The following is a 72,089-nucleotide window of genomic DNA, read 5'->3' as shown; positions in this document are numbered from 1 at the left end:
TATATTAAAAAGTGTGTACTAAAAACTGTTTTAGTTCGGTTTAATTTGGCTGAATTTTTCTTTTTTCCTTTTTTAAGATTTGATAAAAATATAATGTATTTTTATTTAAATTAATTTTCAAATATAGAAATAAATTGAATTAAAAATAGTAATTATATAAATTTAATAAGTTAAAATTATAATTTTCCTAATAATATTTTTAATTTCAGTTTGGTCGAATATTTTTTTTTTTTAATTTAGATAAAAATGAAATGTTTTTATTTAAATTAAAATATATATATAATTATATAAATTTAATAATTTAATTATAAATTTCTCAATCTCTTTTCCTTATTTTTATTTAATTTCAAATAATCCAACTTTATATATATATAGATAGCTGATAAATCCGAAAAAAAAAATATCTACTTATTTCAGATAAATCCAACTAAAAAATCTACCCTTAAAATTCATTAGATTACTCCCATTTTATTTAACCCTAATGTAATATGTTAATATGAGTGTTGCTTCATTAGATTACTCTCGTTTTATTTAACCCTAAAATTTGTTAATATAAGTGTTTGTTTCATTAGATTACTCCCATTTTATTTAACCTTAATGTTTGTTAATATAAGTAAACTTATATCAGACTTTGTTTTAGTTTAAAGTTATTAAACAATTAATTTATTTAACCTTAATGTTTATTAATATAAGCGAACTTATATCGTATTTTATTTTAATTTAAAGTTATTAAAAAAATTTATATTATATTTTGACATAAAATTATGATTAAATAATATATGATTTTATAAATATTACTTTTATAACTATTCAATTATAATGTAATAATTATTATTACTGCATTAGCCTCCTTATGTCGAGAACAAGTGTTCCACAAAGCATTTTTATTATAAATATTATTTATATTTATTATAAATATCACCTATATATTTCATATTTATTAAAAATATATATTTTTAGTGGTTATATTTAATAAAACAATTTAAATTAAATTGATTTACTTATATATTAGAAATGGTGATTTGTATTTTTAAAAGTTTTTTATGTAGTATTTATATTTAAAAGTGTGTATTAGATTTTAGAATAATTATACGGTAAGGCGTTTTCTCTCAGATCAATTCTCTTTCCATGTCACTTGTACAGTTGTGAGTCATTGATTTTGATGTTAGATGATAGGAATAATTTATGTCATCAGATTGTTTGGAAACCGTTATTTGTTCAGTCGGCTCGAGCAGCTTGCTAAATTGCACTACTAACTTATGCAAGAGCCAATGACAATGATGATCGCCTGCATGAATTGGAGGTTAGCATGGAACACATTGATTTCCATATGCATGAGCGATCTGCCCTACTTGCAGTGCCTCCTTTGCACCCTCCTCATCCATCTCCATGATATGTTGTTTACAATTTGTTTTTTAATTTTGTCTCTATTTTTTGGCATGTATGACTATTCGTTAGAAATAAAGGTATAATGGGAAAAAAGTTTTGCATACTCTAACTCTCCGAGCTAACAAAATCCGATCAAGTGAAGTTGGGGGAGTCGTTGAGACTCGTTTTGTAATAGATGCTCTTTGATCAACAAAGAAAATACTGAATTGAATTATTAACTAATAATTTAATTAAGCTATTAAATATATTTTAAAAATCACTAAGAATCTAAGGGTTGAGGGTTAGAGGTTATTTTCAAATTAGGGATTATATATAATGAAATGGAGTAAAGAAAAATAGATTTTATGAATATTGAATTTCCAATGATGTCTAAAGGGGAACCATCAAAACATGGTTAGATCACCATTATGATGGTGTCTTAGTTAGCTTACTAATGTAAGGGGAATGCCTAATTCAAATTTGGTAGTTTAGTGTGTCAGAGAGTTAGGATGGGTTAGCAAGTTATTTATCATATGAGTTTGATATGGTGATCCTACTAGTCATAGTTAAGTTAGGTCAATAGGTATGTCGAGGGTCCTAGGCTATCATATCAAGGATGGTTTTCATTGGCCAAGTGATTATCCATAATCAAAATCAAAATTCAAATTTTTAAGGGATCACATTAACTTCTAAGGATCATGTGTCGTGTCATGGAATAGAAAGCATGATTATTAGAATTAAAACAATGATTTATGGTAAATAAATATGGCCTTTAGGTTTATAATCTCGTCAGGGGATCATCGATCATATATAAAGTTATATTATCTCTATTTCATGAATGAAATATGAAATAATTTCGAGCATGGGTGGTAGTAATTTTCATGAATGAAGTATCAAATAATTTCGAGCATGGGTGGTAGTGTCTGTATTAAAAAATGTCTCAGTTAGGCTTAGTTTGGCTGAATTTTTCTTTTTTCATTTTTTTTAAAGATTCAGATAAAAATGTGATGTCTCCTTATTTAAATTAATTTTCAAATATGGAAATAAATTCAATTAAAAATTATAATTATATAAATTTAATAAGTTAAAATTACAATTTTCCTAATAATTTTTTTAATTTAGTTTGGCAGAATATTTTTTTTAATTTGGATAAAAATGAAATGGTTTTTATTTAAATTAAAAATATATATATAATTATATAAATTTAATAATTTAATTATAATTTTCCCAATCCTTTTTCCTTATTTTTAGTTAATTTCAAATAAATCCAACTTACTTATATATATATATATATATATATATATATATATATATATATATATATATCGAATAAATCCAACTAAAAAAATCTACTTACTTCAAATAAATCCAACTAAAAAATCTATCATTAAAAATATTGAAAATCAGTTGCTTCATTAGATTCTCCCATTTTATTTAACCCTAATGTTTGTTAATATAAGTGTTTCTTCTTTTTTTTTGCTAATGCAAGAGTCGGACCTTCAAATTCATTAATCATCAAATAGAGTACATAAAATACAAATAATCCCGCATGGTCGTGGACCATGGAGAGACCCTATCAAAACCTGAAACCGAGATCAAAGCCCATGCCTCCCTCCCTACAACCATACCTTACATTTCACAAAGGAATGAAACAAGAATCAGGAAACGGACCCGAAAAGAACAAAAAGTGTCAATAAAATAAGGGTATCACATCCATCCGACTTCTTAACCTGCGGCACAATGGCCAAAGTGAAAAGTCTTTTGATGTCAAGGACACCCGCTTCCCGCCAAATCCTAACTTTCCCTTTTAATCTTAACCGTTGAACCTGTCCGTTCGATCCAACGACTATGGACCATTTCTCTGTGTTAAGCAGCCCGTTGTTTATCTCTAGGACCCACAGACATGCACGATCAATCCCATCCATTGATCTGCTATGAATGATCCAATAGTTGAGACTGATATCGCACCCGCCTACCTTCGCGCACGTTAGCATGCGATGAGGGCAGTATTCCTCCTGTCCCCACCACCACATGGAGCACGCTGAATGGAATCGCTCCCGAAAAGGAAAAACCACTTCCCGCCTTTGAGGGCCGCGATCCCCGAAAAACCGCTCAGGTCACGGTAGAGTGAGCCTACCTGAAAAACTTCGCGGTAAAGTGTGCCAACCGGAAAAACTTCGCGGTAAAGTGAGCCCGTTGTTTACCACTAGGACCCGCAGACATGCACGATCACTCCCAGTCGTTGATCTGTTGTGAATGATCCAATGGTTGAGACTGATATCACACCCGCCTACCTTCGCGCACGTTAGCGTGCGATGAGGGCGGTATTCCTCCCATCCCCACTGCCATGTGGAGCACGCTGAATGGAATCGCTCCCTAAAAGGAAATACCACTTCCCGCCTTTGAGGGTCGCGATCCCCGGAAAACTGCTCAAGTCGCGGTAAAGTGAACCAATCGGAAAAACTTCTAGTTTCACGGCCTCCGATGGTCTCCGGCTTTCGACCGTTTGCTACATCAACCCTCCTTGAGCTGATGTGCATTAAAGCATCCGCCATACTTCCAGTTAACCACAAAACCAAAACATCCTCGTTGTTGCAACTGGACCCTATAGTGAACATAATAACCTGGGATTCGCTTGTTGACCACTGCAAGCCGCTCTCAAAAGACCCGATTGAGAGCAAGCCTCTAAGCAAACAGCTGCTGGTCAGTTGTGCCCGCCTCCATGGCTCTTTCACAGAACACTGTCTTATCTTCATCTACTTGGTTTTTACACTCCGGTTTTAATCTGTTTTGAGGGAGCTCTTGCTAATCCATCGCCACTCTATTATCTGTGCAAATCACTCCTTGATTGGCCAGCAAATCTGCCAGTTTATTGGCCTTTCTACGCACATGTGCAAAACTGACTGTTCTCAGGCTCTGTAGGTGACTGTGAATCCGTTGAAAGACTTGGATCAGCCTCCAGTTTCTTGAGGCCTTTTCTAGTTTCGTTCCCTAGCTTATTCTCTTGACAGAGTTAATGATTAACTCGGAATCAGCTTCAATGATCGCATTTTGGCGGTTTTCCTGAACTAGGAACTCTAGACATTGTTCCATGGCCATCAGCTCCACCATGTTGTTGGTTGCTTTGCCTAAATGACCATGGAAGATAAACAGAATCCTTCCATTATCATCCCTTAACACCCCTCCATGGCCGGTCATGCCTGGATTACCTTTAGAAGCACCATCAATGTTGAATTTCAGAAAACCCTTGGGGGGGTGCCAGAAATCTAGCTCAGGATCCAGAATTGAAGCTTTCCTGACTAAGCCCTAAGGAACAAGCCCCTACAGCTCTAGCTTACAGAGAATCCTCCATTCTGTAGTAGAAGGGGGTTTCGTAGGGAGATTTCGGACAACAGTGCCAACAGTTTCCTTAATCTATTTTAGGATTAGATCATAGAGATACTAGGGAGATTTCTTAGCATTCTTGAAGATTCTATTGTTCCTTTCTTTCCAGACATTCCAAATAATGAAGCTTGGTGTTAGAGCCCAAGCTAAACTCAAAACTTCATTATCCGAAAAGTTCTTTCTCCAATTGGTGAGGGTATTGAAAAGACTTCCAATGTCTCTATCAGATTGTTGGAAGATAGAGGCGAAAGAATCCCATAATCTGGAAGTAAAAATGCAGTTGTTGAGAAGGTGCTCCATTGACTCCTCTTCAACTTCACAGAGCTGGCATCTGGAAGGTCCTAGGACACCCCTTTTCCTAATGTTATCCCAGGTCATAATTTTTTTGTGCAATACCAGCCACATAAAAATTTTAATTTTCATCCACCCTTGAAGTTTCCATAGGTTTTGCCAAATCCTGTCTGGAGCTTGGGAATCTAGTTCAAGGAGTATGAGTTTATCTTCCTTGATATTATAAGTCCTCTCATTACTATTGCCCCATCTCAGCTGGTCATGCCCCCTTGAAACTAGAATTTTCCTTTGTTCTAACATCCTCATTAGTCTCTCAGCCTTGGCTTTTAGGGGACTGTCATTTCTAAGATCAAGTTTCCTCCAGTTTCTCCATTTCCTTGAACTGTTGTTTTGATCCCAAAAATCCTTAACTTTGGTGAGCTCCTTGGTGTTTGTCTTTGCTTTGAGGTCCTCCAAATCCTCCTTTAACAAAATAGGTTCTTATTGCCATCTATCCTCCCAGAATAAGGCTAAGTCTCCCTCTCTAATTTCCCAGAAGTTGTGATCTTGAATTATGCTTCTGTTTTCCCAGGCTTTGTTCCAAATATATGAGCCTCTTATATTACCATCCATCCTTATGCGGTCATTATCTAGCCAAGAGCTTGCACATTTTTCTTTCCAAAGGATAGCCCAATGTGCTTCTGGTTCTTTGATCCATCGCCACCATAATTTTGACCCTAAAACCTTTCTCAGAATCTCAGGATCCTCCAATCCAAGACCCCGTGGTTTCCGGGTTTATAGATTTTTTCCCAGGCAACTAAGGCCCATTTCTTCTTATCTTCCCCCTTGCCCCATAGAAAGTCTCTTTGTATGTTTCTCATTTGGTGCAAGATTCCTTTAGGAGCGAGGATAGCTGAAAGCATAAAGACTGGGATTGATTGTAGTACGACCTTTGTGAGGACCAACCTGCCAGCCAAGTTTAGAGATCTCATAGTCCATTTCCTGGTTTTGTCTTGTAATTTATTAATTATTGGCTCCCAGATGCTCTTGTGTAATAGTTTAGCCATTAGAGGAACTCCCAGATGATTTGAGGGGAGAGAATCCCTTTGAAAGCCCAGAATTCTAGATATGTTCCTCTAAATAGCAATGTTAGTATTGAAGAAAAAGATTTTGGATTTGGAAAGATTTACTTCCATACCTAAAGCAATGGCAAAGTCACTAAGGATTTGTTTATAAGCAAGTTCTTCTTTGACTGTAGGGATTCCTTGCAACATGGTGTCATCCACAAATTGTTGATGAGTCAAGGCCTGTCCATTGTCCGAGAGTTGAAGACCCTTGATTTTACCAACTTCTTTTGCATTCTTGATGGACCTTCCCAGTCCTTCCATCATGAGCATGAAGAGGAAGGGTGAGAGAGGGTCACCCTGCCTAAGGCCTCTAGAAGGAATAAGAGTCTCTGAAGGAGAACCATTGACCAGAATTGAGAAACTGGAAGAAGTGACCAAAGCCATGATCCATCTTACCCAATTGTGGTCGAACCCGAAAGAAATAAGAACTTTCCTGATATAGATCCAGTTCAGCTTATCATAAGCTTTTTCTATGTCCAGATGCATGATCATTCCAGCCTTTCTTTTGCTAGTAAGAGAATGCACCACTTCATGTGCTTGAATAATGTTATTAAGAATTTTCCTTCCTTCCACATATCGAGATTGTTCCCCCGAGACTAGAGAAGGAAGGAGGGGTTTGAGTCTATTAGCAACAACTTTAGATATTATCTTGTACACCACATTGCACAAAGCTATAGTTATAAACCTATCAGGGGTTTGAGCCAATTCCTGTTTAGGGATCAGGGCTATAAAAGTGGTGTTCAGAGCCTTCAAAATGGTTTTGTTCATTCTGGAATCCTCAACCACCTACAAAATGTCCTGTTTGACAATATTCCATCAAGCTTTGAAGAAGTCAACATTGAAACCATTCGGGCCTGGCGCCTTCCCATTCTACATTTCTTTGAGTACTCCACTAACTTCCTCTTCATTCACTGGCCTGTAAAGATTGGCATTACCCTCTCTGGAAACCATCATGGGTATATGCTTAGTGAAGTTCTGGATGTGGAGTTCTCTATCATAACATGTTTCCTTTGCTATGTTTCGAAAGTGCTAGACTAGAACTGCATCTATTTCTTCATGAGAATTGAGAAGATTTACTCTTTCATCCTTGATCAAATAAATTCTGTTATGAGCTCTGTTTGCTATGGTGGATTTGTGGAAAAATTTGGTATTACGTTCACCTTCTTTTAGCCACTGAACTCTAGATTTTCGTCTCCAAGATATTTCCTCTTGTTTGCATAAATTCTCCCAGTTTTGATGATATTTGGTGGCTTGATCACTTCTGGCTTTGTCATGTCCCTCCGCAATAAGGGCTTGGTTGAGTTCCTGCATTTTACCTTCAATAATTTTTTTCTCTTCAAAGATGTTACCAAATTCATTCTTGTTCCAGTCTTTAAGCCGGAGCTTGATGTGTTTTAGTCTTTTCTAAAGAAGGAACATGCTAGTGCCCTGAATGTTTAAATCTTCTGACCACCATTTGGCTATGTTGCTGATGAAGTCTGGGTGGGTAAGCCAGATGTTCTCAAATCGAAAAGGTCTATTCCTGGGGGTGCCAATGCCTTGAACCTCTAGTTGTACCAGCCAGTGATCTAAGCCTCCAAAGGGGAGCATACTTGCTACCATTTCCTTGTCATTGAACATAAGATCCTCTGAGATTATGAATCTATCTAATTTAGAGGCCACCTGAGACTCTCCTCCTCTTTTATTGTTCCAAGTAAAGATTCCATTACTCGTTACAATGTCCACCAGCTTCATCTTATCAATAAAGGTTTGAAAATCCAAAGAATCTTTGCCTAGAACTCTAGTTCCCCCTTTTTTTCTGTAAGTGATTTGATCATGTTGAAATCACCTCCCAGGATCCAGGGTATTCCTGCATGTTTGTCTCTAAGATTCTCCAGAGAGTTTAGAAGCCTGAGTTTGTCATCCATTCTTTGAGGGCCGTAAACATTCATTACCAGGTAGGTATCCTTGTCTCCCACAGGTTGAATGACTACAGATAAATAATCCCTAGATGCCTCTGCATCTATTAAGCCAATTTTTTGTGGATTCCAAAGAGTGAGAATACCTCCTGCTGTATTCTCTACTTTGACTTCCAGAAACTCAAATCTATTGAGACATTTACTATGGACATCTCTTATCTTCTAGATGGAACACTTAGTTTCTTGGATGAAAATCATATCCGGAGCTGCTTGTTTCATTCTATTATTCAATCATCTTTGTTTCCTTTTACTACCTAGACCCCTGATATTCCAAGAAGTGAACTTCATAATTAAATATTAGTAAAGGAGTAACTGGATAGGTCTAAATCATCTTACCTGAAACTATCATTAGCTTTCCACATTCCGTCAACAGCTCATTCTACTTTTTTCTGCCCCATTTCTTCCCTAGGTTTATGAGTGCTAGTCCCGTTGTGTTTTTCATTGTTTTCACTCCCTCGTTGCCCTGCCTATCTTTGTGTTTTTTCTGTCCACCCCTTTAGTCTGGGTTTTCCATAAAAACAGCAGCTAAACTCTATTGAACTCCTCTAGTTCCTTGATTCAAGAAACCTTCCAAATCTAGGTTTTCTTTCTCAAGAATTTCCTGGAGCTCATGGTCCCCCATTTCCATCTCACTTTGGGTCATTTCATGATCCATCTCCTGTTCTACATCATTCATCATAAATTCTTTTTGTTTGCTATTATCTTGTATTTGTTCCCTTTCTTCTACTTTCTCCTCCTCCACTGGACTTCCTTCCTTTTCCTGATCTGTTTCTATGGAACCTTCGTCTACTTCAAGGACATGAAACATGTTCTAGTTAGCTTATTGCCCTGCTAATTTACGTGGTTTTGGTCCTCTTTTGCCTCCTTTTCCTTTATGTTCCACCTTGACGAAGCTTTCTGAATCCTTCATTGTGTCAGTTTTTTTTTTGTTCTCTATTTTACTGAGAGGGAAGTCTCTGAACAGGTGTCCATGTTCATGACATTTGCGACATCTGAATGGGATATGTTCATAATCTACTGTTTGTATCCATTCTTCATCAAAAACCTCCAAAATAACCTCATTTAGCAGAGCTCCAGAGAGATCCATTTCCACACATATTCTAGCAAAGGAAGTATACTTTCCCCTTCTAGTGGCCTCAAGAACTTTGACAAATTGGCCTAACTTATTTCCTATGGCGGCTAGGGATTCTGTTTGCCAGTAACCAAGAGGTAGAGAATAGAGTCTTACCCAAACCAGAACCAATGTAAAATTTTCGCGTTCCAGAACAAAATTCATAATCTAAGGTCGCATATAGAGGCCTCCTGCAGCATAAAAGTAAGGCCCTCCTTCAAACACTCTATCCTTATCTTCAATATTTGCAAATACAACAGTGAAAAACCCTTAGACCCAAGATGTAGGTCAATGCTACCTTTTGGTTTCCAGTGGTATTTAATCCACATTTGTAAGGCTTTTTCAGTGGGCCATAGACCCATGAAATTACAAATGATTGCATAGGTTTGCATGTGATCCCTGTGCGCCTGCAGCGGTGGCTCATTTAAAATGACCCTGGGAGTTACCGCCGCTTTGGGTTTGCATGGTCCCATGTGTGCTTTGTCTTTTGTTCCTTTCTCATTGTCTTCTTCCTCATTTTCCTTTACATCATTATGCTTCCTTGACCTAGTTCCCTCATGTTCTTCTTCATTGTTTCTTTCCCTTCCTTCTAAAGGCTCTTTATCATTTTCCATTGTTTTTTTCCCCTGTTGGCAACAGCATGCTTGTAGGAGGGAGTGGAGCTCCCTCCTTTGCGTCCTTCCATGGAGAACGCCTCTGTAATACTCCGAAACCCTGGTTTTTCTGTCTTGTCGTGTGCTGCTCAAGAACTCTCGCTCCCCACTCCTCAAACTATCAAGATAGAAGGACATATCAAGAAGAAAAAGGTAATAATGTTCTAATATAAGTGTTGCTTCATTAGGTTACTCCCATTTTATTTAACCCTAATGTTTGTTAATATAAGTGAACTTATATCAAATTTTATTTTAGTCAAAATTTATTAAACAATTATTTTATTTAACCCTAATGTTTATTAATATAAGTGAACTTATATCGTATTTTATTTTAGTTTAAAGTTATTAAACGATTTTTATATTATATTTTGACATAAATCTATGAGTAAATAATATATGGTTAGCCTCCTTATATCGAGAATAAGTGTTCCACAAAGCATTTTTATTATAAATATTATGTATATTTATTATAAATATCATATATATGTTTCATGTTGATTAAAAATATATATTTTTAGTGGTTATATTTAATAAAACAATATAAATTAAATTCACTTACTTATATATTAGAAATGGTGATTTGTAATTATTTGTAATTTTAAAAGTTTTTTTATGTAGCATCTATATTAAAAAGTGTGTATTAGATTTTAGAATAATTATGCGGTAAGGTGTTTTTCTCTCAGACCAACTCCTCTTCCATGTCACTTATATAGTTGTGAGTCATTGATTTTGATGTTAGACAATAGAAATAATTTATGCCATCAGATTGTTTGGAAACCGCTATTTGTTTAGTCATAACAAGATTCTCGAGCAGCTTGCTAACTTAAGCAAGAGGCAATAACAGACTGATGATCGCCTGCATGAATTGGAGGCCAGAGTGGAACACATTGATTTCCATATGCATGAGCGATCTAGCCTACTTGCAGTGCCTCCTTTGCACCCTCCTCAGCCATCTCCACGATATGTTGTTTACAGTTTGTCTTTTAATTGTGTCTCTCTTTTTTGGCATGTACGACTATTCAACCTATCAGAAATAAAGGTATAATGGGAAAACATTTTGCATACTCTAACTCTCCCAGCTAACAGAATCTGATCAGAGTGAAGTTGGGCGAGTCGTTGAGACTCATTTTGTAATAGATGCTCTTTGATCAACAAAAAAAATACCTAATTGAATTATTAAATAATGATTTAATTAAGTTATTAAATATATTTTAAAAAATCAATAAGAATCTAAGGGTTGAGGGTTAGAGGTTAGTTTCAAATTAGGGATTATATATAATGAAAAGAAGTAAAGAAAAATAGATTTTATGAATATTGAATTTCCAATGATGTCTAAAGGGGAACAATCAAAACATGGTTAGATCACCATTATGATGGTGTCTTAGTTAGCTTAATAATGTAAGGGGAGCGCCTAATTAAAATTTAGTGGTTTAGTGTGCCAGAGAGTTAGGATGGGTTAGCAAGTTATTTATCGTATGAGTTTGATATGGTGATCCTACTAGTCATGGTTAAGTTAGGTCAATGGGTATGACGAGGGTCCTAGGCTATCATATCAAGGATGGTTTTCATTGGCCAAGTGATTATGCATAATCAAAATCAAAATCAAAATTCAAATTATTAAGGGATCACATTAACTTCTAAGGGTCATGTGCCATATCATGGAATAGAAAGCCTGATTATTAGAATTAAAACAATGATTTATGGTAAATAAATATGGCCTTTAGGGTTTATAATCTCCTTTGGGGATCATCGGTCATATATAAATTTATATTATCTCTATTTCATGAATGAAATATGAAAAAATTTCAAGCATGGGTGGTAGTAATTTTCATGAATGAAATATCAAATAATTTCAAGCATGGGTGGTAGTAATAAATTTATTGATTGCCATAAATCATTTACATTAGAGCCAAGATGGTTTTGGGTTTAGATTTAGGGATTTTAAGAAATAAAATTAACCTCTACCTATCATGGTGAATGTGAAGGGCATAGACCACCACATAAGCCATGGACATACTTTTAGCACGAAGAACAAGGTATTTGGTTCTAAGAGATGTTTTAAGGCTCTTAGACAATGCATAGGGTTTAAAAATACCAAATATAAAGTGAATAATTGTTGTGCATGCATCATATAGTTCTAATTATGAGTTTATTTGTTATAAGGGTGGTTGTATGGGTATTAGACATGATATAAGGAGGAACATTAATGGGTTAGGGCAAGAAAGATGCTCTTAGGGCTCATGGAATATGCACATGATCCAAAATGTACCACATCATATGTAAAGGGAATCATTACCTATATGTGACATACACACATAATTACAATGTTTTCCATACTATGAATGGTTTTCAACATCCTATCCAAAGTCAATAAAAGTAATAATAGTATCTTACATCATATAGTAAAGAACATTTCAAGTCTTACTTACCATGCTAAATTTCCAAAACTACCACATAAACCTTATAAAGTGAGTCTTTGTACTATAGGTGTCATCATGGGTGTGTGCAAGAGAAATCTTTCCTAGGTATTTAGGCACGTTATAAAAATACAAAGTAGTCCATTGGGCCCTTAAATTTATTTTACTAGTCATGGGTTATGCACACAATATAAAACTACACATTTACTACAAAGGGATTCTATCGCCTACAATTGTCATAATTTATGGTATTTTTATGCATTTAGGATGACTTTGATGGACCTTTCCATGGTTTCAGGAGAGAAACCAATGCCATTATACATAAAATATTCTTTTAAAGATAACAAACCATACATACATTCAAAAACCACCACCTAGGCCATGTAAATATAATATTTCATCCATACATGTAATTAGTCGTCATTACAAAGATTTATGCACTAGAGATGGTTATTCACATCTTGGACATTCTTTAAGGATAAATATCAGTATGCTAGGTGTTAGAAACTACAACAATACTGAGAGGGGGAGTGGATTAATATTGTGAGAATTAAAAGTTTTCTTTCACCAAGTAAGGAACTTTAAGCACCAAAAAACTTGTTTACCAATAATTCATGAAAATAACAATATTAATCAACACATGAATGACCCAAGAAACAAATGAAGACTTTAATGTTTTTCTCAATTTATTTTTACAAAGGCAAGCTTCAACTTGCTATCAAATTAATTAGTAGGCTTGAACCTACATGAGAGCTACAACACTCAAACTTTTGCAAGCTCCTACTTGAAAGATTCTCAGGCTTTAACCTGAGGGAAGCTACTCCTCCCAAATTTATCAGCAGTTCCTGAAATAATCTTCTAACACTGATTGATTACCTACCACCCCTGATTATTTACCAGCCACTAATAAAAGGAGCTACATGAGAAGAGAAGTCAAGATTTCTAATTTCGGTGTCAGCACTGTGTTGGCTCACACTTTGGCCAAGTGCAATTCCTTTGTGGGCACTTGTGCTTATATGAGTCCTAAAAGGTTCGATCCTAATGGGTAGGATGGAAAGTATGACCGATGCTCTGTAGATATATGGAGTTTGGGATTATTTTTGTTGGAATTTGTGCTTGGAAGGTTCCCTTGTTTATCTGTGGGGCAGATGCCTGATTGGCCTACTTTAATGGTGGTCATATGTTAGGGTGACCCTCCATCGTCGCCACCTAATGCATTGCCATAGTTTCAGAGTTTTATCAGATGTTCCCACTATAGAATATTTCTAAGAAACATTCAAACTGTGGAACTCAAAATGCTTTCTTCTCATTCTGTCTATATCATTCTCATTTTCCTCAACAAAGGCTTCATTAAAATCTTCTCTATTGTAGTATACTACCCTGGCAAGCACAACCAAATTTTTTTTTATCATCTAAGTCAGTAAGCAAAGCTCTACATATTCACAAATTTGTAGCCAAATGACCAACCTAAATACCAAAACAAGTATCCGCTGTGTTTCTATTTTGTGGGAAAAATGGATGCATATCTGGAACATATGCTTTCATCTCCAACATATTGCTATCCTCATTCTTACCATCTATATCTTCACATTGACACTCTATTCTACTTATTACAGCAGTTCCAGAATACAAAAGTCAATGAGAATGATGATGAGAATGTGGGTAGGTGCCTAATAACCATGCATTATGTTTGAGACCTGATCATCATTAGCTCAAAATAAAAAAACAAATCAAGTCATACAGCGAAAGGCCAATATGGTTGCAGCACTATGAGATTTTATGATATTGGGAGGGTCCTTTGCCAATTTGATATTATGTATCCCTCGAAGGAACCTTACAATTGAAGCCTTGGAAAATTGTTGCTTAAAATTGTGCAAAATCCAAACACATATGCAAGTGTCATTGGAATATTAACACCATTTCCTTTGCAGCATCTGGTGCAAATTCTAGTATAACGACTATTGATTACTATAACTTTGTAACCTCGATATACCCATAACCCATAACTTTTAACTTTTTATATTAATATAAAGTTTAACCCATAACCTTTAATATAAAAAAAACATTAACATAACCATATATCAATATAATATGTTACCTTTAACAGGTATATTAATATAACCCCTTAATTCTTAAGGACTCATGGCCATTAATATAATCAATAACCATATACTAATATAACCAGAATATAACCCTCAATCTTCTACTAATGTAATACATAACCCCTTCACTAATATAATAGCATAATAATCAAAGCCGACTACCAAAAGGTCAAAGACCTAAACTAAAGTTCTTACAAAGAACTTGAAGGAGCTATATAAGTTTTGAGAAATTAGGGAAAAAACTATATAACAAAGATAGAAAAGAAGATATGAACTTAATTAATATTTAGTTATTGTTTTTCTATGTAGTTTATGGTCCTCGGAGATTGGTGATTGATTGATATGTCCACGAAATATTTGTACAAGACAAATCTACTCAATATGTCCTCGTGATCTCTAAAAGTGTAAAGAGAATTGAACCCATAACCTTTTAATAATAAAAGTGCTTTAACATTGAGGACTCAACAGATTATGTTAACCCTCCGATTTTGTAATCATTTATTTATTAATAATAAATCATATATGAATTTAGATAAATAATTTTATAATATTAATCAGTAAAAAAATAAATGAATATGTTTCATTAATTAACATCCCAAAAAAACAAAAGTATATAATTAAATTAAGAGAGTGCAACGACTAAATAAACATTTAAGTTCATAAAAATATTAAAAATATATATTAAATTAATTAATTCAATCTTATGAGTAAATAAATCAATATTAAATTTAACTATGTTGATAAATATGTATATTTTAAAATATAATTTCTATAATTTTAATTTAGTTATTAATAACTATTAAGTGGATGGCAGAAATTTAACCTTTTTATAATATTTTTAATAATTATGTGATTTATATTAAAATCAATTATGCTCTTTCCACCTTTTAAATAAATTTATCAATTTAGAAAATTGAAAATTCTTATTTAAAAATGTATCATGTTGATGACATGTGATATTAGTAAGACATAATATTGGCCAATAACATTGTTATAAAGCTTATTTATGATTGAAGATTTTCGTGGTAAATGTGGTCTGAATCTTTATGATTAAAAAACTTATATATTTAACTCATATTTTTATTTTTATTTTTATTATTTTATTTTATTTGTAAGCTTGGTAAGACTCACATTTTCGTGTTTTTACATGTCCATTATTCACCCCTCTACGGGGAGGGTAGCACAAGATTTGAACCCAGGGACTTCCGGTTCGTGAGACTTCATTTCCACAACCACTACCACTTGAGCTACCACAGGCAGACTATTATTATTATTTAAAATAAAATTATAATTTAGTTAAATTTTGTGATTTTTTTGAATTTTAATAACATAAGATGAATTCTAAAATAAACATTTTGATATTTCTATATTCAAGCTTCTGTGATCCATAATGAATTAAACAAAGTCTTTTGTTAGAAATCACATGAGAGAATTTTTTGGCCTATGTGTTTCGAACCAACAAGTGTGGATCATCATCAGGACCAGATGAAGAGGCAGATCATGACAAAGGCTTAAATAGAGAGCAATGTAGAGACATAATTTCAACCGCTATATTTGAACAATAATGTTTAAATTATAATATTAATTTATTAATATATTAAAACAAATATTATTAAGTAACGGCTATATTTGAACAATAATGTTTAAATTATAATATTAATTTATTAATATATTAAAAACAAATATTATTAAGTAACGGCCATATTAAATGGCTAGTTTTTGAAAAAAATATTTAAATAATGATATAATTTATTAAAAATATTAATAGATAACGGCTATATTAAACGACTAGTTTTTGAAAAATAATATTTAAATTAATTTATTAAAATCAAATATTACTAGTTCTTGAAAAATAATATTTAAATAATGATATTAGTTTAATAATTTATTAAAATATTAATATGTAACGGCTATATTAAACGGCTAGTTTTTGAAAAAAAATATTTAAATAATGGTATTATTTCATTAATTTATTAAAAATATTAATAGGTAATGGCTATATTAAATGTCTAGTTTTTGAAAAATAATATTTAAATTAATTTATTAAAATCAAATATTAATAGTTATTGAAAAATAATATTTAAATAATGATATTAGTTTATTAATTTATTAATATATTAATATGTAACAGCTATATTAAACAGCTAGTTTTTGAAAAATAATATTTGAATTAATTTATTAAAACCAAATATTACTAATTTTTGAAAAATAATATTTAAACTGTGATATTAGTTTATTAATTTATTAAAAACAAATATTAATAAGTAATTGTTATATTAAACAGCTAGTTTTTAGAATAAATAAATAAATAATCAAAATCAAACTTTAAAAAAGGGGAGTCAAAAATTATAAAAACAAGTGAAGACCCTAATCGAGACAAGATCATTTGATAAATAAAATAACTAATGGAAATAAAATAAAATAAATTAAAAATAATTAACGGAAAAAATAATAAAATAAAACAAAAATATACACAAGTCAAATTAAATGTATATAAAAATAAATAAATAAAAACAGAAACAGATAATATATATATATAGATATATATATATATATATATATATATAGATATATATATACAAAGAAAAAATAATCAATAAATAAAATGGGGTCAACAATAAAATATGGGGCTCAGGCCCATTAAACAAATAACAAAAATACTAAAAGGAGTTAAGAACGAATATGATAATAAAATACATAAAAACCCAAAGGATCAAAAAAATAATCTCTAATGAAGAATAAATCAACAACAAATATTATAAAAAGGATGTCAATACCTACACAGATACCAAATAAAAAAAATAGGAGAACAAAACAGGGACCCAACTTCTACTAACATTCCAACCATCATCTCTATTCAAATTATTGGGTCTTTTTTCAATTTCTAGGGTCTCCCTCAATTTACGATGATGAAAATGACTAACCTTAGCAATGACTTGGGCCTCCTCAATACAGATGTGATGCTTAGATTTATCTACATGCTCCGCCAAAGCAGAGGAGCCAGTCTTGCCATGCTTGATGTCAACAGCATGCTCACGAATCCTTTGATTAATCGAGCGACCAGTCTCACCAATGTAGGGAGTCCCACAAGAGCATGGGATAACGTAAACACCCTTCATATTCTTGGGGTCCATTGGGTCTTTTATAGATCTAAGGGAGCTCCATGTGGTATTTAAAGGCCGAAAGGTTGAAGCCACCTTATGCTTTCTCAGGGTCCTTGCAATCTTGTCAGTGGTCCCTTGGATAATAAGAAGATGAACACCAGAAAATCGATCATTGGTATCTTTCTTAGCACTAGGACCTTTTTCAGCTCTGAGGAAAGCCTTAGTACATTGGTGTCTACTATACCCATTATTAAAGAAAACACTTAGGAGATGTGCTTTCTCTTCCTTGAAATGGTTCTCATAAAAAACTCTTAAAGCTCTAGTCGCTAAGGTGTTGAGAACACCAAGCTTTTGCGCTAGGAAATGATGAGAATTAGCATGAAGATATTGTTTCGTATGAGTTTTCTTACGATATACCTGATGAGGGAAAGAGGCATTATCATTCCTTGAGAGGAGGACGTCAAGGAAGGGAAGACTACCATTACATTTAATATTTTAATAAACTAATATCATTATTTAAATATTATTTTTCAAGAACTAATAATATTTGGTTTTTAATAAATTAATTTAAATATTATTTTTCAAAAACTAGCCGTTTAATATAGTTGTCACCTATTAATATATTTAATAAATTAATGAAATAATATCATTATTTAAATATTTTTTACAAAAACTAGTCATTTAATATAGCCGTTACATATTAATATTTTAATAAATTAATAAACTAATATCATTATTTACATATTATTTTTCAAGAACTAGTAATATTTGGTTTTAATAAAGTAATTTAAATATTATTTTTCAAAAACTAGCCGTTTAATATTGTCGTTACCTAATAATATTTTTAATAAATAATATCATTATTTAAATATTTATTTCAAAAACTAGTGGTTTAATATAGTCGTTACTTAATAATATTTGTTTTTAATATATTAATAAATTAATATTATAATTTAAACATTATTGTTCAAATATAGTCGTTACTTGAAATTACGTCTCTACATTGCTTTCTATTTAAGCCTTTGCCATGGTTTGTCTCTCCATCTGATCCTAATGATAAACCACACTTGTTGGTTCGAAACGCGTTAGCCAAAAAATTCTCTCATGTAATTTCTACCAAAAAAAAACTTTGTTTGATATTTATCACTATTTACTAACTATTTAATTTATATAATTACACTAATTAACCTATATCAATATCATAATATTAATCCAATTACAATTTAATAATTCAATTACAATATTATAATGAACCAAAAAACACCCTTAAAATTTACTCAAGTTGCACATTTAATATACAATTTCAATTCAAAATAAATAGATATAATATTCTATTGATTACATCTATAAGTAAAAATGATAATATCTAAAATAATATCCAGATAACACTTACTTTATAGTTTTATTTTTTTATTAATACGACACTTACATAATTGAATAATATTTAGATGACATTGAGTTTGTAATTTTATTTTTTATCAATACGACACTTTAGTCCATCATTTTATTGATATGGTATGATGTAAAGATGTTACTTTGTTTATAAGTTTTGTTTTTATTGATATTATTTAGGTTTATAATTTTATGTTATTTTGTTATAATATTTTAGAAATATATAACACTTTAGTTTACAATTTTATTGAAATTAATGTTATTGTGGTTGGGAATTTCATGGTTTTTTTTTAATTTATTTTCAAATCTGAAAAAGAAAAGAAAGAAAAAAATGTTACAAATATTTTTATTAAAAAAATTAGTAAATATTTTCAAAAAGATATTTGTTGTGGTAATATTTATTAGTGAGAGGTTATTTACCGTCGTTAAATGTAAGAGATATTTTTTTTATATAAATGGTATAAATTATGTAAAGTTATATGTTATTATGTACAGCTAATTAATCTAACAATTTTTTGTTAAAATAAAATACAACAAGGGGTCAATCATTATTGAATTAATTATGTAGTGATAGTACTAGTACTATGATGTTATTTGTTTAATGTGCTACTCTTCCTCCTACTCGGTCCACTGCGTCTTTCTTTAGCTCGACACCCATAGCTTTAAAGTCATTCAGCTTCGTTGGACGCATGTAAGCCCTTTAGAGGTTTGGTTTAGCTGCGGTTGGAATTTTGTACTAATTGAATGGTACCTCGAACCTCCAGGACTTTTCCCATGCACCTCATGTAGTGGACAGATGGGTGCCTCCTTCACCGTCGATCTCAGGGTTAACAATCCAACGGTTCCAGTGCAAAGTGGTGGTTTTTGGTGTAACCGCCCTTGGCACCCGGGGTTCATTTCGTCATTTAACTGTGGCACTAATGGGGAGACTCTACAACTCCATCCAGTAAGAGAGCCCATCTGCAGGTTAGTGCTTCCATTTTCACACAAAGCTGGGTTTGCTTACCTATTTCCGTTTTTCTCTTTCTGCGAATAACCACATGATTGTTGTTGGGCCCTTACCACCCTATCCGCTCATTCTAACTTAACCCTTGACCCTGCAGACCCTGCTACAGCTCATTTGCCCACAAGGATTCTTATGTGGTGTGGGGGGTTTTTCTCAGTTTATTTCATTACTCCGGCTTCAAAGGTGAGGTCTTTTGTTTACTTAGGTTATTTTATCGTTGTCTCATATTTAAGATTCTCCTCCAGCACTTGCTAATACGTTTTTTTCTTAATGACAGTACTTGATGAGGGAAAACTCCAATCTTTTCCAAGGTTGGGTGTCGTGTAGCTTGATGAGGGCTACGGCTGTAGCCCTAGTGTTGAGGAGGTAAGAGAAACCATTCCTAACCAGTTTTCTTATGTCGAGCTAGGTACCTTGGTACTCTGTCGTTATTTCTATTTGTGAGCAAGGTTATTTTGTTATTTTAGGTACTGAAAAGGTTCGCAGAGCAGCAAACGATGCATACTGTTATTTTTTCGAGACCCTCTGTCTCTCGCTATTGCTGCTATCAAACAACAATTTTGTTTTGTTGATAATCGTTTAATGTAGGGTTGAATTTCTGAGACTTCAGAAGGCACCTAATGTCATCGTATTTGATTTGGGATGGGTTTCTTACCTCGTTAAAAATGTATGCATCTTGTCGAAATTAAAGTTTATATGTTTACATTTTCGCAATGTTGAATTGTGGACCTCCTACGAGGGTTTTAAATCTCTTTGTTGCTTAAAGACAACAGCCTGTGTAATACAGAGGCCTCGTTCTACTTTCCATTAATTTATATAATGCAGTGGGTTATATTGCAAATGCTTTCATTGTTCCCCGGAATTGTAGATCAGTTACATTAATACTTTTACAATTCAATTCCGCAAATGGTTATGGTGACACAGTTATGCAGTCGTTATTGTTGTTTCCCCTGGATTTGATACAGTTTTTCGTGCATTTGCTGAACTTCTGAATTTGTTATTGGCTTGAGTTTTGTTGAAACAACGTTCCCTTATGGAACAACCTGTCTCCAGCTAATAACCTTACACATATGCTATTAGGGTATAAGTTAATTCCACATAGATGAACACCTAATTTCCTTCACAGTGTTTTGGATGGTCAACATTTCTGGGATAACCCATTATGCTTCTTTACCCTATTGACCAGTTAGAAGAAACATCACAACCAATATTAATGAATTTACCCTTATTCTATCATTATTTCCACCTCAGAACTGCTCCCTTAACTGTCCCACAAGAACCGAGTCGAAGGAATAAATCTCAGTGAGAACCCTTCCTTTAACCCCAATCAATACCAGCATGCACTTGTCGGGTTTTCTACTAGCAAGGGTTTCTAATTTTTACAATGGTTTAACAGTACCTCAATATTGTTTTTATTTTATATATAAACGGGGTGATGGCATGAAATTACAGTCGACATTCTTGAAGGCCATGCGCTACTACATAGTTTCACTTGCAACCTAATCCATTTGCCACCGAACTTTAAGTTTTGGGTAATTACAAATTACTCAACAATTTTGCTTTGGTTTCTCATTGTTACGAATAGAAATAGATTTACACAGGTGCATACATAGATACAACCATTACCCTAGTAATATTCATCACAACCAATCATCAAGTCCATAACTTAAAATAAAGAATTATATCAAGTGATACCATTTAACGTAGACAACAGCAAGCAATCTATCATGTAATTGATTCATTACATGCCCACTATTCATTTCTGGTAGGCCTATATATTTAAGAGTCAAGTAACATGATTTCCAACTGAACCAACAGTTAGGAACAATAACTTTAAACAGAATAAGTTCTACTTATCTGCAATTCTTGAAACTGATTGGGTCAATTTTTCAAGGATGAGACCATTCCACCCTACCAACGGAACTGGCTATTACGTCCAGATTCCCCTCCGAGCAATCGTTGACACAGTTGGAGATAACTAGCCTAGGTTATCCTTCCAGACCTCAAGACACTAGTCCAGTCTGGAATCTCAGAAATCCATCTGAGTGGAATAATTTCCACTAGGCCCGACCAACTCTGGAAATCATTTCTGCAGTTCTTCAATTATCCTTCTTCTTCAGGTGGTTCCCCTTTTGGTATCCAACCCCCTCTTAGTCCCTCAGGAGCCCTTTTATCTCCAGGACTTTTGGAAGAAGGAAACTGAATAATAACTGCATCCAAATCATGATATCATCATTTTGTTCTGACTCTAACCATTTCCCGAATTACATAAAAGAAATTCATTATTAATTATTATAATTGTATGTTTATTATTCTTTTCAAAATTATAAAAGAAAACAAAAGTAAAACATTAACAACAATAACTTCAGTTTTTACTCTCATATCTGGGGGTGTTACATCTTCCCCCCCTCAAGTGGAAGACCGTCCACAATGTTTAGTCTTTCAATCGCTCTTGGAAGAGTCTGGGGTATGCCTCCTTCATAAAATCTTTATCCTCCCAAGTGGCTTCCTCTGGGCTAAAGTGCTTCCATTGCACTTTAACTTGGATGATAGCTCACCTCCGCAACGTTACTTCTCTCTGATCGAGTATGCGCAAGGGCTCTACCAGGAATTCTCCTTCTAGTTCGACCTGCCATTAGCCAATTGTCACACATTTGGCACATATGAATATATATACTGAAGATAAAAGAATTACTTACATATACATATCTTAATGTCCTTTTACCTAAATATCTTGCCAATCTATGATGTGTTGAGGATCATATATATATTTCTTTAAAAGTGAAACATGAAATACATTATGCACCCGAATATGACTCGGTAACGTGAGTTGATACACAATCGGTCCTACCCTATCTAATATTTGGAAGGGACCACAAAACCGAGGGGCCAATTTGGCACACTTTCCCCATCTGAGAGTACTCCTCTTGGGTTTGATTCTCACATAGACATGGTCTCCTACCTGAAATTCCTGGTAGGTCCTCTTCTTATCGACATAAGCCTTTTGCCTGTCTTGTGCAGCCTTCAAGCTTTGTTGAACCTTCTTCACGGTTCTTTCCATTTCTTCCAACATATCCGGTCCTAGTATTAGTTTATTCTCAGGGTTATTCCAATTTGCAGGAACGATACACCTTCTCCCATAGAGTACTTCAAAGGGACTCATCTTTAACGATTCGTGATACCCATTATTGTAGGCAAATTCTACTAGGTGAAGATATTCCTCCCATTTCCCAGGTTGTTGCATGACGTACATGCGCAACATGTCTTCTACCACTTGATTGACCCATTCAGTCTGCCCATCAGTCTGAGGATGATAGGCAATAATGAAGTGAATTTGAGTGCCCAAACCGGAGAACAATGCTTTCCAAAAAGCAGAAGTGAACTTAACATCACGGTCAGAGATTATGACTCGAGGTATGCCATGCAGCCTAAAGATTTCCCTCATGAATATGTTGGCTATCTAAGTGGTTTGGTAGGTGGATTTGACAGGGACAAAATGAGCTACCTTGCTTAATTTGTCGACCACCACCATAATTGAATCATTTTTTCGTTTTGATCAAGGTAAACTGGTTATGAAATCCAAAGTTATGGTGTCCCACTTCCACTCTGGAACAGGCAATGGATTCAACAGCCCAACAAGATGTTGATGCTCAGCTTTAACCTGCTGACACTCCAAACATTTGGCCAAGTACTCCGCAATGTCCTTCCTCATGCCAGGCCAGTAATAGCCTTTCTTAATTGCAAAAAATAATTTTTGATAGCCAAGGTGAGCCGCATACGGACTCCTATGAAATTCATCCAATATAAGTTGTTTCACTAATAACTGGTTAGGAACATATATCCTACCTCTAAACATTAACATATTTTCAGCGTTAACATTGTACTCACCAGATTTTCCGGTATGCTTCGCATCTCTAGCTTGCTGCCAGAGATATTCATATTCTAGATCCTTCTGAATTGCTTCCTTGATTTGATCAACAAAGTTAATTTCCACCTGACTAAATAAAATTTTGTAAACATGATGCAATTTCCTACTCAATGCATCTGCTACCCAGTTCTCCTTTCCCTTCAGGTGTTTGATTTCAAAGTCAAATTCACTTAAGAATGCAATCCATCTAGCTTGGCGTGTGTTCAAGGTGGGTTGACTAAAGAAATTTGTTAAGCTGCTATGATTCGTTCTGAGTAAGAATCTCTTTCCCAGCAAGTAGTGATGTCATACCTTTAAGGCGTGTACAACGACAGTTAGCTCTAAGTCATAAGCAGAGTACTTTTGTTCATGCTCTTTTAACTTACGGGATTCGTAAGAAACCACTTTATCTTTGCATTAGAACTCCACCCACACCTTCTTTACAAGCATCAATACAAACTATAAAATCCTCTTCTGGGTCTGCAATTTTTAACACAGGTGTAGTGGTAAGCAATTGTTTCAGCTTTTCAAAACTCTCTTGGCAGTCCTTTGTCCATTTAAAATTTGTTCCTTTTTTCTACAAGGAGGTGATTGGATATGCTACCTTGGAGAATCCTTTTATAAATCGTCTATAATATCCAACAAGACCCATGAAAGAGCGTATATCCGCTACATTCGTTGGAACCGGCCAGTTCATGATAGTCTCGATTTTTTCCGGATCTCCCGCTAGACCAACGAAGGAAATTATATGCCCCAAGCATTGAATCTGTTCCTTGAAAAAGTCACATTTATTGAACTTGGAGTAAAGCTAGTTTTCTCTTAGGGTCTACAATACTATTCCCAGATGTTATTTATGTTCTTCTAAACTCTTGGAATACATCAAGATATCATCAATGAAAATGAGGACAAATTTATCTAAAAAGGGGTGAAAAATCCCATTCATCATACAAAGGTGGTCAGAGCGTTAGTGAGTCTAAAGGGTAGAACTACAAACTCGTAATGACCGTAACGCGTCTAAAACGTTGTTTTATATATATCCTCATCTTTAATACGAATCTGGTGATAGCCAGACTGTAAATCAATCTTTGAAAATACCACCGCACCCTTAACTTAGTCAAATAGATCGTCAATTTGGGGTAAGGGATACTTGTTCTTAACGGTTAATTTATTCAGTTGTCTGTAATCTATGCATAGCTGCATAGTGCCATCCTTTTTCCTCACAAATAAAATTGGGGCCCCCAAGGGGACACGCTGGGTCTAATGTAGCCCTTGTCCAATAATTCTTGAAGCTGCATTTTTAACTCAATTAACTCTGGAACACTCATTCTATAAGGAGCCTTGGAAACGGGAGTTGCTCCGGGGATCAATTCGATAGTAAAATCCAGATTTCGTTTGGGTGGCAACCCCGGAATGTCTTCTAGGAAAACATCCTTAAATTCTTGAACAATCGGTATGATGTCCAAAATAGACAATTTATCTTTAGAGTTAGTGATTCCTACCAGGACTGTGTAAATTTGATAGCCTTTTCGCATACTTTTCCCTAACTGATGAGTTATAATGGGTCTTAATTTAACTTCTCTTTTAATATCCTAAATTTCTACTCTGCTGCCATTATCAGACAGGAAGTTAATGGTCTTGCCCTTACAGTCTACTAAGGTCCAATGTTGTTCTAACCAATCCATACCTATCAGCACATCATAGGATCCTAAGGGAAACACATTTAACCTGGTGTTAATTCGTTGTCTCGCCAAATCAATTACACAATCATCTATTTTCGTGTTGACTCTTCTCTTAGCTCCGGTCGCTAATTGGACCAGCCAAGGATTTTTGAACTTTATACTTGTTAAATGACATAAATTAATGATTCTCGGGCTAGCATAACTCAGGCTTGCACCCGGATCTATCAAAATGGAAACAAGATGGTTGGATATTTTACCTTCCAGCTCCACCATCGACAGTTGATATTCTGTTTATTGATCCTCTAGTGCCGCATTAACCCTTGGTATGTTCCTTTCCAAATCACCAACAATAGAAGCTTCTTGAAAATTTGTAACTGGTTCTGATCTCCCTCGATGGGGATAGTTTTTGTAGTAATGGGGTTCTCCGCAACCCCAACACTGCAAAGGAGGTTTAGGAATCTGATTAGTTTCCAACTTAGTGGATGCTTCGCTTTGTTTTACCTCATTGTGGGGTCTATACCTCTGCTGATTTTTGTTTACAGATCCACTTGGTCCTTTCTGACCTGGGTACCTAGTACTGGCATTCTTCATGCCTTTGTTGGTTGAGAAATTTCTTTGTCCCTTCTTACCAGTCCATTTTTTGGTACCCTCACCTTTTTGTTTCATTTGTTGATAGCAGATTCGAGCCTTTCTAACTGTGTCATCCATCGTTTTGGGATTGTCAAATTCCAACTTCTCCTTCATATAGCTTGGTAAATTGTTGATGAAGCGCTGGACTTTAGCTTTCTCTTCCCGAATATATGGAACATATCTCAATAGGGAGGTAAACTTAGCTATGAACTCGTCCATAGATTGTTGTCCCAGTTTCAGGTCATGAAACTCTTTTGCCTTGTCATCATAAAATCACTCATTTAGGTACTTATCCTTGAAATGCTTCTGGAAGTGCTCCCATGTAACTTCTTGCTCATCAATCTCCCTGACTATTTTAATTTCTTCCCACCACAAGGTGGCCTTACCCTGCAACTGATATATTGCTAATCTTGCCTTCAAATTATCATCGTATTCATATATTTGAAAGTATTTGTTCATGTTGATTAATCGTGCCTTTGTTGCTTCTTGAGCCTCTCTATTATATATCGGTGGTTTGATCTTCTTAAATTCCCCTTGAAGCTCAGTTTTTTGTCTCTTAAATCCTTTTTTATCAGATACATTATCAAACTCTCCTTCGTGGCCAGTTCACCCTCCCTCTGACTTCGGACGTTCCTCTGGTTGACTATGCGACTGAGCCCTATTTTCCTCATCCTGGCTGGGATTAGGATTTCTTTGATTCTGCCTATCAGACAGACTTTCATAATCTTCTCCTGCTCCAATTGTAATCTTTCGTTGTCTTCTCGTAAATTTAGCATCTCAACCCATAATTGTTGGACTGTCTCCAGTAATGCAACGTTGGTGTTCTGATGTGGTTCTCCCAGTTGTACCCACACCTCTGGGTTATGCCCGGTCGTCCCTCCGGAGGGGGCAGATCCTGCTCCTCATCACATGATGAGTCAGCATTCTTTCTCTGTGCAACACAATTAATTTTTTTATACTACGTTAACCATTCAAGCCTCAGTGTGGAAACTTAGCTCTGATGCCACTTGTAACAACTAACTAATCTAACATAGTTTTTTGTTAAAATAAAATACAACAAGGGGTCAATAATTATTGAATTGATTATGCAGTGATAGTATTAGTTCTATGATATTATTTTTTTAATGCACTACTCCTACTCAGTCCACTGCCCCTTTCTTTAGCTCGATGCCCGTAGCTTTAAAGTCAGCCAGCTTGGTTGGACACGTGTAAGCCCTTTGGAGGTTTGGTTTAGCTGTGGTTTGAATTTTGTACTAATTGAATGGTACCTCGGACCTCCAGGACTTTTCTCATGCACATAGTGCAGTGGACAGATGGGTGCCTCCTTCACCGTCGATCTCAGGGTTAACAATCCAACGGTTCCAGTGCAAAGTGGTGGTTTTTGGTGTAACTGCCTTGGCACCCGAGGTTCATTCCGTCATTTGGTTGTGGCACTGATGGGGAGACTCTGCAACCCCATCCGGTCAGAGAGCCCATCTGCAGGTTAGCGCTTCCATTTTCACACAGCGCTGGGTTTGCTTACCTATTTCTGTTTTTATCTTTCTGCGAATAACCAAAGGATTATTGTTGGGCCCTTACCGCCCTGTCCACTCATTCTAACTTAACCCTTGACCCTGCAGACCCTGCTATAGCTCGTTTGCCCACAAGGATTCTGATGTGGTGTGGGGGGGTTTCGGTCAGTTTTTCTCATTACTCCAGCTTCAGAGGTGAGGTCTTTTGTTTACTTAGGTTATTTTATCGTTGTCTCAGATTTAAGATTCTCCTCCAGCACTTGCTAATACGTTTTGTTCTTGATGACAGGTAGCACTTGATGAGGGAAAACTCTAATATTTGCCAAGGTTGGGTGCCCGGTAGCTTGATGCAGGCTACAACTGTAGCCCTAGCATTAAGGAGGTAATAGCAACCCTTCCTCACTAGTTTTCTTATGTCGAGCTAGGTACCTTGGTACTCCACCGTTATTTCTATTTGTGAGCAAGGTTATTCTGCTATTTTAGGTATTGAGAAGGTTCATAGAGCAGCAAGCAATGCATACTATTCTTTTTCTGAGACCCTCTATCTCTGGCTACTGCTGCTATCAAATAACAGTTCTGTTTTGTTGATAGTCGTTTAATGTAGGATTGAATTTCTGATACTTCAGGAGGCACCTAATGCCATCGTATTTGATTTGGGAGGGGTTTCTTACCCCGTTAACAATATATGCATCTTGTCGAAATTAAGGTTTATATGTTTACGTTTTCGCAATGTTGAATCGTGGACCTCCTACAAGGGTTCTAAATCTCTTTGCTGCTTTTCATTAATTTATATAATGCAATGGGTTATATTGCAAATGCTTTCACTGTTACTTAAAATTATAGATTAGTTCTGTTAATACTTTTACAGTTCAGTTCTACAAATGGTTATGGTGACATAGTTATGAAGTCATTATTGTTGTTTCCCTTGGATTTGATACAGTTTTTTGTGCATTTGCCAAACTTCTGAATTTGTTACTGGCTTGAGTTTCGTTGCAACAACGTTCCCTTATGGAACAACCTGTCTCCAACTAATAACCTTCCACCGAGGCTATTAGGGTATAAGTTAATTCCACACAAATGAACACCTAATTTCCTTCACATTGTTTTGGATGGTCAACATTTTTGGGATAACCCATTTTGCCTGTTTACCCTATTGACCAGTTAGAAGAAACATCACGACCAATATTAATGAATTTACCCTTATCCTATCATCGTTTCCACCTCAGAACTGCTCCCTTAACAGTCCCACAGGGGCCCGGTCGAAGGAGAAAATCTGGGTGAGAACCCTGCGTTTAACCCCAATCGATACCAGCATGAACTTGTCGAGTTTTCTACTGGCAAGGGTTTCTAATTTTTACAATGGTTTCACATTATCTCAATATTATTTTTATTTTATATATGAACGGGGTGATGGAATGAAATTACAGCAGGCATTCTTGAAGGTCGTGCGCTACCGTGTACTTTCACTTGCAACCTAGTCCATTTGCCACTGAACTTTAAGTTCTAGGTAATTAAAAAATACTCAACAGTTCTGCTTTAGTTTCTCATTGTTACGAATATAAATGGATTTACACAAGTGCATACATAGATACAACCATTACCCTGGTAATATTCATAACACCCAATCATCAAGTCCATAACTTAAAATAAATAATTATATCCAGCGATACGATTTAACTTAAGACAACAACAAGAAATCTATCTTGTAATTGATTCATTACACGCCTACTATTCATTTCTGGTAGGCCTATATTTTTAAGAGTCGAGTAGCATGATTTTCAACTTAACCAACTGTTAGGAACAATAACTTTAAACAACATAAGTTCTACTTATCTTCAATTCTTGAAACTGGTTGGGTTAGTGTGTCCAGAGTGAGACTGTTCCACCCTACCAACGGAACTAACTATTACGTCCAGATTCCCCACCCCCCAAGCAATCGTTTGACACAGTCGGAGATAACCAACCTAGGTTATCCTTCCAGACCTTAAGACACTAGTCCAATCTGGAATCTCAGAAATCCATTTGAGTGGAATAATTCCCACTGGCCCCAACCAGCTCCAAAAATCATTTCTGCAATTCTTCAATTATCCTTCTTCAAGTGGTTCCCCTTCTGGTAGTCAACCCCCTCTTAGTCTCTCAGGAGCCCTTTTATCTCCAGGACTTTTGGAAGAAGGAAACTGAATAATAACTACCTCCAACTATTTCCCAAACTTCTTTAGCTTATCATGAAATCATGATATCATCATTATGTTCTGACTCTAACCATTTCCCAAATTACATAAAAGAAATTCATTACTAATTATTATAACTATCTGTTTCTTATTCTTTTCAAAATTATAAAAGAAAACAAAAGTAAATCATTAACAACAATAACTTCAGTTCTTACTCTCATATCCAAGGGTGTTACATATAATTAAAGAATAACATTAATAAAAATTAGTGATAATATTTTTCAAGCAAGTTTATTTTATTTATGGCAGTTAAATATAAAAAATATATAAATATTATGAAATAAATGGTAAAAAATATATTGAATTTTATATTTTATCATTATTAAAAAAGATAAAATTAATAAAAATCGAGTGATAAAAATTGAAAATTTTAATAATTGCATTTAAAAAAATACATATTTCTTCTTTGAAAATAATAAAAACCTCTATCCATTTTCATGTTTTCATGTGAATATGACTATCAAAACACTATAAAATGTATGTCACATTTGATTTGAAAGATAGTTGAGACTTGGTATGGAACATGACCTCTAGTGGTTATGGTTAACATTGTAGAATAACATTATATTATCAAAATAAAGTATCTCCACAATACCTTAAATAGAAATGGAAAATTCCTGAAATTCCCATAGCATAATTATAGAACAAAATATTAAATATTGATATATCTAAAAACATGACCTATCACACTAAGTAGGCATAGTTAAGCCTTAAGTTTTGTGTGATCTATCTAAGAGCATAACTAAAGGCAAGTCTCAAATTTTATACGATCATTTCATACAAGAGACTTTCAATATGAAAAGTAATCTCAAAAAAGTTAAAAGGGTGTACAACCTAAAACTTTAAAGATCACCTAAGCAAGTAGCTTAAGTTGGGCCAATAATTTAATGCAAAATTTATTTTATAAATCTATGCAAATAAAGATATAAGACATTGAAGTCAAGGAATGTAAAATCAGTTAAAATCTACTTAGTGAAATAGGTAGTGCATCAATAAATCAATCAAGAACTGAAACCCGAAGTGGAATGAAATTCTATAATAAATATTTTGAAATTTTCTTAAGGTGGCATTTGGAACTATAAATAAGTTGCAAAATACTTTAAGAGATGCCTAAACTACAGCTAAGACATGTTTAATCCATTTGTACCAAAGGGAGTGATATCCAACCCTTAAAAGCCAAAATGCATAATAATTGAATATATGATCAATCAAATCCAAAATGTGTTGACATGCTCAATAGAGGATCCAACGCACTTGGAGAAAATTTACGAGCAAACAAAAAACATAAGGACGTGGTCTGGTCATTGTATGTGCAATTATTTGCATCACGAATGTTTTCCATAAAATCTTGTGTGATATCGTCCTTTCCAAACATGGCTGGGTGAGATCCGCCCCTTGACCAGTCAACCCAGGTGATACTTCTATTAGAAATAAGAGATCCAAATTTCATGCTCAACATAGTGGGAATGTAATGCTCATCAATGTAACAAGATGGTTTGCAAAATGCCTTGAATATTTGGTAATATTTGGTGTCAGAAATTATATCAATTGCCAGCATACGATGAACCTCGAACCATTGTGATCCTTTTCTCCACTGAGATAATGTGACTTCAGGGGCCATATTCATGTTATAACGACCCCTTCCTTCAGGACGTGGGTCATCAGAGGAATGCACAAAACTATGTTTTGATTTGATCAAGTAATGGTAAATTGTACTAAAATTAAACACTGGGATGCAAGTCTCTGATAAAAGTATAAACCTCTCATTTGAAAAGTCAAGCAAAGCATTCGCAAGAAGTCGCCTCTCTGCATCACACATGTTTGATTCTCCCCATTGTACAACCTGCAAAGACACAAACATGTGAATCATAGTCAAAGTCCATGATATCTAAAGTTGCCAAAGTTTAACAAACAAACAAAAGAAAGATAATGGCAAGTGTAGGATTAAACTTCCTAGGCATAACAAACCATATTTGTTAATGGTTCTTCACTCCAAACGAGGATCACAATAAATCCAATGAATAGGTTTTCAATTAATGAATATTTTTTACAATCAAAATATGTTAACATCCATACTTCTTATTGGATATATATAGATGGAACAAAAATTAACTTAAAAATTGTACCTAACATAGGTATTATGTAAACCAAACTAAAGTTTATAGTGAATGAAATAAAGCAAAACTTGGACATGGAAAAGGTTTGAATGTCATTATGCACATGATAAGCCAATTAATTACCTATCAATAAACCTCAAATCAATTATCTCCAATGGGCTTATGAGAAGAAATATTCTTGGTCACTAGAAACCAACAAACACGTTACGAAATTTCTTCCTTGATCACTACCATAATACCCTCTGACAAAAGGAGGAATCTTTATTTGGGATAGAAATTCATACCTTGATAAGATATTGTATGGTGTGTATACATAAACAACACATTTTGTATATGAGCTATTTTGTATATAATCTCATAAATCTAATGTTTTAAGTTATTAGTGGCCCATCACTAAGTTATCTAAGGGTTGTCAGCTATTCATATTAATGAATTGTCACTAAGCTTATTAATAGATATTAATGAGACTTGTCAATGGCACACCACTAAGTCAGTACAAAGTCCTTTGTTGAGAGTTATATTAAAAGATGTCTCCTCACTCACTTGTATTCGCCCAATCTATTGTTAATTAAAATGTTATTTGTGTACTTTTCTCTTCCAATGAAAAATCATATAGATATTTTGTCTTCCATAATTTAGCATTTATAGGTGTGTTTCAACCTTGAGTGTACGAGTGCCTCTAACCTTGTTTCATACTTCACCAGTGATTATTTTTCTTATGTTTTCATTACCAATAATTGGTATTGACCATTGCTTTATTCAACTGATACAAGTAGGAAAAACATTGTCAAGCTAACCCCATTTCAATATTTTTGCCTAAATTGTCTAAAACCCTAATTCTAAATGTGGCTCCAAGCATTTGAGTTTTCCATCCAAGCTTGGGTCTTTAGCTAGCTTGATGTCGTTTTAAATTTCTATCACTAAGGGAATATTTGAATTTGCAAAGTATTATCAAAATTACATATTGGTTGGATAATGACAAGTAAAAAAATGACATCTTGTTTCAAGCATTCTCGATGCCATAGATCATAGGTTCATTCAAAATGAGAGCACATATAATGCATAAGTTTAGCACTTGGCAGAGTTAACGTTAGGTACACATGATATGGCAATTTATACTTTTGGGTTTAATCCCCAAAATCTCATCTCTTATATCAACACTTCATTTTTCTCTTTCTTTTACATGGTTCTTATTCGTCGCATACCACCATTTCCTTGGTCTTCGTTATCTATGAGGATCCTTTAACATTTAACCTTTCAATATTACATCTTACTAAAAAAAAATTAAACCAAAAATGCCTAGACCAAAGCACCAAAGTGAGTCATTTACTATTCTCAATTACTATCATTTCAAAAAGCAAACATTTCAAAGACAATCTTACTTTATTTCACATACCTACACTCACACTCAAGCTCAAAGTTATTAACCATTTTAAAACCCTTTTCAATTTTCAGCATCATTTTATTGAAATTATAACATCAAAAACTTTGTATAACTTGCGTCTTGTTCATATCAACCATTTATTTAAATGGAATCTAAAAATCCTCTAAATCTTTAACATACTTCACCTCATTTCCAATTACTCATTTTTGGAATATAATCTCAAAAAACATCCTAACATTTTACATGCTTCATACCTTACACATAATTTATATAAAACTCCAACAAATGGGTACTCATATAGTAAGTCCCCTGCCCTTTCCTAACTAAAAAATAAAAACTTGACCCTTTTAGTTCTATAAATGGAGATTTATGTCATAAGTCTTCTCAGTGTTTAAAAAAAAATGAAAACACATGCCTTCAGTCTTCTCTCCTTTTTCAAATTAAAAAGTAAAATTCATATTCTAATATCTTTCACTAATTCCTTTACCAAACCATCATCTCACATAAACTTTATTGACTTCAATTACAAAACTAACTTAAACCATACTATAATAAAATTAAAACACTTTTAATTTTATATTCTCTAATATCTTCAATAAAACCCCACCATATAATTATATCACACAAACCTGATTCAAATTTCAACTCAATTACAAAATTAAACTAAATCAAACTATAATCCACAACCATCCCACGCCATCCTTATTCAAACTTCAACACAATTCAAAAAACTTCAACACAATTCAAAACTAAACAAAACAAAACGAAACCATAATCAAAGTCAAGCCCCAAAACCAAACCATAATCAAAACCAAGTCCCACATGAAAAAGTCAAATTAAAGCCAAAATTATTCCACCACACATCAAAACCAAACCCCACATGGAGGAGTCAAGTTAAACCCAAGGTGATTCCACTACGCACCAATAACAATGGAAATAAACCAAACCATAATCAAAGCCGAGACCCACATGGAGGAGTCCAGTCGAAACCCAAGGTTATTCTCCTACACATCGATAACAATTGAAATGGGCCACATATTTAAGCTCTCTCGTGAATCGACATCTGTATATATAGTTGAAATTAGAAATTATCTGGATTGCAAATTTGAAAATTTAATGTACATGAATAATTTAGCTCTTGTGTATTGGATTTTAACATATTCTCGCAATCTAATATCAAATAAAGATGACTAACAAATATAGACTTCTCTGCAGGCAAGATTGTGCAGAAGAATTTGAAAGTAAATTGACAGAACAATTTTGGTTGAAACTTACTCTTCTCTGCATGCAAGATTGTGCAGAAGAATTTGAAAGTAAATTGACAGAACAATTTTGGTTGAAACTTAATTCAACTGCAAAGAAATCGATTTGTTTGGTGGCGATACCTGATCATATCATTCATTAAACGAAACCTATTCGACTAATGCACGATAGGAGTGGTATTTAAGTTGGCTCACTTTCTGTGGAACAGATTTCTGAGGGTGGGAATGGCATTTAGGTTGGTTTGTTTTCTGTGGAACAGACTTTTGGAGAGTTGTGCCTCATTATCTTCGTGAACGTAACACTACGTTAAAAACAAACCAACAAGCCGCTTGTGACATGCACTTTTATTTGACTTGGTTCCTGGGTATGGGGATGCCAATATCTACACACATAATCTTGGACAAGAAAGATGCCCAGTGCAACAATTTCTCAGCGCTCGATCATGTCAAAGGCTTCTATAAATTATTTATATAAGACCAACGTTAATTTTTGCTACTGCACTGGTCAATCGAACCGTTGATGGCTCCTCATCCCACGTATGAGTTAGCGCAAGTCGACCATACTGTAGCCAACTTCAGTGATTAATTTGCCCGGACTATTTGCAAGGGCTGTGCATTTATGAAGTTACAGAAACAAACATGAGAAAATCCCAACCAAGCACAACATGGATATCAGGTTTAATGATAATTTTTGGGGATAATTTAATTTCAATTCACAATGGCTTCTTAGGATTCATTTTAATTCAATATAAAATCTTAAAAAAAAAAAAAGCCATTCATTATTACATTTTGGATTTCAACTTATGACCTTTTCCAAAAAAAAAATATAATTTAAATTATAAAGGAATCACTTTATTATACATATGTTATGTTAATTAAAATAAAATCACAAAAGTACAGAAATAACTTATTCATAGATCTGAAAGCTTATTCATGAATCTGGAAAGTGGTTAAGACATTGCAAAGACCAAACTTCAGCCAAAAAGCATAATATCCTTCACATATGTCGAATATTTACTTCATTTAAATTTGGTGATAACCAAAACGCAGATCAAGTTTAGTGCAGACTTGAGACTTCAGCTCATCAAGAGGTCATCAATGATTAGAACTGGAAATTTATCTTTGATCATCCAACTTGTTGAGAGCATGAAAGTTGAAAGTTGGGAGACGTGTTAGGTGCCTTCTTTCATCACAACCATGATGACCAAGGACGAGTAAGAGCTTATATTGGACATATATCACTCAATTTTCCAACAATTCTTTAACTATATATTTGAATAAATTTTCTATAAAAAGATGTTTATAAGATGTATTTGAGGCTTCATTTTCTGAAATCAATGGGATACTATGATTATGGTAATGTTCCTTATAGGGAGTAAGTAGTTTAAAGACTTGGTAATGTTTGTCTAAAACTATCTACAAGTATAGATTTATCTTAAGCATGGCTCTAACATGAGTTAATATGAGCCAAGGGATTAAATTTCTCTAGGTGCAAACTCTTTTAAAGTGCAAACAATGTGTAATTTTTCTTTGTTTAAATTGTATTTCTGAATGTTGTATAGAGTACATAGCTTAAACTTGTAAGTCCGAAAAAACCTGTATTAGATTTCAACAAAAAAACATACCTTAAAATAAGACAGAACTATAAAATATTGAGACCACTTCAAACATTTTAACCATAATATATATATATATATATATATATTTGAGATTAAAATATTTTATATAACATGAACATTGAGAAATTTTATCAATACACAAATGGTTTTTTTAATTAATATATTTTTAAGTATATGTCAATATTAAATCATATTAAAATATTTTATTCATAACCACATTGAATATTTTAATATATACAACATTAATTTTTTTTCACATATATATATATATGAAGTTGCTATCCACATTAATTAGTTAACATATATCTTTAAATAGTTTGTTTAAATCCAGTGTTGAAATATTTTTGAAAAGTAAAATGTTTAAACATCTTACTCACACATTCTTATTACTTTTAATTGCTTTACATGAATTATATTAAGTCATATGGACAACTAAATAAACATGCATAACATGTTTAAGGAGTTTAGCTCAAGTGATAGAGACACATATTGTGTTTTTCTCCGTGGTGGATAGTGTGTTTTTGGTCGTGGTGGATTCAAATCTTCGGAGACATGCTCTACTTGGTGAAAAAACCGTATAAACGAGTTCTACTAATGTTGTGTTATGCAAAACACCCCCCCCCCCCCCCCCCTTCCCCGCCGCCCCCCATTTTTATTATGTATAATACAAATAGGGACCCTTTTTAAATTAAATTTTTCCCTTCTTTGTGAATAAAATGCCAACTTTTAGAAAATTGTCACTTTTCAAAAACCCTTTCAAAACATATTAAAGTCTTCATTGCAAATCGCATGATTCCTTAGTAGCAAAGTTAAGCACATTCAAAAAATACCGATATGCGACTTCTGATTGAACTTAGTATGCGACATCCCGATCGCATATTGCACGTCGAAGGATATTATGTCAACAGCTTAAAAGTTACCTACCAAAACCCCGATATTGCGATATCCCAATATTGCGATTTTGCGATATCACATATCGCAAGATCCATCAAACAAAGTTTCATTCGCGCCATAGCTTAAATATCCGATGCGACGGATTTGACAGATGTTTAATAAGTGTTTTTAAGTCGGACACGAGTTAGGTCAGAATGAGTTAATACGGTTATCATCCCTATGCATGTAATCATGGTATTCGTTATGGTTGATTAATGCTGAACTTGTTCCCGGATCTTTTCTCAAAAAGTTCAGTTATTTCATCATCTTTTATTTTACGCAACAATTAATTGTTGTTGGTTTTAATAGGAACTCCATTCAAACGATGTCCATTCGAAAGGTGATACAGAAACATACCAAGCAATCTATCACAGAAACTGGAAGCACAAAGATGATGTCTGTCTTTACAAATACAGTATGCACTGCAGATGGAGGTGCCACTACATCGCAAACTATCTATACTACACTAGAGAATGAAAATCCTGAAGTAACAAACATTCAACCAACTGCTGACAGCACAGAACCATCAGGAGTGCAATTCAGAGACGTTGCGTGCTCTTTCCTTCACCGAATAGCAGCAAGGGCTAGACTCTTGCCATACACAAATATGATAAGATGGATAGTAGAGAATACAGAAGTCGAAGACAAAGTTATCAAGACAGCTAAAAATACAGTCTTGGGTTCTTTCAGAGCCGAAGATTTACAACAAATGTACAACCTACCCGATGCCCAGGACGTCTACGACAAGCATTGTGTTGCAAAGTTCGTAGAGGAAAACGAAAACCCGTTCCACGTGATACAAGGATGGAGGAGAAGAGACAATAAATTCAAACATGATAAAGCGGGTATGTACCCCATTGCTTCTTTGGCCAATCCTTATAATTTTGCAGTCTCCATGCTATGTAGATTGTATGGCTTCCTTGATAATTCTGAATTCTCGATCAATTAGGTTCCGTTACTTGAGGCTTGTGTTAATTCTCGCGTCATGAATTGGGCAACCATTCTGTCTGAGAATTTGGCCAAAGCGATTACTGAATATCGCCAGACTAGGGCTGCCTCCTCTAGAGCAGTTCCCCAATTCTTCATGTCTACATATATCTTTGATGTTGTTTGTTTCTGTACTCATTTTCCAACCATGGGTTGGAAATGGACTACCAATGATCCTACTCCTATCTTCCTAAGTTATAAGCAAATGTGGGAACAAGACTATATTCCACATTTTCACCAATTATGTCAGGGAGTTGTTCTTCCCTTACATCAGTTAGTTTTTAATAGAAGATGTCCGAGATTCACAAAAGAAGCTATCACAGACCTCCAAGCAATCAGAAGGTATTTTCTAGAAGAATCCTTCTCTTATATCAAGATATTTGGTAGCCAAGCTTTCCCATGTGTCCTCCCTATGTATGTATCGAATAAATTACTGGCAAGAGAAGTAGCATACCAGACAGTAGGAAATGGCCTTACAAAAACATTGAGAGAAATGAAGAAATCTTTATGGCCAAATTTTCCCCTTCAATGTGGGTCATTTACCCTTCTTAACTATGGTTATGCATATAAAGAGTATCAGAATACGCAGTCATTAAAGCTTCCCGTTCTATCGGCTAGGCCTTATGATCCATAGCATATAGCAAACAAATTCACCCTTTCAGTTACTATCAGATCTGTAACTCATGCAGTTGATGAGTTTGAAGATTTACTGGAATTTGCCGAGGACTTTGAACAAATTCTGAATGCAGCCAAGACAAAGTTCAACGCAGAGAAGTTCAAAAATTTCCAGGAGTTTAGAGGACAAAGGTTAGAATACCTCCCACAAGAATTTTGGATTACTGATCATATAATTGAAACCAAGTCTCAGAAGCAGAATAAGCCAAGCACGTCATGAGAGCAGGAAGCAGAAACAGATGAATTGGAAAAGTTGTGGGATGCATTCAACGACAAACTACAGGATACCCCTAAGGTGTCATCAACACAAGAAACTACAGGATTTCAGACCCCGCCAGGGCAAATAGCAGTAGTGACCACTGAAGGTCCAAAAACAAGTTCCCAAGATACAGAGGTAATCCCTGCAGATCCAACTACTGAAATTGTTTTGAATGTAACATATATCCCCCCTCTAGACGTCTTTTACAACCCTCTTCATAAAGTTGTTGTGAAAAGATAGAGGAAGAGGAGGAGAACCGAAACTCCCTCAGAACATGAATTTATGGATGTCCTATGGAAGGACACACAAATAAATCTGACTGAACATTTGACTCAACTATCTCAATTTGTCGGAGCCTATGCTACAACAACAATCGACAAAGCAACTGAAGTCTCTGTTTTGATTAAAGAAAAGGATGACCAGATCGCATTATTACTACGACAGTGTTGCGGGGGAGTGCCCCCCCCCCCACCCGATCCCAATCCGCGCTCCGGGCAGGAGTGACTCGGGAGCAGGTCGGGAGTGCGCTCCCTAAAAAAAAACGCTCCCTGCCTTTTCAGGAGCGTTTTCGAGAGCATTTTGCCTTTTTTGCAAAAAAAAAAAATTGCAATGATGTTCCAAATGCAATTTTTTCAAAGAAACAAATAAGTCTTGAGTGGGGTAGCTTAATGATCAAGTCTATGGCCCTAGTATTGATATGTGATTCATGGTAATATTAAATTCTTAAAATAAAAGTGACATTCTCCTTAATCTTCATTTTTATCCTTTTACTTAAATTTTTAACATTACCATGAAATGACATAGGATGTTTGAGAGTGGTTCCGACCTCATTGGATTTCTTATGGAGAAAGTAGAATTTTAGATTTCATTCAAAATCTAGCAGACTTATCATTTTTTCAGGATTTTAGGATTGCAATGTTTCCATTGAATTTTGTCATGTATTAGGGTATAGAACTCGTATTTAATCAAGAGCACCAATCCCTCTATGTACCTTGATGTTAGTGACATTGGTTGTCAAACTCCTCTATCATGACCCTCCTAAAAATGTATGCATCACTCAAACAAAATCTTGACTTGACATGCTATGCTTTTTCTATCTTATGTTAATACTTAGAGGGTGATATTAATGACAAAGATCCCTATGCAGATACAGATGTACTAACAAAGATACCTCTAGATATTAATGCTCAGAGGGTGATATTAATGACAAAGATCCTGATTTTCCAACAAGACTAAAAATTTAGACATTTCTTGTGGTGGCAAGAGGCCCAAGCATAAGCAATAGATAATAGATTTACTTCTCTTTTCTAGTTTCTAGTAGTTTTTATAACTATTGACTCTTTCATATTTATTATGATATTTTTTTAAACAATATATGACAATTTAAGTTTGAAGTTGGCAATTATAACTCATTAGTAATGAATTATGAATATGATGCTTCATGAAAGTTGAAAGTTGTTTCATTTCACTTTATAACATTTCATTTCATGTTAGATATTATTTGTTGTAATGGTTACACTTAGCTTACAAGTACAACTTTAGTGATCAATGATGATAAATGTTATATATTGAATTTTGAAAGCTTGAAACTTTAAGATTGATGAATCATGAGACTCAATATGTTGTATGTTACTATGTTACTAACTTGTGGACGTGATTGATGAAGGTTATAACTTCTAGATGATTGTTGTTATATGGTTCAATCTATTTTTTATGTTTTTTATATCTAATTCATCATTCTACATGTTTTTGTTGACATATATGTATCAAAATATAAATATATATATATATATATATATATATATATATATATATATATATATATAAAAAACGCTCTGGGATTCGCTCCCAAAGCAGGAGCTTTTGAAAATGTCACTCCCGCACCCGTTTTCGCTCCCGCTCCCAAGTAACACTAATGCGACAATTAGATGAAGAAAGAACCAGCGTAAACCATCAAGCAGAGGAACCGCTGCAAAAACTACAACAGGATATGGAACTACTAAAGGTAAGTCATGAAAATGACTTATCTACTAAAAACAAACAGATCCAAGAGTTAAACAATGACCTAGCAAAGTATATGGATATTCCTATTGCAGAGGAATTTATTAATGAGGCTTTGACACTAAATACTTTACTGACAAAGCAAAAGCAGCTCTTCCTCCAACACATATCAAATATCATTCCACCTCTGAATGCTAGTGAACAATTAACAAACATCATCATTGATCAAAGAATTGAGTTCAATGAACTCAATTCTAAGATCTCTGATTATATTGAATGGCAGGATTCAGATGAAGGGAACTTGGATATGGGGAGTTCTACATAAGATGGATGGCATTTAGCTTTGCAATAATGTTGAGCAACCCCTCTTCAGTGAACCTTATTTAGGAGCTTTTCTAAATTGTGAAAGCTAATGATTTTGTGGAAGCTTGCTTAAAAATCTTTGGGAGTGTATAGATGTCCTTTCATATTTAAGTAATGTGCCACTCCTTGAAATCCATGGGTGTGGGGTGTTATACATAAGATGGATGGCATTTAGCTTTGCAATAATGTTGAGTGTCCCATCTTCAGTGAACCTTCTTTGACCCCTCTTCAATGAACCTTCTTTAGGATCTTTTCCAAATTGTGAATAACTAATGATTTTGTGGGAGCTTTCTTGAATATATTTGGGAGTGTAGAGATGTCTTTTCTTATTTAGTAATTTATCACTCATTGAAATCCATGGTAAAAGGCCCAATGTTCATAACTATTTTGCACCCTAAACTACATAAAAACCTCTCATTACCTCTCATTTGTGTGGGAAACATGTTAGATTTTAGATAATAGTTACCCATTTGGAGTTTCACACTCTCACACTTACCATCGCATTCCATAGTAACCCATTTGGTTGTTATATAGGACTTGGACATAATAGTACATTTCTTCTACTATTTGATGATTCAAGAAATTGTGTAGTGTAGGTCTATTCAAATAATCACATTCATGTGCTTCATATATCCTACAAACTTCAAGGTCTAGGAGATGTAATACTTGCCAAAGCATGATTTGAAATTGGGTTTCCTCACAAGGATGGTCCAAAGTGGGAACTTCATTAGTGGGGATGATAATCTCTGTAGGATCCATCTCAACCACACCATCATTTAAAATTGCCTCAAAGTTGCTAAGTGAGACCATATCAACGACAAAAATTTTATATTCCTTACATTTATGCCCTTTGAAATATTTTACATCAAAATTATAGTGGAGATCATAAACGGAAGTCATGTCAATTTTACATGAGTCAACTTATGGACCTAAATGGGTGGAGAAGGATGCATAAGTGGCACAACGTTAGGACATGGTTATTGAACAAGATTGGAGTGTTTGGACTAGGCAATTACCACAACATGTGCACAATGAGCTAGCTAAGAAGCCTCCAACCAAAAACATTAGGTGATACATCTCAACTTGGACACCATTAATTAAAAAACCTAAAAGGCACATCATCAAAACATTATGTTTTAATCACCAATCACTCAAAACAAGCAATATACTCTTCCACTATGTTGGTTTGCAGCAACTTAGTAAGCATCCCCATATAATTAGTGTCAATTTAAAATTGAGTGTAAAGGGCCTTCACAAACTAGTTCCAAGAAATGTCCCCATAATATGTCATTGCCACTGCTTCCAACAATCCTTATCCAAATACAACACACCCACTCAAAGCTTAATTTATTCATCATCAATACCATAAAAGGAAAAATAGTGTTCCAACCAACCAACCCATTTTGTTTGGATCAAAGTCATCAACCTTATTCAAATCTACCCTAGGATTCAAATCTACCCTCATACTGGCTTGATTGTCATAAAAGGGTGTCAAAGCGCAATGTCTATCGCCCATTAAAGCCTCACTACTTCCATTCAATGTCCCAACCTATCATTCCAAACAACCAATATATTGTTATGTTAATTTGGAATGTTGACTTACAAATGTTTGAAATTGCATAATTGAGTAAAGGATGAATTATAACTTTTGGGATATTATAAATATTTTAGCTTCTAGTTGGATGATCCTTGTATCCAAGGTCGTGTTCCTAGTGGAAATCATGGGACCATGTGGGTCCATCAAAAGGGTTACCAATGAGCTATGCCAACATGATCAATGTCACACAAAACTTTGTGTGAGATAGGTCACCCACAATGGTATAAGTAGGCCCAAGACTGTTAGGACTCCAAATTGACCACTTTTGACCTTGTATTTTTGCTATAATATTACCCTCTTCAGTCCATAAGTTGAAAGCCTTGATTATATAATGACCTAATCATTCCAAGGTATGAAGGAACTCTCCTCATTACTATATGTTTAATCATTCATTACATATTCATGTTATCTTTATAATTAATCTTTGGAGAAGTTAACCAAGTTGCTAAGTAACCGTTAAACTATCTAAAGTCTGCAGAAATTATAGTTCGTAGTTGCTGCAACACCAGAAACAGCGACTACGCAGTTGCTGCAACACCAACAACAGCAACTATCTAAAGCAGGGAAAACGTTATTTTGCAACAACTGAAATACCGGAATTGGCAAGCGGAAACAACAACTATCAGAAGATCGGCAGAGCTCCATGCTGACACAGCACAATCAGCAACTGTCCAGAAAGGGTAAAACACAGTTACAGTTGTTGAAACACCAGGAACAGCATGAGTTTACTAAATCAGCAACAATGGTGAAGCGACAAAGGATAGTACGAGGATTCCAAGAAGACGGTTGAGTTTCGTTTACCAGCTGTGTAACAGTAAGAGACCCAAGAAAGAATACACCGTCACACTGTTGTAACGACATCCTGTAACAAGGATGGATTTCTTATTTTTGACAAAAAGGTTGAACTTAATGAACTATGACGGTCTATTGCAATAGATGTCTCCTCTATAAAGAGGAGACATCTACATTAGAAGGGGGAAGAGGGAAAAGAAAACAAGTTGTAAGGGAAATTTTGAAAAACAAAAGCAAGTCTGAATCTTCATTGTAACTGGACATTTTGGCAGATGAATAAAAGGTTGTTCTGAGCATCTAATTCGGCATCTGTGTTCTGGGGAATCTTGTGAGAGGGACAGGGCCCACCTTCTTCACAAGATTCACCCATTTATTTTCTGTTAGTGTGTGAGTGTGTTTGAATTCTGTAGCATTACCTCTGATAATTTCCTTTTGCTGATACTCTGTTTTGTTAGTTGCTTGATATTGTAAAAGAGTACTTCACCGGTGATTAGGAATTGCAGTGTGTATTGGCAATTTGGTTACAGGGGCAGGTGCTGAACATCCTTACCCTGAGGATAGGGTCCTGATCCTCTGCTAACAGAGCAGCCATTATTTTTCTTTGCAGATTTGTATTCTTAGTTAACTGCTTTCATTTCATCTCTGCAATATATTTTAACTGCTATAACATAGAGTAAGGAGTTTGACAGAAAATAGAATTGTGTATACTACAGCTTTTAATGCTTTTAGAGTTAAGTACATACAGTACGAGGTCACCTTTGAAATAAAAGGACTTTCCCGGGTTGACAAATTAATGTGATACTCGACTGTTTAATCAATAAACAATTCAAGTAGCCAACAAAGACCACTCCCACATTTTTTCCACTTTTGAAAAACTATTATATAGATGAAAATTTTGAATTTTATAGATTCCAAGTTCTATAGTGATGTTTCAACAAGGTTAGTAAGAGTAAGGGAATGTTAGGCACCATAGCTCTCCAACATACCTTAAAGCTTCCAACTATAGTATTCTCCCAATCCTTCATGGCGATAACTAAGAAGGATCAACCATACCCTTAGCCATCCTACCCAATTCCTATGTACTTGAGAATGATCTCCCCATGTAATTGTGCTCATTCTACTATAGCGACATACAACCAAAATGTTTTTATAGGGATAGTCTCAAGTATTCCTAAGGGGCTTCTAATATAGTCAAGGGTACACGAAAGATCAAATTCATTGACATACTCTATATAATACAATTATACTCAGAAGGAACCAATAAAGGTGTACATGGGCATCCAACTAGATAACCCCACTTGTATTCCCTACGTGTTTGCTTCCCAAGGGAATTTTACTTGCCCCGTGATAGGTCTTGATATTTATATATGTTGGAACCCATCTCTAGCCTATAAAAAAAGTTCTCTAAAATTTGGTCACATATTTATGCAAGAAAATTCTTCAATACCACTTGTAATGTACTTATATAACAATAGAAAGAATTAAGAACAATACTAGAGGAAATTCAAACTACATAATAAAATTTAAAAAAAAAACATATTGAACCTAAAAAACAATTAATCCTTTATTAATATTCCAAAAGGTGAATAATGTTCATCTACCTCTTCAAGAGGGGAATCTAAAATCAAGCAATACTCCAATAGAAAGATAATCCTTTCCAAAACATTGAATAGGTTTTTACGTCTATAAAAAATTTTATCTACTGCAAGCCTTAACCACTAGTGGCCCTTACCTCGATTATTAGGCCACATTCATTATTGAGAACTAGATACCTCAAGGACCTTATTCAATAAGGATGATCCTTTACATTTATTAACAATAGGCTAACTACCTAGTGGGCCTTAGTCAAAGAGGGTGGCCATCATGCATTAATCAATAATGACATTAAGTACCAATAATTAGAAGGGATAGGGTATGTCCCTTCCACTACCTTTGGTCTTTCAATCGTCTCCTGTTTTCCCAGTGTCTACCATGACTGGGCAAAGGGCATGTTATCACAGAGGTGGCAGAGGTTGAGGTTGTTTGGGTGGTACATGAGCTCGATTTTTGAGTGGAGACTTCAACACACAAGTTTAGGGAGAAGACGCCACCAGAAATACAACAATAACTCAAGGAAGCTAACAAGGATTCAATATAAGAGCAAGAATGTTTGTGAAACTCAGGCATTCTAGTTGACATCTTGTGTCCCTGACACCGACCACAATCAAGATCAACAAAATCAATACCTCTACACAATAGATTTATATTGGCACGTGAAGTTATTGTTAAGCAAAGTCTTGCTATAGCACAATGATGCAAATGATGAAATACTCCTCATGTTGGACAAAATGCAATTGGATAATTAGGGCCCCACCTAGATAGAATTGAAATCAACCTTAAACCAAGACCAAGCTCAGGAGCGAATAGAATGCCAAGTCAAGCTAAAGACACCCCAATAGAGGTGGAGGCCTCAAAATCTACTTAAGTTTCTGCATGTTATCTAAGCCAATGGCTTTCATGTTTTTATGTTTCAGTTTCCTTTCTAACATATGTCAGTACAAGCACATAATATTTCACAGCCAACAACAATTATGGCTTTATTATGCTATTTATTTTTGTGATATTGTGACTATGAATTTTCCAAAGACAGCTCGATGCACTTCCATTGGGTTGGTCTCCCCAATGGCAGACCAAAGGCTAACATTAGGCCACTACAAATATAATGTTCCTAAGGATTAATGAAAGTAACCTCACAAAAAAAATGTATGTCCTTAACATTTTGTCAATTTCACTTTTATTTTGCAATTACAAAAAAATAAAGAAAACATAGCACTAAGGTCATGACATAGAAGTTGTATTATCTTTGAAATTGTATAATATATATTTGATTTGGGATTATAATGAAGAAATCATGGTTGTTTCAAGTTGAAATTATTGCAATGGGAGTTCAATAAACAAAGAATAATATAAATGCCCAACTCATAGAAGAGGATTTAAAGATGAGTCCAAATGAGAAGCATTATCTATAATAGTGGTAAAATTATTCTTTCTACATTGCTCAATAACTATCGGATCCATAATTGCAATTATCATCTATACAAATGGAGTGATTGTAGGGTCTCTAATTTAGAAACAAATAAACTCAAACATATATGAAGCAAGAGATTTAAGAAGTTTACAATTAAGAAATCCTTAAACAAAGAATTATATTCAGTCGATCCATTATTGTGTGTATTTCCACTGTATAATAGGTCCCTTTATATAACAATAGGTGACCATGACAGCTATGTTATAATTAAATACTCAATTCAACCATCTCCATAATTATCTCAAATAGTATCTCCATGAATCACTCAACTTGCTTTTTTGAAATCCTTATACTATCTTCTCTCCTTGTTCTCATTCTTAATCTTGGGTATAGATATGTAAGCTTGGTCTAATATATTTATGCAACCACATACTTTAGACATTTATATTTACAAGTACAATTAATTCCTTCATACTTCCCCTTAACAAATACTTGTGATTCAATAATCTACTCTCTCTTTCATTGGTCCTTTGAACTAGTCCAATCTTCATCTTATTCTCATTTGCTCTTCATCTTCAATATTCTTTAGTTTGCAATCTTCTATCTTCTATTTTCATCTCGTCTTTTCCAGCCTTTGTCATTGATCTTCTTCATTCTTCATTTTCTTTTAAATTAGATCCTATACTTACAAAATATAAACAGCATGTTTGTTGAATTCCATATACAAAAGTCACCATCATTCAAAATATATGGGTCTCCAACTGCCTTATTTGCTAGTTTTATAGGAAATGTTTTCTTGTACATGGTTTGTCAACACTTCTTGAATCATAAACTTTTTCATGCCCCCTACATCATCATCAATCACTATCTTGGGTTTTCTTTAGCTTGCCTTTTTACCACATCCTAAATTTTTATGTGTTACACTTAACCATTACATTTCTCAAGTGATTTTAGCTTACCACAAACCATTCAACACCAAGTGGTTCTAACTTAGCATAAACCTTCATCTGTCATGACAAGGGCTTTTGGCTTACTGCAAACTATTTTTTGTTTTAACAGTAAAGAGTAGAAGGATTATATTAATCTGCGCCCGTACGCGGTCAAAAACCGAGAGAAGTACAGATTGTTTACAATGCCATCCATGGGCAACAATATTTTCAGATTGTTCATTCATACCCAATTTTTTTCCAAAATTACAAAATTCCACATATCTACTTGATTACCAGTATATACCTTACAAAACTGCTTCAACAGCAAAATACGTTTATGTTTCGTCATCAAAAAACAAAAACACAAGGGACTAGCTAATCCTCCATTGCAATTGGATAATTGACATCAATACCAGTAGTATCTTCATTAGACCGGGAGTTCTTTTCTTCCAGTTTGATAAAGAGTTCTTCAATTTGCATTCTCAGAGCATCCACTTCATCCTCTAATTGACAAATCTTCAGGTTCTTTTCTATCTGCCTCTCCTACATTTCGTATGCCTCCTTTTGCTGTTGATGAAGACATATTTTCATCACCGCCAACCCCTCCCTGAGTTCAACATGTTCCTTGACACAGATACCACAATCTAGAGATGGGAAATTGGGTTGTGGAGTGCTCCTACCTCATTACTTCACCGAGTGCCCCGTCATTCTGTCGGAACGAGGGCGGCGATAGTCCCAGGAACCCGAAACCGAGACCACCTCGTGGGAATGACTCATTGCCTCCATGTAAACAACAGATATACACTGATATGAGGGATTATCCGAATAAAAAGGATAAACACAAAGCCTCTCAATTGCCAGAAAAGACCACAGAAATGATAAACACAGAGCCCAACGAAGACCACACAAAAAGGATAAACACAGAGCCCAGCAAAGACCACACGAAAAGGATAAACACAGAACCTCTCAATTGCCTCACTCTTATCAAATGTAACGAAGCCCCCTCTGCAAACACTAGCTTACACACCCGAGAGTGACTTCCCTCTAATCCCACAGCCGTGACAAACCCCTGGATCCCCAGAATTCCCAAACCCTTTACCCTACCACAGGCTCCTTGAGCTAATTACCACTAGGACAGAAACGGACCCGCTCTTTTGGCAGAAGATCAAACCATTATTCCTCCTTATATAGAAATTCCCAAGCCTTAGACAAATGTGGAAATGAGGAATTGTACGCTCACCTCTTATATCCCAATGATCCTCCATAATTTTCCTGAGTGTTGAAACGACTTCTATCTTGTCCAAATTCATTGTCCCCTGCGCAAACTATTTGCACCAGCCCGGATGGATTAAATGCCAATCTCGTTCTAAGGGAATTTGCATGTTTTCTCCTTGAATGTGTTTACTATGAAGCCTAATCCGAGAAGTGAGTACCAAATCTCCCACACTTAAGCACCAGCCAGCTCCAAATGCTACCACCTTCTTAGGATAGCACGACACGGCAAAGGATAATGCACGTCACATTGAGGAGAGCCTCCACGAGGTGGGGGGGAGGGGGAGCGTGTGATGATAGGGAAGATGTGACAGGGGAAGTGAGGATAGGAGGCAGGTTGAAGAGGTATGAGCAGCCTAGGTGGCCTAGGCGGCCAAGAGAGGCGGGTGAAGTGGCAGAGCAAGTGGAAGATGAGGAGAGGGTGAAGAGACAAGAGTGAAGGAAGAGGTAGGTGCCAAGGAGGAGCCAAGAGGGAGCCATGCGGGATATGATGGGGATTATAAACCACTTGATCTCCCTATTTTCCATCTTATTATTTCATTTTCTAATGCAGGAATCAAAAATAAAAATCAAGTTTTGGATTTGCATATAAGCAATGGGGGATAGGAAAATGTCCTGCTACACCGTTTACTTCGTTGCCTTCTTCTTTCATCTTGCATGCCAAGTTGGCTTACCTGTCATCTTCCTTATTTTGCCCTCTTAGGATGTGAAAAAACTTTAATTGTCCAAAGTGAGGAAGCATTCCTTGGACTCTCCTAAGGATTTGATTCAACTTATTGTGTTGTGCTGCCGAAATGTGGTTCAAATGCTTTATGATCAAAAGGGAGTCCCCTAGAATATTCATATCCATGATTCCTTTTTCTGAACCAAGGTGAGACCGAGAAACAAACCATAGGCCTCAGCTTGATTGTTTGTCTTCTTTCCCAATCCCCTGGGGTATCTATCTTCTATGATTCCTTCGGGATTAGTGAGAATCCCTCCCCCTCCTTCCAACCCAGGATTTCTTTTCAAAGCTCCATCAAATTGGAGAATCCACTTATTGGAATTTTGCATCCAATTCACAAGCCCTTCAAGAGATAGTCTAAGGATCCAGGGAAGGCATGGGGGGCGGGTTTACTTCAAACTATTAACAATTAAGTTATGGGGATATATGTTCCTTTTCAGCTATTGCAATATTATTTGACTCATGGACATACAATTTCAAATAAATTTTATTTTGAAAATATTCTATCCATTTTATAAACATAGTACCATGTACATCTCCTTTTCCATTATCAAAACAACATTATGAAATATGACCATCAAAGTTCTTAGGGATTTCTTTTTTTATGGATTCAGTTCAATTACTTTTGCATTTCAAAATGTTTTGAGCATATAGAATTATTTTCCACTATTTACATAGTTTCTTGCTTCGTTCTTCTTCATTCATCTAAATCATTATGCTTTTTCTTTTGCTACTTTTTCTTTGCGTAAGTCATCTAAATCACTTCAATAATTCTTGCTTCCAGTAATCTTCTTCTTTTGCACTTATACCATCTTCTATCTTGCATAACTCTTCATCTTACTCTTCTAATAAAACACCTACATAAAAATGTTTCTTCTTAGATGCACTTGCATCCAACAAGACACGTATAACATTAAATTAGTAAACTTGTTGATACACCACTACCAGAATTTTACATCACTTACTTTTGACTTGAATTTTTACTTTAACTCACTTAAATGTGACTTCCATTCCAGCATTTACTAAATTTACTAGCTTTATTTTGAAAACTAATAATAAAGATATCATATCATGGACTTTGTATAATAAACTTACCATTACAACTGAATATTAATAATTTTCACTTAAAAACCTTTAATGAATTTAACTAAATTCTTAAATTCAATAAATTTAATCTCAAGTGGAACTTATGATTATGGCTTTTACTTTACCCAAGGGAATTAAAAAAGCATATTACATAGCCCAAGCTCTTTCAACTCACACTAAAACAAAACTTAAATTAAATTAAGTTATGTATACTTTTAACTCCTCAATCAAGTTAGGTTTATTTTTAACTCTTAAATCAACACTCAACATGAATTTAAATCTTTACTCAATTTGCCTTTCAATCTTGCAAAGTTCAACCTTTCTTTATCGAATTCCCACAAATATCATTATTTCCCCTTAAAGTTATTTTTCTCAGATGAAGACAAGTAGTATTACTCACTTTTGTTGTGTTCTAACCATAATCCTGCCTGCCTTCCTTCTATGGGTTGCTCGCTGCCTTCTACCAAATGGGCAATATCACTGCGTTCAACTACTCTCGGTTCTACCATATCCTGAAAATGTGCTCATATTTATAAGGATGCTTAATTCACTGTTATCATTTATAGAAAACTTTCAAGCCCACTTGTATTTGTCCTTCCCTCTGCACTCTAATTCCAAATCATCCGACAAAAAGATAGCACATTCCTCGTCTTCACTAGATCTTGGCAGCCATTGAAATTAAAAGGAAATTGGAATTGTGCAAAAGAAGTACGAGATTGGAGGTTCGCTAGAATGCCTTTGTTTGGTGTTGATGGCATGATTAGCAAACACATTACTGCAAAATATATTTTACTTGTTTATCAAATGGGCTAAGATACACCAATTTCATTATGAATAGTCATGATGGAAAACAAAACTATGTCAATCCAAATGGTAACAATAAGCCGAGGGTCAACTGGGGATTATTGCATCTCGTAAATCCAGAGACCTGTAAAGGACGTTGAGAACAAAAGCTACAACTGCATTCTGACGATTCGCCTCTCAATGACTAAATAACTTTAGCACATCCAAACCCATCGAAGATTTAACTATGCATTTCAGCAATAACACAAGTCAAAATGCAAGAGTGTATACACCTCAGCTAAATTTTGTCTATCGATTTCAGACAGCCAATGGATAAAACTATAACATAATAAAATCTTCTCCACAATAAGCAGCGATCGTTGTTTAAGTTCTCTCATGAACATGTGAAAAAATGGATTACTGGCTTACACCTGACATCTCATCTCTAGATCTAGTTCGACATGTATTTATTTGCATATGCTTCACAGTGATTCGATGCATCCAAAATGACAGCAAGCGCAACCTCCAAGATCTGGCTTCGGTCTGTGTGATCTTCTTAACAATGTGTATGAACTCTTGTTCTTGTTGGCATCCTTCTTTCCCCCTTACAATCAATTATCCTTTGATTCCCGTCTCTCAATCAAAAAAGCCATATACGGAATCCTCGCAAGGGAATGGATTGGTGATCGATACGTGCAGATAACCACTAGCTACCATTCAGCAGGAGAGAAGGTACCTTCTGTAATTAACCCCATTAAACTGAAGCCTTCTCATGACAGCCTCTTTCATCCCATGCTTATAAGACAAATCGCTAGGAATAGGGTATTTTCACCGGAGCTTTACAATTCAGAGTAGATCTATCAAGACATTGCTTTGGCCTTCTTTTTAATGGGAATGGAGTTTCTTCATCAATAATCTCCACACTTTGACTAATCAACAGTTGTAATTTGACTAATCAACAGTTGCACGCTCGTTCTTAATCACTGGACTCACCAATATTTAATGTTTTTTAGACGGATTTGTTCTGAGATAGGTCTATTAACCCTTCAAGGATTCAATAGCATTGTTTTACATCTCACAAATAAAATAGAACTCGCATATCAAACTTGCCATGTATCACCACCATATAGCTCTGTTCTGATATAAAATGTTGGGTTTATGATTTAGCAACGTTGATACACTCAAACATATATCGAGCCACAGAAGTTTACACGCAAGCATTTCTAAAGGGAAAATTCTATTCAATCAATCCATTTCAATGTATATTTTTATTGTATAATAGATCATTTTACCGGTCATAGCAACTACGATCATAATTAGATATTCAATTCAACCATCTCCATATCTATATCCAATAATATATTCAGGTGTCACTCAACTTGATGCTATGAAATCTTCATGTTAAGTTCTCTCCTTGTGCTTATTCTTAATTTTGCTTACATTAGCCCCCCACGAGTCAGTGTAATCTGCTAAGTCAGATGAGCAGCGAAGTTTTGTTGAAAAGCTATTATTAAGAGTAGATTGACATGGACCGCTATGTGCTTTACTAAGTAAAAGACAATGTCTAGTGAAGATGCAAGCTTCAACTACTTACCTTGTGTGATCATGTGAATGCTCATCATTTTCCTTTTTTCAATTTCAAAGGTGGAGCTAGTGGCGTTGAAAAATGCAGCAAAAAAGTCTCAATTTGATTTTTCCTTGGTCAAATTGAGAAAATTCGAATTTCCACATTAGCAGACAACTTGGATGCAATTAATTTGTGTGACATGGCTTGTGTCACCCAATTTACTCAGTAAATTCGAGTTAGAGGAGTTGGAGTTCAGTTAAGCATGTGTGATTGCTAACTTGTAACAATCAAGGTCAGTGATTTCAAGTTGTTTTGAATTAAACTAGTTCTAATTGTTGGAGGAACTAGCAGAAATTCAGTTGTGCAGTGAGGCTTCAGTCTAACTCAGTGATCATCCAATTAATTGATCAATCAGCCCAAAATAGCTAGTGCATGCAGAGAATTCAAGCTCCCCAGTTGTAGTGGATATTCCAAGGCAGTGTAACATCAGTTGTAGATTAATCTTGAGTGTACAGGTGTTGCATGCAGTCAGATGATAAACTTTGGGAATTTTGCAATTTTGGAGGAAATTCCTAAATAATAGGGGCCTAATTTCCTCAGAAATTGCACAAGGAAATAGGGGCTCAAGCAGAGACAAAAATTGACCAAGTCTGGGACAGAGCTTCTCAGTGAGCAGAGAGATAAGTTATTCACTTGCAGGTTGTGCTCAGTTGAACAAAACAATTGTAATACTCTTTATTCATCATATTAATGCAAGCAGACATAGGGGTTTTTAGTAGTTGCTTTCCCCTGAAAAAATATTGTGTGCATGTGTGTTATTTGTCATTGCATGTTTGTGATTGATATTTTAAATTGTGAATTGAATTACACAAAGAAGTAGAGTAGGTTTGTGTCTTGTGATTTTGATTAATATTTCTTGAGCAATTGCAAATCTACACCATAATTTCTACATCTACCGTGTTCATATCCCAAACTAAGTTATTTGAAATAATAATGTCTTTCCATTTTCCCAATTGTAGTGTCAATATCTTAGATATGCCCTCCACCTCCTCCACTTCTTTTTTTCACATTGTTGAATCCCTTTTTATCCTCACAATTAACCTTGGATGCAACAACAGTAGAGACTATGCATTGTGATAAGGATCTCTTCCTTGCACATTCTTTAAAAGTCTAGATGAAGAAGATGGCAAGGTGGCATAGGTGGGCACTGAATTGTTGCTAATCAAATGTCACAGATGACTACAACCCCTACATTACTAACTTTCTTCTCCACTACAGCAATGCTTATACCAGAATTTGGTTGACCCTCCAGAACTAGAGATGGATGTGGAACAATCTCCCTAAACCACCATTTATCCCATTCTTTGCCACAAGTTTCAATGCTAGATAAGGTTATCCACAAATGTAGGCCTAGATGCAACACATACATGATAACTGATTGAACAATTAACAAATATAGCATCAACCATTTAAGGGAACAGAACTAATAGGTGAAATCATATGTGGGTAGTTAAGCCTTGCCATCCTCCACATGGTTTAAGAAAACCAAGTGGCCAAGTGTAGCATGACCTTGTAAATGCTTAAAGACACTACTTGGGGTCATGAAGGGTTGTACTTTGTTCCACACAAGAGTCATGGGAAGAGGAGGGGGATTGCTTTAGCCCCCCTTGCACCACACAAAACCAAAACTCCTCATGCATTACAACTTGAATGCATGATTGACCTAGCAATAGTGCACATTTTGGAACTTGCAAGTTAAAGTTAAGGTGTGCTTTAAGATTCTAGCCACCCTTGATTCATTAATGGGTTGGCCTCTCACTAAGACCCTTATGACAATCGTTGAATCTATATGACAATTACATCATGAATACTTTGTTCCAAAAGTAGTGTGACCCCTTTTAAGATTGTGAAGGCTTCTACTCCATTGTTTGTGGCAATGCCTAGACCCTAAGAGAGTTCCAAAACATTTTCTCAATTGCGATTGAAAAGGCCTCCCCCCATGCTTGCCTCTCAACATTAAAAAATTGAAGGACATGGGAGTGGGCTTTGTGTTAGTTTTTGGGGTTACTTCATATGTGTTTACACCATGCTTGGAAAGCTTCATGTGATATGGAGTGCATGGTGTGATGCCTACCCTTGGTTGTATCCAAGTATACATACACATTGAAGATATCTTACTCAAAGATTGCTTGACCTTGGATTGATGCTTATGTGGCATACTTAGAGGTTGGTACCCTACATGCCACAGTGATATTCTTCATGAGGTGCACATGGATGGCTTGGTTGTTTGCTTAGAAGGTGAGCCTATACGAGAGGAGGAGCATTAGGGCATCTAGGAGGAGGGAGTTTAGTTGCAGGTAGCATAGGACCATTTGGTCACTTACATGGAGACTTGTGCTTGAATTGAGGACACTTGGGTTGAGGAACATTCACGGAAGTGTGGAGGACACAAACAAACACATGGCTTGGGAGGTAATAGTTGGATACCTATGGAAAAGAGTGTTAGACCTTGGTATGGTGGATCACTCACCTTGGGAACCTTGCTTGATAGACATGTTTACCTTATAGCTTAACATGTGTCACCTTATAGTTGAAGCATTCCACGTGTGGACTTAATTAGTGATTAGTTAGGTTGGTCGAGGTATAAGATGTAGACCAAATCCACTACTCTATTGTTGGCCTCCATACTTCTATATAAAGGAAGGAAAAAGCCTTGGCCCTTACACTTACACTTGGCCCTTAGAATTTGTTGAGTGATTTGATAAGTATATTGGAGCTAAGTGGTCAAATTTATGGTTGTAACAAATCTATTGTTATACGTGAAACATGTTCCCCTTGAAGTAAAATTGTTCAATGTTTACTTTCTTCTGTTGCCTTATGTATTTGGTTGCATAGAAGTGAAATGTATACTATTGTAATACATATTTCAGATTCATCATGAAGACTGAAAGTTCACAAGAAATAGATTTGTGGAACCTTATGTTTGAAGTGAAATTTTGAATTTGTATCAAGCAATGATTTCTCAAATTTTCCACATGGTATCAAAGCCATGAAGATAGGTTCAAAACTTATTGTGGAATAGTGATCAATTCTAAGCTTACAATGGATGTGGATATTGAAGACTACCAAGGCATGGTTGTTGGATAGAGAGAGTTAATGTTGATGAGATTCTTGCACCAATTACCAAAGGATTCTTTTAGAAATAGAGAGTTTAAACCTTGTTGAGAATTTTGCTTCAATTGCCAAAGGTAAGAGGAGAATGTGGGAGCACCCAAATCTTCGATGACGGCTAGTATACCTCCTAGGAGATATGATAACAATATTGCAATAAGTAATTTCATTTGTGAGCTTTCTAGTTGTTTTGACGAACTGAAATGTGATACCCTGACGGAGGAAAATGACGTTTGGGTGATAGTTCCTTTTGAGGAGTCAGTGACAAGTTTTTAGACTATGATAAATTCATATTTGTAGACAACAAGTTTAGTTGAGATGCCGAGGGAGAAGACCAATAATGGTGAAAACAATTTCCTCATAAAGAAAGAGTGTTGGATTTTAGGGCTACTTTGAAGGTGTTTACACCATGATGGTAATACTTCATGTGATGTGGATTGCATGGTGTGGTCCCTGTCCTTGCTCGTATTTTAGTGGACAAACTCATTAGAGATATATTACTTTTGGATTGCTAGACCTGGACTTGACACTTATGTGGCACACTTCCTTAAGAGGTTGGTATCCTACTTGGCATAGCAACATTCTTCATGAGGCATATATGGAAGGCTTGGTTACTTGCTTACAAGGTGAACCGGTTTGAGAAGAGGAGCATTGGGGCATCCAAGTGCATTGTACTTAACCCTAGGTAGCATGGGACCACTTGATTATTTACATGTGGATTATGCTTGGCTAGGACTATTCATGGAGGTGTGGTGGACTAGACGCAGCACATGCCTTCGGAGGTAGTGGTTGGAACCTTGCATACATTTGAAGGACAACATTGGACCTTGGTCTTATGAAGCACCAATGTTGGGACCATTGTTTGATGGACATAATTACCTTAGAGCTTAACATGTGATAACTTAGACTAGGAATAGTCCACATGTGGACCTAAATAGTGATTAGTTAGGTTGGTTAAGGTACTTTGATATTAATCAAATCCACTATTCTATTGGTGGCCTCCCTTACCTCTATATAAAGAAAGGAGAAAGCTTTTGTCCTTGCTACTTACCTATTGCCTACTATTTGTACTTGAATGAACTTAATATTTCATAGTTAATTCTTCTTCATTATTATTTGCACTCTTATCTAGTGCACCAGGCATCAATCCACTATTCTATTCTATTGTTGGCCTCTCTTACCTTTATATAAAGGAGAAAGCCCTGGTCATTGCTACTTACTCATTTCCTGGTATTTGTACTTGAATAAACTTGATCTTTTATAGTTAATTCTTCTTCATTGTAATTTTCACTGTCTTCTAGTGCACTAGAGTTCTTGCTTTGATGTAAGGAAGGCATTAGGGTTAGGTTTTACCCTAATAAGACAAGAAGAGCTAGGGTTTAGGAGAAACGTTAAGGTGCTTTGAGGTAAGGAAGGCATTAGGGTTAGGTTTTACCCTAATAAGACAAGAAGAGCTAGGGTTTAGAGAAACTTTAAGGAGGAAAAGACCGCACTTGTTCTTGCAAGAAAAGACAACTAAGGTTTGTGGCAATGAAACACTAGGACTACTTGGAGTGTTAGATGGGAACAAGATAGTAGAAGACTATCTTGTTTTATCTTTTGCAATTGTGTGATTCAAATGTAAGTGCCAAAGAACTTGTTCACGTGTATACCAACTAGTTGTGGATCTTTGATGGAGTGACTAGTTTTGGTTGGGAGTGATTCCTGCCTATAACTAATTTTGGTTAGGAGTGATTCTTACATATTATTTATATATAAATGTACATTCACACTGATTTTTGGTGAAATTTTTGAATTTGTATGAAGCAATAGTTTCTTAAAATTTTTATATTTTGATACACGATCAAGAAAAATTCTCTTAAATAAATTAAACCTTACCTAATAGTAAAAAATTCTTTACTCTTCACCATAAAATCCAACCACTTTAAGCACTAATCACTATATTATAAAAAATTATAATTCACAATTGTATTAAAAGGAATCTACTTTCACTCATATTCATCCAATTTGTTATGCATCAATAACTCTGAATACTTTTCTTTTTTAGCAAAGGAAATCTCATACTCCTTCAAATCTTAGAAATACAAGAAACCCAAGCGTTGATCTTTACTTTGTTGATGTTTTTTCCTGGTTACTATAATCCGTGTGTTTGGTATAACATAGTGTCCATACTCATTCCAATCTTAGAAATATAAGAAACCCCAGTGTTGATCTTTACTTCGTTAATGTTTTTTTTCCTGGTTACTATAATCCGTGTGTTTGGTATAACAGAGTGTCCATGGAAATTTACACCATAAAGATATCCGTTGGTTCGAATCCTTGGAACACTGAGTAAACCAGAGATTACTCATGAGAAATGAGTAATCTAGAATCAACTACTTTAAGTGTACGCAACTAAAAACAGTGTTAACAAATGACAGATGACGGGCAACTTCTCCCGATTACCCAACTATCAACCATAATGGCATAGGATTTATTAAAACATTATTTTTTTGGACAACAATCCACACCTTGATATCAAACATGTAACCATTTGATTGGTGTTAAATACATGTAACCATTTGATTGGTGTCAAATAGATAGAGGATGGTATTAAATAGATGGTGCTGAGGTATGATAAAATGTTTACTTAAGGGATTTTGTGATGTAAAGGTTATTAATTTGAATTTTTGTAGGTAAAAATCTAATCATACTAAACGCTAGTGTGACCTAGGCCGTGTGATGTTACCAATTAGAAACTCTGTTATCACAAATCTAATCATACTAAAAGATAGTATGACCCCAGCCAAGCCAAGTATAATCTCAAAGTGATTTTAATTACTTAAATAACCCTAAAATAACACACTCACACCACTAATTAAACCTCAAAGCTCGCATGCAAAAAAAACAATACTGAAATCACATCATACCTCATATACATTATATTAAAGAAAATGCAACCCACATATCAAAACAATAATAAAATATAATGAACTGTAAAATGGGTCGAAGATTTACCTGGCTGGGAATCTTACGACGATAGAAAGGAGACGTGTCTGAGACATTCAGCCTAAAAGAGGGCAGCGAGTGGACATAGATAGAATACAACCCTTCATGGCCCCGAAAGAATCTCTCCCACATGGGAAGAAGGGGCAATGGCCCCCTGGTCAAAAACATAAAGGCAATTTTGGGCAGCCTCTCAAAGGAGTAATTTCTCCTAAGTGGCACCATGGACGCCCTCCAGAGAAGCTCCCCGTCGGTCATGTTATGCATCAGAGTCGGAGGCCTGATCCTTTGTTCGAGTCTCGCCGGATCCTCTTTGCTACTACAACCGACTCCTTCTGACGATGTTTGAGGTGACAGCAACGCTTCTTCCACAGGGTAAAACACTGGCTGGTTATTCAAATAGTGCGTCATGTTGAAGGTTTCAACGACGCCGAAGATGATTCCGGTACCTACCAGAACTAGATATGTCAGAATTTTCACCACCTTCACATGCCATTCTCGCTTGCTGGGTAACTGTGATCGAATCCCCACAAACCCTCTTTCTTCTGCCAGTGCATTTCCCCTTGCATTCATCGTTAACTTTAACTAATTTTCTTCTACCAATTGCAATGGCATTTGCCGCTTAGTTTGTCCATAAAAAGCCCCTGGTTCTGCAGATTTCCTTACCGCTTTTAGCAAGAAAAGATGACCAACCGGGGCGCCGGTCGTTGTATCTATAAGTCAGAGATGGACCTTCCCCACATCCAAATTTCGGCCCTTATGAAGCGTTGGATTGGTTGTTTCTCGAAAACCCGCAATCTCTGGTTTTCAATCAATGCCCGGCCCTGGTTCAACTTTGAACCGCCAAGTGAACTTTAAAATACTTAGCCAGCCAAAAAGCAATGTACTTCCATATAGACCTTAAAGTAATGTTCCTGGTAATTCCAACCAGGGCTGTGTCTATCTCGATTCCATTGTATTATCTGAGTGCTGGGATATTCCACTAGAAAGTTGTCCTCGTCATTTTATTTTGAAATTCATGTCATATGGCCGGAAGCGATGGGCATTGAGATTGCAGGTCCCGGGGTATCCATTATGCTAATATTGTCCCACATCTGTACTAGGTCCGTCCTTTTTTAGAAAGTGATATGACATCATTGGTAAACACAAAAAAGGTAGAGGGCTTCGGACATTTATTCAATAAAAGATTCATTCTTAGTTTTATCCTTTTAAAATTCATGTTATATATGTGGAAACACTCGAGGGATAATGAAAGTCTCAAGGGTATTTACGGGAATATGGAATAAGTCCTAGGAAGGTTAATTATTTTTAAAGGTTGTTGTCATTTTTTTATTCATTAAGTTTAAAAAAATATGTGGAAACACTCGAGGGATAATGAAAGTCTCAAGGGTATTTACGGGAATATGGAATAAGTGCTAGGATGGTTAATTATTTTTAAAGGTTGTTGTCATTTTTTTATTCATTAAGTTTAATTAATTTTTTTAAGTTTTAAAAATTAAAAAGATAATTTTTTTACTAAACAAAATTTTAACATAATTATCTGGAAAAAAATATTTATGTTTCCAATCTTGAAAAAAAAAAAAAAAAAAAAAAAATATATATATATATATATATATATATATATATAAATATAAAAAATATAAAATGATTAAAAGACCATAAAATTTGAAAAAGATTAAATTTTATCAAATAGGCATGGCACTATGTACATCATCTCACCCATATAATGGGTGGAATTTTGTTTTGCAAAATTTTATCATTGTAAAATTCAAAATGTTAAAAAATTAATAATTTAAAAAAAAAAATTAAGAAAAAAAATGAAATTTCACAAAATGTTCATGGCCCCATGCTCAAGGTAACAATAGTGCTATGTATCATCCCCTCCCATGCCATGTTTAAAAGTTCCAAGTATGTCTTAACTTTTTTTCTTTAAAATAACTTAAATAAATAAACTAAGTAGCATCTCCCACCTTTTATCATAGTTAAAATCTATAAAACATTTTTTTTAATTACACAAATTTTTAAAATTATAATATTATATATAAAAAAAAAGGAGAGAAATCAAAATTTACAAACTTTCCACTCTTAATAGAAAATATGCATCAAAGTTAGAAACTCCTCACTCCCTTTATTCAAAATTAGAAACTTCTCACTCCTAATAGAAAATATGTCTAACATCCCCACATTCTCTATCTAAAATTAAAAACTCCCCATATAAAAAATGAAGTTAGAAACTCCCCACCCCTAATAGAAAATATGCCTAAAATCTCAAATCCCTTATCCAAAATTAGAAACTCCCCTTTATAAAATAAAATAAAATAAGAAATCAAAATTTAGAAACAACCCACTCCTAATAGAAAATAAACCTAACATTCTTTTATTCAAAATTAAAAACTCCCCCACTTCTAATAAAAAAAAATATACCTAACAACCCCTTATCCAAAATTAGAAACTCCCCCTCCTAATAAAAATATATCTAATATCCCCAACCATTAATTAGAAACAGTTAAATGGTATAACAAGCCACCATCCTCACCATTGAATTAACACACCACAAGCCCTAACAAATTCAATTTTGAAAATGTGTTATTTATTGTGTTTACTTTCATTGCCTATGCTACCATATTATGCTTATAGAAACATATTACAAGTTTTGAGGGTTTGCAGTGTGGTTTCTACCTTGGAAATATTATAAGTTTTTAGGGTTTTCATTGTGATTTATATCTTGGACATTTGAAATATATGTTCATTGTATTTTTAAATATGTGTAAATTAAAAATTAATGTTATTTTGTGTCATTGTTTGGATTATAAATAATAATTAATTAATCATTTTATTGAGCAAATGGTAAATTAATAATTAATAGAAATAGTATTTTTAAAGTTTTTACAAATAATTGTTGAGTTGAAAAACAAAATCACAATAAAAGAATAAAGAATTTAATTAATTGAAAAATAAAACTAATATAAATAAATAAAGAATTTATTATTATTGAAAGAGTGCATTATTAAGATTAAGATTGATATATATAAATGTTTAAAATATGCTACACGGAAACAAATATTTTAAAATATTTATTACACTTTATTTATTTATATATATAATTTAAAAGTTGTTTATGTGCGTACAAGAGAGACTTTTTATGGAAAGCTAAGTTTGTTATATTGGGTGATTGAGCGTTTTGAAATTCATTAAGAGGTTCTATAATCAATTTCCTATTATGGTTATGTTTTATATGTGTTTTATTTGATGTCTTTATTAAGTTAGATAATGTCTCTATTAAATTAGATGTTTTAATTTATGTGGATGAGTTTGCATTCTGTTAATTTCTCCCTAATTCTAGTTATTGGCTAATTATTAAGCTAGTAGATTTCCTGTAAAATAATTATTATTTCTAATTTATTAAATTAAAAACATTGTTCATATTAAATAACATATAACATTAGAAGCAAAATAATACACAAATCTCAAATGCATGCACTCATTATTTTTTATCTTTCAAATCTATTGATTCATTAAAAGTAATCTTCAACATACAAGGGCTCCCATCCTAGGAAAATGGACCTCTAAGAAAAAATACAAATACAACAAAACCTAGAGATATTACAGCTAATCAAACCTAGGCATATCTTTCCTTTGATCTTGTTAACTAATCTAGATCCATTCATCGCATTCTCCACACTGGGATGAAATTCCTTCTTCACCCAATCATTGAGATCTCACTATCTCTCAGTGTCTTGTGCTCACTAGATGTGTCTTTTCTCTTAGCCTTGTCTTCCTTTTATAAATTTGAGTTATAAACCAAATCCACAATCCTAATCTCCAAAGTGATCAATGGTTGAGATTAGATCGTAACATAAGCAATGATTGTAATTCACCCAGTTTACTAGTGCAAATAATGTTTGCATTTCATTAGATTAACTCACTTTTTCTTCTAAAAGTCAATTACTTTAGTAATTCTTTTAATTAAAGTAATTAATAAGGTTAAGGGTCCTTTGGACAATTTCTCGAAGAGGTTTTCTTCCATGCGTCATCCTTCATCATGGGTTTCCTCCAAACCTCTGGTCTATTTCCTCTTCAATGATGTTACTCATCAATGCCATGTAATTCAAAAACTACTTTGAAGGCACGTTATCCTTGAATGCGCTCCTAGGAGCCTCCACTTGCTCTTGAGCATCCCTCAATGTCTACTCAAACCACTAGGCCTTTTAACAGAACTAGAAGGAGCTACTAACCCCTCCCCACATGAAGGTTGACTCTTTGAACTAGAAATCTCTACATGTTGCTCTCCCTTTGAAGTCTCTTTTTTCTCGTCATTTGTCACTACTCGTTGCAACTAGACTTCCTTGATGCCAAGTTCTCATTGAACTTAACATCCCTGCTCATAACTACCTTCCTCTACATTGGTATGAACATCCTATAGTATTTTTAGGTCTTGCTTTATCCCACGAATATCCCCTTATGTCCGGAAGGCTCCATCTTCATCTTCATCTTCTTCTCCATAGGCACATGGATGTAAATTGGACAACCAAATATCCTCAAGTGTCCTATCTTTGGATTCACCCCAGTGAATGCCTCCTCTGGAATCTTGTCCCGCATTATCCTATGAGGACTTCTATTCTACACATATATCATACATTGTTACACAACGCTTCCCAAAGAAATATAGGCAGCTTCTAGCCATGTAGCATAACCTTGGCAATATCGATGATAGACAGATTCTCTCTCTCAGCAACCCCATTTTGTTGAGGGTTACATGAGACTATCATCTCCCTCTTGATCCCTATCTCCTTGTAGAAATCCTTGAATTCATTGGAGATGTACTCACCACCATTATCGGACCCCAAGGCCTTGATCTTCTTGCATGTCTGGTTCTCCACCTAAGCCTTGAACTCCTAGAACCAACTGTCTTACTTCATTCTTGGCCATCATGAAAAAAATTCAGGTTTACCTAGAATAGTAGATCAAAATTTCCACATTTTGATCCACTTATATGTCCATGGATCAAAAAAAAAATTATCATATGAAATGAACTTTTCCCAGTAAGGAAAAGCCCTTTACTCCTCATCATAGAATCCAACCCCTTTAAGCACTGATCAGTGTACTAATAGAAAATTTAATTCAATGTTGTATTAAAAAGAATATAGCCTTCGTCATCTCGTCACTAATACTCTTTGAATACTTTTCCCTTTTTTAATATAAAATCTGTTTTTTTTTCCTTTGTCACTAATACTCTTTGAATACTTTTCCCTTTTTTAATATAAAAATCTGTTTTTTTTTCCTTTATCATTACCATCTCGGAGTGGCCAACTAATCAGAACCTAAACCTAAAGGTGTTCAGAAGAGTTGACCATATAACCTCCCAATGAGAAGGTACTTGAACTACAAAACCTTGATCAATTGAATTAACCCTTGAAAACTATTTACTACAATATAGTATCATATTGTATCCCTTTAATATGGAAAAATTACACCATAAAGATATCATCCATTGATTAGAATCCGTGGAAAATTTACTAAACCAGAGTTTACTTATGGGAAAGCTAGAATCAACTACTTTGAGTGGGTCTGCAGGTAAAAACAGGGTTGGCAAATGACAGAAGACGGGCAATTGCTCTTCTACTTTCCCGATTGATTGGAACACTTTTTTCGAGACATTAATCCGCACCTTGAGATCAAGCATCTAACCATAGTTACCATGTTTGAAAAGATTGATTGGGTTTGAGTGGGGTTGTTCATAAAAGTTTAGATTCCGGAAAAAATGGTTCAGAGGTGGGAACCTATCCAATTATAGTAAAACATAGAAATGCTACTTGGCAATTCAAATAAGTTCTGTTATATAATGGATATTGCGAAAAACACTCATGGAATCTTCTGTTCTATAATAGATATTGCGAAAAACACACATGGAATCTTCTGTTCTATAATAGATATTGCGAAAAACACTCATGGAATCGCTCATACATTCTGTTCTATGGAGAAAGAAAAGGAAAGAAACTGTTGATGGTCAGCCCGCTTTCAGAATTTAAAGAAAAAATGCAACCCACATATCAAAACATTAGAATGAACTGTAAAATGGGTGGAAGATTTACCTGGCTGGGAATCTCGCGACGATAGAAAGGAGAAGTGTTGTTGACATTCAGCTTGAAAGAGGGCGTAGGGTGCACATAGATAGAATAAAACCCTTCATGGCCCCGAAAGAATCTCTCCCACATGGGAATAAGGGGCAACGGCCCCTTGGTCAAAAACATAAAGGCGATCTTGGGCACCCTCTCAAAGGAGTAAATTCTCCTAAGTGGCACCATGGACGCCCTCCACAGAAGCTCCTCGTCGCTCATGTTGTGCATCAGAGTCTGAGGCTTGATCCAGTGTTCGAATCTGGCCGAGTCCTCTTTCCTACTACAACCGACTCCCTCTGACAATGTTTGAGGTGACAGCAAAGTTTCTCCCACGGGGAAAAACACTGTCTGGTTATTCAAATAATGCGTTATGGTGAAGCCTGCGACGATGCCAAAGACGATCAAGGAACCTGAGAGGATTAGATATGCTAAAATTTTCACCACTTTCACAGGCCATTCTCGCTTGCAGGAATACTGTGATCGAATCCCCATAAGCCCTTTTTCCTCTGCCACTGCATCTCCCCTCGCCTTCATCGTTAACTTCAACTAATTTTCCTTCTATCAATTGCAATGGCAATTGCCGCTTAGTTTATCCACCAAAAATCCCCCGGTTCAGCAGATTTTCCATCAAAAAGCCCCTGGTTCTGCAGATTTCCTACCACATCTAGCAAGAAAACATGACCAACCGATCTGCAAACACAAGGGGCACCGGTCGTTGTATCTATAAGTCAAAGATGGGCCGCCCCACATTCAGATCTGGGCCCCCATGAAGCGTTGGATTGGTTGTTTCTCGGTTTTTTTTTTCCGACAACTCGGTTCGCGCAGTCCTCAAATCTCTGGTTTTCAATCAATCAATGCCCGGCACTGGTTCAACTTTGAACCGCCCAGTGAACTTTAAAATACCTGGCCGGCCAAAAAGCAATGTACTTCCAAAAAGACATTAAAATAATGTTGTTGATCATTCCAACCAGGTGTGAACTTATCTGGATTCCATTGTTTTACCTTAGAGTTGGGTTTAAAGGTTATAGGTATATTCCACCAGACATTTGTACCCATCATTTCATTTTGAAATTCATGCCATATGGCCGTCCTTTTTGGAAGTGACATGAAATCATTGGTATCCACGCAAAAAGTGGAGGGCTTCAGACATTTATTCAATAAAGGATGCATTCTTAGTTTTATCCTTTTAAAATTCATGGATATAAACCCTCGATGGATAATTGAAGTCAATGAAACATTCATTCTTAGTTTTATCATTTTAAAATTCATGGGGATATAAACCCTAATGGAAGTCTCATGGGTATTTATGGGAATATGCGATAAGTCTTAGGGAGCACGGACTTTTTAAGTTTTTATAGGTTGATGTCAAGTTTTTACTCATTAAATTTTTCTATAATAGAATTATTTTTAATTATTGAAATTTTATTTTAAAGATAAGGTAAATGATTTTTTTATATTTTATATTTTATAAAATTTAATTAATGTTTTCAAGTTTATAAAATTTTATTTTTTCATGAAACAAAATTTAAAAATAATTTTTTTTCCTAAAAATAGTGATAATTTTTAATTTATATTTTTAATATTAAAATCATATCATTAAGCGAAGGAGTGAATTTTTTTATATTTTCAATTTTAGAACCATATAATTTATATTCATAGACCAATGTTTGGTCTGTTAACCATCATCATCATCATCATCAAAAAAAAGATATTAAAAAATTCTTAAGTTTAAAAATGGTAAAATTTAACATATTAAAAAAGGTTATTTTTTGAAAAAAAAATATAAAATCTTCCGCAAAATAATATGCATCAACCCTTCCCTACCATGCCTCAAAGTTTATTCATTAAAATTTTTGAAAAAAAATTCAAACCATTTTTTTAATATAAATTTAATACACAAAGAAAAATAACATCTCCCACCTTTTATCATATTTTAAATTTACAAAAAAAATCTAAATTTTTGAAAAAAAAAAAATAAATATAAAAAATAAAAATGTAGAAACCCCACATATGCTTATCCAATCTTAAGAACTCCCCACTCCTAAAAAGAAAAACCCATAAATTATTGATGGTACAACAAGCCACCATCCTCACCATTGAATGAACATACCACAAGCCATAACGAATTCAATTTTGAAAACAGTTTAGGTACTGTATTTACTTTCATCGCGTATGCTTCCATATTATGCTTATGTAAACATATTACAAATTTCGAGGGTTTGCATTGTCGTTTCTACCTTGGAAACATATAAGTTTGGAGTGCCTTCACTTTTTGGTACAGATCTTGGATTTGATGAAATAAATAAATAAATAAGTTTATTGTATTAAAAAAATAGTAGAAATTATATAAGAAAATTTATTTTATCAATATATTTATAGCTGGTGTTATTTTTTAATTATAAATAATAATTTTATTATTTATAAGGTATTAATAAAAATAAGATTTTATAATTATTGATTTGAAAAAGAGAATTACTCTAACGTGTTTTCTAAGTTTTAAATTTTGTTATTTTATTTTTAATATTAAATTAAAAATATTTAATATTTAAATTTTTTTTAAATGTCTTGTGTACAACTACATTAGATTTTAGTTTCAAATTTTAAATTTTTTTAAAATGTCTTGTGTACAACTACATTAGATTTTAGTTTCAAAATTTTTGTTGCAACACTGACTTTCCTAGTTTTTTACGTTGTCAAAATTACAGTGAATTCGAGAGGCTTCTCTCTAAGCTTTTTGAGCATAGGAATAAAATCTTAAATCTAACTAAATAATTCGTTTCTTTAGGTCCTATAGACCAAAGTTTGGTCTCAATGGACGTTAACCACCATCATCATCATCATCAATAGAATCAGTATTAATATGATCACTTTCATAAAAAGAATATTAATGATATTAAACTACTTATATTGATATTTATAGTCTTTTCTTTGTAATTTTATAGTTCTTAGATCTCTCTCTCTCTCTATATATATATATATATTATGTTCACATACAATTAATTTTATTAACTTAAACATTAATTTTATTATATTAATTAATATAATTTAATTTAATTAATTATTTTACTAACTAATTAAATAATATGTTGTGAGATATTTTATTAATATATTTACTAATGAATAAGGTATTATATTGCGTATGAGGCTTTGGATTGACAGTGAATGGGTGCACTGTTAAGACACTCCTTGTCACGCCCCTACACCTGCAGTAGTCTTTCAACCGCTTATAGCGAGGTGCGGCACCACCGAACACTTTCTTTTCACCAATACTTATGTTCGTGGACTACGCCTAACATTCCACTTATCCTACTTAGTTTGTGTTTCACAACCAAGTATTATTAATGTGTTCCTTTATACCAATGAATACCCATACACATTCATTATCAACAGCATTATACAATAGAAATGCACAACAGTATAAAGGGAGGGGCAACTCCCTGCATTATGAGTCTGCCCGAATCAATATATTATACAATCTTCACTTTTACAATGTACAAGTTAAATCTTGGGAAACCCCAAATTTACACTTAGCCAAATTTTCACAACTTCAGCAAACTCGGTTGCCCAGCTCGTCGGCGCCTCCACATGGTCGCCGCACGACTCTCCAACCCTTTGTTCACCTCGTCGCACAATCGTGTCGTTTGCCCAACTTGGGCGCGCCTCCAAGTCGCCACACACAAGCGCCTCCACCTGAGACACACTTTCGTTCACAACCCAACACACCAACAAGACTTCGTGCACACTTGCACGATGGGCGGGCGCTCACCCAAGCCACCAAGACACCCACGCCAAGACTTGGCACAAACGGGCGCTACACGTTCACCGTGCACGCCTCAACCGACCAACGGGCACACCTTGCCCAACGCCTTCACCCAACTCTAAGTGCGTTCCACCGTGCGGCTAAACCAAGACTTAGCGCATGAGATATGCGCCTCACCTCCTCTTGTTTCTGTGCACTTGAACTGCGCACTACTTGTGTGAAGTGATGATCGAATGCTCTCCAAAACGCACTCATATATAGCCATCGCAATGTGTGGGTGGGGCTTGCCCAACCGACCACCTAACCTTCGTGTGCACACCCCTTAGCCATCGTTCAACGCCCAACACATGAGTCAGCCCGCCCTCCATCGTAATTCGGCCTCAAGTATATCGCCAAACGCTCCAACCGGGTATAAACTCCATCGCACTTTCATTTGTATCGCATATCGTCGCAAGTATTGTCGCAAGTCTGTCGCACCCGTGTCACGCCTCCGTCGCACAACCGTCGTGCGGCACAACTCGCCTCTCGCCCGCACGCGCGCCCGGCTCGCCCGACGCCCAAACGCGTCGCACATCCACAGGACGTTACATCCTCCTCCACCTGAAATCGTTGCTGTCCTCGACAACATATCATCCTGGTAGCCACCCACCAAGATCATCAATATCCATGATGTCAACTCCTCCACATATTGCAACCATCACTGCAACATATGTAGAACCATTGTCTCCACCATGTCTCGCCTCGGCAACCATCTGTCACCAAGATCACCATACCAAGGTATACACCTCATCGGTATGTCATATATCAGAGATCACCTCAATCCATGACCATCGATCACCCTGTCACAATCTCCACAAGCTGCTCTCCGCCATGGAAGGCTGGTCCCTCCATCTCAAGCTACATGCCCACTGCAACATCCCGTGTCGACCTCATCATGTGTCATCCTCATGTGAACTGCTGCCATGATACTCCAACCCAATGCTAACATATCTTTGTACATGTCGGCCCCCATGTCTGAACTAGTTGGGTAGCTAATCCAATTGTCACGCTCAAACCATGAGAATGCACATCCTCATGCCACCATCAGTTGTTTCTCAAAACATCCTGTCACATCCTCAACCCGATCAAGAATCCATCTCCATACAAGTGTAAGTCATGCTCATGTCCATGAAGTAGTCATCATCTCATCTGCAACATGTTGTCCATGATGTTTGGTGTCAATGTGCTACATGAAATCAGCCACATCTATCCCAACATCATCCATATGTGTATCTCCTCCATATGAAGAGACCATCTCATCAAACTCCGACTCTCGATATGCCACATCCAGGTCCATGAAGCAACCTCCATCATATCTGTAATGTGCCATTCCTCAAGTCTGCCATAGAAACAAGTATGCACCTATCTCATCTATCCATGTGCTGCCCATGATCATAGATCAATCAGCTCCCATGTGCCAAAGGTAGTTGAGTCTCAGCTCAACCCATGCCCAAGTGTAGTCACCAAGGCATCATCATCGTTGTAATTCCATCACTCCAAAGTCACAACAATCTCATGTCATCATGAGCTCCATAAACCATCCCCAACCAACACCTCAGCAAGCATACAAGGCTCGGCCCAAAGGTCTCCGCAAGATGCCTCAGCTCTCCATGTAGTAGGAATGCTCCATAGTCTGCTCACAACTCCATCCAAGTCCATGGCCTTGTTGTACAAGAGTGCACAATCTCTCCATTGGCTCATAAGTAATAAGTCTCCATGTCACATCAGCAAATCCACCTGCACAACATCCCTGCCTTGGCACTCCTCATTGGATGTCCATAAGTGACACCTCTACAAGTGCTCCTGCACAATGTCCCTGCATAAGACTGCCATGCTCCATGTCTCCAACCTGATGTCCATGACTAAGTTTCCCATGTAGTCCAACCAAGTAGACTCATCACAACAATCGATCATCCTCATCCAAGTCTGCAATCTTCGGTCTAGTGAACTCGGTCACCCAACCATATCATCATCATCACAAGTCCCTTCCATCATAGCTCCCCCACTAAAGGTTCCACCAAGACTATCTCTTGGTCTCGGCCATGAGAAGTCCACCCAAGCATCATCGTACCTCAAGTGTGTGCCCTCCAATCTGTCCATGAGTCATGCCGGGCACTTAGCCAATTCTCCATGTGGCTAAAGCATGACCCATTCCTCCACAACGATCATCATGTTCCTCCCTTGTCACGGGCCTTTGTACCTTCTATCATAAGGTCAAAAAACAACCCCAACAAGTCCTGCAACAATCAACAATCCTTGCTTCTCCATACAAGGTCTCATCATAGACATCCATGGTAAGATGGTCCCTAGCATCAGCAAACTGATTTTGCTTTTCCCTGCATACGGTTATCTACCAAATGCTCAAATGAAACACAAGTATCAATACTTACTTCATCATCATGAGGCTCCTCCATGTGAGTATCCTCATCCATCCATGTTTGCAAACTGCATGATCTTGGTCCAACTTGATCAATCTCAAGTTCATCCTCCATCATAGCCATGTCTGCAACATCTTCAATCATCATCACTTCCTCTTCCTTGTCAGCACAATCTGCAACTTCATCTTGCTCCATTGTCCAACCAAGTTGAAGAAGTTCGTCTTCAACATTCTTCTCCAAGACTTCAAGTTCCTTTCGGATCTGGGGATTCTCTTCTTTCATTCGCTTCAACTTGTATAAAGTAAGCAAGAGCTTCCCTTTGTATTCTTCCAAACCTGCCATGCCTTGTCGTTCAGCTTGGCCCAAGCACTAAGCTTCTCCTCTGCTAAACATATTTCACCATTCACCAGCTTCACCAAGTTCCCTGCAA

General features: G+C 35.2%; 2 protein-coding genes across 2 annotated transcripts; one reads left to right on the top strand and one right to left on the bottom strand.

Moving 5' to 3' along the window:
- The first annotated feature begins 19,563 nt into the window (after window positions 1–19,563).
- LOC149174227 (uncharacterized) lies at window positions 19,564–20,715 on the top strand. Its single transcript, XM_089422557.1, has 4 exons — window positions 19,564–19,852; window positions 19,990–20,075; window positions 20,170–20,258; window positions 20,360–20,715. The coding sequence occupies exons 1-3, from the start codon at window positions 19,683–19,685 to the stop codon at window positions 20,217–20,219; spliced, it is 306 nt and encodes a 101-aa protein (XP_089278683.1). The 5' UTR covers window positions 19,564–19,682; the 3' UTR covers window positions 20,220–20,258; window positions 20,360–20,715.
- Window positions 20,716–31,019: 10,304 nt separating this feature from the next.
- Window positions 31,020–66,510, bottom strand: LOC149174226 (uncharacterized). The gene is made up of 3 exons (XM_089420781.1): window positions 65,456–66,510; window positions 59,376–59,942; window positions 31,020–31,693 (listed from the first exon to the last, which is right to left on the bottom strand). The coding sequence occupies exons 1-3, from the start codon at window positions 66,014–66,016 to the stop codon at window positions 31,055–31,057; spliced, it is 1,767 nt and encodes a 588-aa protein (XP_089276907.1). The 5' UTR covers window positions 66,017–66,510; the 3' UTR covers window positions 31,020–31,054.
- Window positions 66,511–72,089: the final 5,579 nt, after the last annotated feature.

This window comes from Pinus tabuliformis, chromosome 4_1 (assembly GCF_031772625.1).
Source record: "Pinus tabuliformis cultivar Carrire ecotype Pingquan chromosome 4_1, CPIR1, whole genome shotgun sequence".
NCBI classification, from domain to species: domain Eukaryota; kingdom Viridiplantae; phylum Streptophyta; class Pinopsida; order Pinales; family Pinaceae; genus Pinus; species Pinus tabuliformis.
Note: the sequence above shows the minus strand (reverse complement) of the source record. Positions and strands in the feature narration are given on the sequence as shown.

Bases quoted from the DNA above. Each gene is read 5' to 3' on its own strand.
- LOC149174226 (XM_089420781.1), bottom strand. From the start codon at position 66,016: ATGAAGGCGAGGGGAGATGCAGTGGCAGAGGAAAAAGGGCTTATGGGG. The intron at 59,943-65,455 runs GTAAATCTTCCA...AATTAGTTAAAG, and splicing joins GTCGCGAGATTCCCAGCCAG to TTAACGATGAATGCAAGGGG. The intron at 31,694-59,375 runs GTAAATCTTCGA...GTGTCTTTGCAG, and splicing joins GTCGTAAGATTCCCAGCCAG to GTTGTACAATGGGGAGAATC.
- LOC149174227 (XM_089422557.1), top strand. From the start codon at position 19,683: ATGGGTGCCTCCTTCACCGTCGATCTCAGGGTTAACAATCCAACGGTT. The intron at 19,853-19,989 runs GTTAGTGCTTCC...TTGACCCTGCAG, and splicing joins GTAAGAGAGCCCATCTGCAG to ACCCTGCTACAGCTCATTTG. The intron at 20,076-20,169 runs GTGAGGTCTTTT...TCTTAATGACAG, and splicing joins TCATTACTCCGGCTTCAAAG to TACTTGATGAGGGAAAACTC.